This window comes from Carassius carassius, chromosome 49, assembly GCF_963082965.1.
Source record: "Carassius carassius chromosome 49, fCarCar2.1, whole genome shotgun sequence".
NCBI lineage: Eukaryota > Metazoa > Chordata > Actinopteri > Cypriniformes > Cyprinidae > Carassius > Carassius carassius.
In genome coordinates, this window is record NC_081803.1 from 6,790,604 (window position 1) to 6,862,692 (window position 72,089).

Consider the following 72,089-nt stretch of genomic DNA (forward strand, 5'->3'; position numbering starts at 1 on the left):
ATGTATGACACAATCTTTTGAAGACTGTGATTGGTTGGTTGTCCAAGAAGGAAAAAAAGAGTGATTTTAAGTATAGGGTCTATTCTAATTCTCACTTTGAATTTACATGCGTAATTTTTCCTATTTGATCGTTCTCTCTCTCTCTCACACACACACACACACACACACACACATTATATGTGTGTATATAAATCCTGATAGCACAGGTACGTCGCGGAGACGTATTTGAAAGATCGTAGCATCTGGTGAACATCGCATTCGATCGAATGTTTTTAGCTGTTAATGAGCCGTCTTCTTTACGTCTATACGACGTCTATACGATGAATCTTCAACATTTGAAATTACGTGCTGCCACGCAGCGCCGATCGGAGCAAGCAGATAAATGAGGAAAGCTAGTTTTTGAAGCACTACCATGTCACACAGACGCGACCGTTGTTGCAAAGAGCTATGCCAGAAATATAACGAGGAATCATTTTCCTGACGGGGATTTGTCAATTCGCCCGCTTGTGTGTAGGCGATATCAGTGATTATCTTATTGCGTTGCATCGCGCCGCTCGCGTCCAACTAGACACATGTATTTATAATCAAATACAAATACAACCATAACTATAAACACACATACACACGAACTATCTTTTGCAGCCGATCATGCACAACCTTTGTTTGCTTGATCCATCCGTAGACAAAAATACATGCAAAAAATGTCAGCCCAGTTTCTTATGTGACTCGTTTCAAGCTAACTGTAATTTTACTTGCGATATCATTGGTTAATATTACTTATCTGTCATCTTGTAGAAAGCACAAATTAAACCTTGTAGCCTACCACACTTGACTGCTGTTTAGAATTTCTAGACAGCAGTCAAGTGTATTTTTAACATTACAAGCTTGATAATTTGAGTAACACTTTAATTTATACCATGTCTGTATGAAGGTCAAAGGTTTGTGTAGTTCTTTGATTCCATGCAATACATTGAAATCCAAAGCCATTTTCATATTCTTATTTTCTTCCAAATAATGATGCTCATAATTTCCAATGAGAAAGTTAAAGGTGACAAAGGCAAAGAAAACCCTTGATGTTTAACTGAATGAGGAAGAAGCCTTCGGATGAAAACCCTATACAAATGTTAATTTGATTCATATTGCCTCAGAATTAATGATACTGACAAAAGTCTCATACTTGATTATGACAGGTAGTACAACACTTTATTTTCTAGTGAAAAAAAATAAACTGAGCCTGTAATAAACTTTAAAACAATCTTTAAATAATAAAACATTAAGGACACACTTTAATGTATTAACTGCTGAAAGCATCGAGGTGGGGGGGGGGGGGGTTGACTTTATTCACAACATAACAGAGTACATAATAACAGTCTCAAAAAAATAATAGAAAGATCTCTATTAGAATAATCCATAACATTTGCAATGGACAATGTGTAGACCGTGAACTGGTTATGGACTGCACTTAATGAAACTGTTGCAAGATGGATGGAGGGCTATAGGTAGATCTGTGCTAAGGATGTTGTCCTAGGGTGTCTGGTGGAGAAAAGAAGAGGAAAAAAATGTTAGAGCATTTTATAAGGAAATAATGTTACTGAAAACTTACTGTGTAAACAATAATACAATACTGGGCAGTGAACATCATGTGCAATGCACACAATACTGTCAACAACCTCTGTACTAGATACTACACAGCTGTGCCACTGAAATCAGACTCATGAACATGATTCTCAAAATATTTATGTGAATAATGTTTTTGGGTGAACCATCCCTTTAAGGTCCATGTTTGATAGAGATAATTGCTCATTTAGCAGTATTGCTGTGAAAGCTGACAGTAATGAATAAAACTGAACAAAGTTCTGACTACCATACATTAAACAGCACAGAGCAACAAACCCAAAGCTGAACTGTGTATGTGTGCCCAAACTGTGGGCCCCTACATCCTTTCCGATTCTGTCCTCCAAACAATGTGAAAACTGAAGTCAAAGAAAACAAATATAGTGAATGTATTTAAGTTGTGCTACACATTAGCCAAAAAAGGGTTAAAATACAAACATGACATTGTAAAACAAAAAACTCTTTGCTTGCCATTTTAAAGCATAAAACATATTAAAAATCCTAAAAACAAAACACCCATTAAATGTTCACTGTTATGGGGAACATCTATTCACGTTAATATACACGTATATTCTGAATATAGTAAATTAACATAGCAATTGTTTTACGAGTAGTAACTGTAGTAATTACATGTATACCCCATTTAATGCTCTCATAAATATAACATAGAATATTAAACCTACATTTAAAATAAATATTTTAGTACAATGTAAATTTTAGTCAGAATCATTGCACTCCTATTCTCTTCAATTATTTCCAAAATGAGACAAGGACTCTACCATCAAATGTAAGTTGTGCTCTGGAGAAACATGACTCAGGTCCACACACATCTGTCAAAGCATCTGTCAGAGCAAACTGCAAACAATATTTCTTTACTGAAGCATTTTCTTATCAACTGTGATAAGACTTAGTTGTATGGATGTCGCCATCTTTGATAATACTTTACTATACTACTTTGCTTTAATTAGAGCAGCGGTTCTCAATTCCAGTCCTCGTGCCCACCAGCTCCACATATTTTTGTAAGTCTCTCTTTTTGATTCAGATAATCAGCTTGTTAGAAGAGAGCTCTGTGCATAACCTGTGTTCCCATTGACATGGTCCCTACAAAGTGTTCATTGCTCCCTACACCCTGAGCAGGGGATATCTGTTGAAGTTTAACTCACTTCAGAACATTCATTCATGGATTTGCGCTGCACAACATCTTCACAAACAGACAAGTGTGACTTCATATACCTCTGTAAATAAATACAATTTAAATACTGCTTGACTTTAGTTACTTGTTCACACAGACAGCAATCGAAACACTATTGTAAGCAGTTGTGTGTAGAGAACATTGAGACTCACATCTGTAAGTAGATGCGGATGTTACTCCCAAACAGTGAAGGTGTGAACATAGCCTACCTATGAATAGTAAAAGTTTGTCCTTTTGTTTTCTTTACTTTTTAAAAAAAAAAAAATTATTTAGGTTAAACTGGCTTCTGCTTTTCAACTCCGGACAAACTTTATTTTATAATTTATGTTTTATTTTTTTCATGGTCTATCACATATCCTACATTCCAAACATATTTGTTCTTCAATTTGCATTCTCTGAAGACTGGAAATGTTGTGGAATAACTTGCCTTTTTAATATATAAAGAAAATAAAATGTGACATTTTATCAAATTAATCTAAAACATTATTTGATTAAGATAATTGGTTGCAGCCTAAAAATTAACCATTCAAATATAGACAACAGTGTGCTAAACAACTGTTTACATATAGGAAGAGGTTTGGTGGTGAACAGTGGGAGAAAGATCCTCACCCAAAGTTTGGCCTGTAATATCCACAGCTGGTGCATCCTGAGGTTCTGGTGAGCTGGCGGCAGAATGAAGGAGATCCGCTCAAAATCTGCTTTACAACATTAAATCTTGGTTATATGAGGTAATTCTTCTTGAGTGGTCTAATGGTACTCAATGGAAGTTTTTCGACACCCCCTAGATGTTTTGGTATACTAAAATACAGTCAACGTTGTTGAAACAACAACAACAAACAACAACAAAAAATATATACCTGAAAGAGGAGTTTGTGGGAGAAGAGACAACTAGATCTGTATCGATTAGATCATGGTGGTCTCCATAAATAGACCGGTTGCAGAAGAGTGGATGATGGAAGGACTACAGCCAAACATCAGGACAGAAGTCTGCATGAGTCGGGTAAGCAGAATAGATTGCACTGTAAATAAACATCATTAAAACAAATGGTAAAGTCACTAAATTAAATCCCTATAAATCAAAGCAATTTTAACTAACTATATGACATTATCACACACACAGGTTTTTTAAAGAGCTATATCTTGAGTCTTTTTGTTTATATTTATGCGTGTTATGATGAATCTGGCAATCAAAGATGCAGGATGCTAGTTTTTATTTTTAAATTACAATGTCTTCATTAAGAAATGTTCAAGAAAATGTCCCTTTCATAGCAAAAGGCAATAAATATCATTATTATTATGATTATTCTCTATATTGCACAAGGCTGAGCGAAAAACTTTCTGCATAATGTGCACATGCATGTCTTTAGGTCACAAGGGTTTGGAATTTTATGGATTTATAGTATTGCATACATTTACATGTCTAACAATTATAGAGCATTAAAATAATATTTGATTTTTTAAATTTTGCTATGCATTTAACGTGACGTGTATCGGAGTTGATTTGGGATCAAATGTTATGTTTGTTGCTAACTGAACGTGCACCGCGGTTGGTTGCAAAACGCGTTGCTTCAACATATGATCGGGTAAAACTGTTTAAAATTAGTAAACTATTAAAAATCTTTCAACAATCCCACCAATGGCAAACATACTATCATAAAACTATACATTTCCACCTTTCGTACTTTACCTCTCAACCATCACTCCACCACAACTTGCCCTGACGACTTCTTCATCCCTTGGCTCATTGGCGACTCGCGCGCGTACATCGAGGAACTCTCAGACTGGGAGGAAAAGAAAGAATTAAAACAAAACAAAAAATTATATGTCTTATATTTTTGGTAACACCATTGCTTTGAATATAATAGGAAAACACTATTATCATTATTATTATTTTTAATGCAAAGTTAACGCAGTGTGTCATTATATCATTGTACATAAAAATAAAAATAAAAAAAAATATATATATTTTTCTTAAAACTTAAATTCTTACTCGCGTGCCAAGCCCGCGAAACCGGGCAGCGGGCTTATATAAGCCGGGGTCTGTGCCCACCGCGCGCACAGCCTGACTCCACTTTGAGTGACATCCCCAGCAGTGCGTTTTCCTGAGGTAAATTACTTTTTACTTAACCTATTTAGTTAAATGACTTTTTAAAAGTATGGACCGACAACAAAAGTAAAGGACATTTAAAACTATGAAAAAAGAAAGTAATACATTTTAATTATAATAACAATCTGTCTGAGGGAACAGTTCGTTTTTCTGAGGGTTATACTACTAAAATAAATAGCAGGGGTTTTCACTCATGAAACCAGTTAAATTGTAATAAAAATTGGACTTAATAGAAATTTTTCTTTTCCGTTAAATGTATCACATTTCACAAAGACGATTTTCCGTCGTTTAATATATCGTTACAGTCCGCTCATCAGCGCCGTTAAACACCGAAATGCCGTTACATCCGTGTGACGTCATTGCTGATAGAGCCAATCCGCTCCGTTTGAGAGACGCTCTTTCATTTTAGAGTTATGTCATGTTAACGTTACTTTAAGAGACCAATCATACAATTATTCTTAATAATATCTTCATTATTCACAATTGTATGGAAAGTAGTGCGTTGTCAGGTTTAACTGCGAGCGCGTAACCCTCTCTCTAACACGCTGGCGCGTGCACTTAGAGCGAGGGCGAAAGCGAGAGAGAGAAAGAGAGAGAACTCATAAGCCTTGACACATTTATACACTGTAAAAAATGTCTGTGAAATTAACTGTGTAATTCTGTAAAATCGTGACATCAAAATTTTGTAAATAGAAAAACAATGAAATTTTGTTAAATTTACAGTACTATTTTGAAAATAGTACAAATGCTGTTGTAAAATACTGAACCAAACAAAACTGTTGATTTTACAAGAATGTGTTAAAATAATCATATTAATTTGTAGAATGTACAGATTTACAGACTTATGCAATTTAAGCAGAAAAAAAAACTATGCAAAAAGCAACAATGCAGTTAAAATTACAACATGACAGTGTTAAAATATTTTTCGGACATACATATTCTCAATAGCCTATCAACAAGAACCTGTACATTTTATACATGATATATTTTACAGACAAAATATGTTCAAGTACAGCATAACTGTGTTAATATGAATTTTAAAATTCATATTTAAAAACAGGCAATGGGTCTTTTAGGTCCAACAGCACTGTAAAATGACTAGCTAAATATAAACTGGTAGGAATTGCACATTGTAGGCTATCTGTCAACAGTTAAGGGGACATTATACAATAGCCAAACCGTTCACTTGTTATTTTGAACAATTAATTAAATTGTAAATGATCAAATAAAATAATTTCTTTCTTTTTTTCATTTACAGAATAATGTAATTTATTCATATTTATATTTTGTCGATGTAAAATTTACATTCCCATGTAACGTTACATGAACATCTGCGTTTGAATGTCGAGCAGTAGATTTCAGATTATCGCGGGATCACGGATCAGCTGTTTTGATGAACTTCACGACGAGAGTGTGCGCACACCAATTCTGCCAGCAAGTGCGTGGAGTTTTGCATGACATATCAAATCTGCTAAGTGAACGGTTTGTTTTCTACAAACTTGAAATACATTACTTGTAAGACAATTATATGTTATGACTGAGGCTGTTTTGCGTGGACTGGGTTTCATGTTCAACGCACAACTCTTTCAGTTTGTTTCTTTCATGCTGAGAAACGTTAACTAGGATAAAAAAAAGCGATTTTGTTAGTTTGCTCAAAAACGACCAACTGTAGTTTCTGCAGCAAAGCAGGTTTCTGAATATCACGTGATCAGCCGTTGAGACGAACTTCATAAGTGTGAGCGCGCGCCAATTCTGCCAGTGAGCTAGTGGAGTTTTTGCGTGACATCATGTAATATTGCGAGCTCTTGCAGTAAGTGAACAAACAGTTCGTTTTCTTCAAAAACAGTAACGTGAACTGTAGCCTACAAGTATATGTTGATATCTATTTTCCCATCATAATAATGATGCTGACGAAGCTGTTAATGTGGGTTTTATTATCAGCTCAACTCTGTCAGTATTTTTCTTTCATGCTGCGTAACGTTAACTGAGATAAAAAAGAGCGATTTTGTTAGTTTGCTCGAACGACTAACGTTAACGTTTCCTGTTTCTGCAGCAAAGCAGATTGCTGATTATCACGGGATCAGCCATTTTGATGAACTTCACAAGTGAGAGCGCCCGCCATTTGTGATTTGTGCATGACATGTAAAATTGCGATATCTAGCACTGGTAAGTGAACAAACAGTTCGTTTTATTAAAAATAACAGTAGCTGTACAAGCAAGTTATATGTTTTGACTGAGGCTATTTTGCCATCATAATGATGCGGACGATTGGTTGATAAAGGCTGTAACGTTAGACTGGGTTTTATTATCAGCTCAACTCTGTCAGTTTTTATCTTTCATGCGGAGTAACGTTAACTGAGATAAAAAAGAGCGTTTCCTGTCGTTTCTGCAACAAAGCAGATTGCTGATTATCACGGGATCAGCCATTTTGACGAACTTCACAAGTCATTGTGGCGCCCGCCATTTCTGCCAGTGAGCTCAGCTAACGTTAACTGTTAGTGGATTTGTGCATGACACACAATTCCGATCTCTTGCACTGGTAAGTGAACAAACAGTTTGTTTTATTTAAAAAAACAGTAACTGTACAAGTGTATGTTTTGACTGAGGCTATGCCATCATAATGATGCAGACGAACTTTGGTTAATTAGGCTGTTAACGTTAAGCTGTGGGGTTTTTTCAACTTTTTTTCAAAACTTTTTCAGTTTTTTTTTTCTTTCATGCTGAGTAATGTTAACTAGTTTAAAAAAAGAGCGATTTTGTTAGTTTGCTTCAAGTCGACTAATGTTTACTGTCATTTCTGCAGCAAAGCAGATTTCTGATTATCACAGGATCAGCCATTTTGACGAACTTCATGAGTGGGAGTGCCCGCCAATTCTTCCAGTGAGCTAGTGGAGTTTACATGTAAAATTGCGATCTCTTGCACTGGTAAGTGAACAAACAGTTCGTTTTTTTTATAAAAAAAAAAACAGCAACTATACAAGTATATGTTTGTGACTGAGGTTATTTATTCAATGATGCTGATGATTTGGGGTTTAATCAGGGTTTTAGTTTCTTTCATGCTGAGTAAGTAACATTAGGATTAAAAATAACCATTTTTATTAGTTTGTTAAAAAAATGATTAACTGTCGTTATTGCAGCAAAACACTAGAGACATTGAGGGGTTATGTGCTGCATTGTAGAGTTCATAAGAACGAGCCCCGTTGTCTCTTCAAATGTGCTGACGCTGACTGCAAACGGACATTTTGTACTTATGCAGCTTTTAAAGCTCATTTTTATCGGGCTCACAATGAGTCTGAAACCTCTGTTACTGCTGGGGCATTTGTTGCAGATTTTAAGTGTGCCATTTCACTGTGTGATCAACAATTTCACACAGTTAAAGAACTTACGTGCCACTTAAAAGAGCATATAGTGGAGGGGCGACCTGTGGCATGTCCAGTAACAGGATGTAAAAATACATTCATTGTGAAATCATCATTTACTGCTCATATGTCCAGGAAGCATAGATCATGTTCTGTTGATAGCATAAGTGACATTTACAGGGAAACTATTTCTCAGTCATCTACTGCCATTGCATGTGAAGATGCTTCCCAGGTCTTTAATGATGAAACAGATGACAACATTGAATTGCCACAGAATTTTAGGGAGTCCTTTCTTAGGAATGTATGTTTACTGTACCTAAAATTGCAAGGGCAGCTCCTCCTTCCAGTTTCATCAATACAAACGATTGTTGAAGGGATGCAAAATGTACACGAGTTAGGAAGAGAATACACTTTAAGTAAACTGCAGTCACTTTTAAAAAATGACATGCGTCTTACAGATGATATTGTCAGTAAAGTCTGCGATTGTGTAAAGGATTCAGATAGTGTTTTTGCGCAGTGCGTCTGTGTTACATATCACCAGGCGTGTTACACATGACCAGCGTCGGCCAATAGTGAGCCTACGTGGTGATGTGTAACACAGACGCGCTGCGCAAAAACACTACGTAAACTAACTCGAGGCCCAGAGAGAAGGAAATGAATAGTGGAATAAAGTCGTTATTTTTTTGTTTTTGCGCACAAAAAATATTCTCGTCACTTGATAAACTTAAGATTGAGCCACTGGAGTCACTTAGACTATATTAACGATGTCTTTACTAACTTTTCTGGGCCAGCACGTTATAATGTCTTAGAAGCCTATGGAGGAGTGAGACAGCTCTCAGATTTCATCAAAAATATCTTAATTTGTGTTCCGAAGATGAACGAAGGTCTTGCGCGGTTGGAACAACATGAGGGAGAATAATTACTGACAGAATTTTTGGGTGAACTAACCCTTTAAACTGTTATTTGCTTAAGACGAGTTGATGCATGCCTCTCTCATCTCAGTGCGTGCACTCAATCGCTCTGGCGCGTGGTGACAATTTGATAGCACTTAGCTTAGCCCAGTTCATTCATTAGGGACCAAACAGATTAAGTTAGAACCGACAAAACACCTCCACGTTTTCCCTACACTGAAAAAAATGATTGCTGATTTTACTAAAAAAATTATCGTAAGCGGTTGCACTCAATTCATTTTATCTACATTTAAACAAATGCGTTAAGTTGAACTAGTTCAACCTAATGCATTTGTTTAAATGTACTAAAATCAATTGTGTGCAACCAATCACGATACATTTTTTTTTTAGTAAATTCAATGAATAATTTTTTCCCGTGTATTTAAATACAGTTACACGAGTAGTTACACGACCAAGTATGGTGACAAAATAAAACGTGGCGCTTTTCTTAGCGGGTAAAAAGGATAACTATAATGTATGGCGGAATAGCACTTGGGACTCGGGAGCACTTCGACTCGGCGCAGTAATATCGAAGTGCTCCCGAGTCCCAAGTGCTATTCCGCCATACATTATAGTTATCCTTTTTACCCGTCAAGTCAAGAAAAGCGCCACGTTTTATTTTGTTACCATACTTGGTCGTGTAACTACTCGTGTAACTGTAGTTAAATGGGGAAATTGTGGAGTTGTTTGGTCGCTTCTAACTTCATCTCTGTTTGGAACCTTATGAATGAACTGGGCTAAGCTAAGTGCTATCAAAGTGTCGCCGCGCACTAGAGCGATTGAGTGCACGCACTGAGACGAGGGAGGCATGTATCAACTCGTCTTAGTTGAGGGAATAACATAGTTTAATATGAAAAAACGGTGGAGTGTTCCTTTTAATGAAGTTTTTAGTTTTGTTACTGTAATGTTGTAGTATCTTTGAATATTTTTTTTTTTCTTACTTTTAAGGTCGATCCTGTTTTTCAGCGAAACGGTTCATGCTGTGTGTGGATCAAAACATAATACTGGACAACATCTCCTCCTTCATTTCCGCCCTGTGCATGATGTTTGTGAGCTATTATATCTTCAACATCCATTACCCATCAGAGCTGGCATCAACCCTGGAGTTTCTGCAGAGGTATGTCTTCTTGAATAGGCTTTATGCAACAATTTCACTTTATTGAACTTAAATTAAGGTACTCAGACTCTTACGCTGTTGACGTAACATAAACAGTGCAACGCTTCCAGAATGCCGACGCTATTCAGGTGAGCACCACGATGCATGCGTGCGATTCGTTCCTTATTGGAGGACTTGGAAGCGTTGCACTGTTTATGTTACGTCAACAGTGCAAGAGTCTGACACAGGCTAGAAAAAAATTGAATAAAATTGTTATTTTTGTTTGTTTGCCTACAAAAAGTATTCTCGTCGCTTCATAAAATTAAAGGACAACTCTGGCGCAAAATGAACCTAGGGTGTATTAAAGGAGAACTCCGGTCAATTTTAACATTAAGCTCATTTTTTTGTAAATTTAGAGTGCTGTCAGTACAGAGAACAACGACAAATCTGTGTTGGCTACACCATGTTATCCTCTTTTTACAATTTGCACCCTGTTGACTTCAATGGGGCAAGTTTTAAACCTGCTTTTAGCCTCTTAACATCCTTGATGTGTCATTACAAGTGCACCAGCCATGTGAGTGATTCCTTCAGAGTGAACACATTAATAAAAATGTTATTTCAGCCAGCGCACATACCTGTATTTACATCCTGTTTTCGGTCGAAGTCCATAGTAATCGATTGTCGAGTTCACGCGCATAGGTTTAGTTACCTATGATCACGCGCGTGAACTCGACAATCGATTACTGTTATACTTCGTGTCGTGACCGCATTACCACCTCGTGTGTGCATTATTTTTCTAATAATTCAACGGCCTGTCGTCAATTATTCCTTACATAACAGACCGCTGCAAAGTATAACAGACCGTTGCCATGAAAAACAGCGCGTTGCTATGGACTCGGAACGGACTATTTTCTTTGGCGGAAGCAATACAATCGTTTTTAAATCAATAAACTCCTTTTTAAATCAATAATTTGTGGCAAATTATTTATTTATTTTGTATAGCCATGTAATAAGCGGGATAATGTATAGAGAGGCGGTCGTTATAGTGAATAACAAGCCCTTCAGGCTGATTCAAGACCCCTCCGCTTCGGGGTTGTTATTTGCTATAACGACCGCCTCTCTATACATTATCCCTTACATAAACATTGGTCAGCAAACACAAACAAACTCAACCAGGCCTGCTTGACGCACAGGAACAAACCTCATTGGTTCTTGAGAAAGCTCAAACAGGCTGCCTGGTTCTCACATGTCAAGTGAACATGCTTGAGCTTCTATTTACCACAACTGATGTGTAAGCTGATGAATGTTTATTTGTGAATAAGACTAAATTAACTTTGTTCATCATATAAACGATTGTGTCTGCAATTTTTTGGAATAAACCGTTCAATTCAGATTAGTTTTTCAATCTCTTTCAACTTTTTGAAGCAAAGTTTCAGTTGCGTAGCAGTCAATGTAGGGACAGATATCTCAGATTGCATTAAAAAAATCTTATTTTAAGATCTTAAGAAGACTTAAGAAAGAACTAAAGTCTTGCGGGTTTGGAACGACATGAAGGGCGAGTAATCAATGACAGCATTTTTGGATGAACTAACCCTTTAATACCTAAAATATCTTGAATAAAGAAATTTAAGTTATTTTTTTCTGTTAATAAAACTATTTTATAATTAATAAGTTGCCTGTTTTTCTTCTTTCTCAAGGTGTTTTTTCTCCATCAACCCAGAGAAGGGCACCAAAGTGGAGAAGACACAAACTTCACGCCTCAATGTGAACCCAAGAGTCCTTACTTTAATTCAGGAACTTTCAGATCATGAGTGGCGCGATGTCTGAAACTCTATGGACGTTTGTTTGGACTTTACCCTGAATTTTGTTTTAGCTTCTATGCTCAGTTCTTCAAGATCAACCCAGAGAAGGGCACCATTGTGGAGAAGACACAAACTTCACTCAATGTGAACCTTTCAGATCATGAGTGGTGCGATGTCTGAAACTATGGACATTTGTTTGGACATTACTCTGAATAAGGTTAGTTTCAGCTTCTATGCTCTGTTCTGAAGATAACTTTTTCAGGTGAGTTTGTATGCAACTTAGTTTTATTGCTCTTATATTTTGTGATATTGTCCTGTACGTCAGTTCGCAGAGTGATATTGTCCTGTACGTCAGTTCGCAGAGTGATATTGTCCTGCAAGTCAGTTTGCAGAGTGATATTGTCCTGCAAGTCTGTTCGCAGAGTGATATTGTCCTGCAAGTCAGTTCGCAGAGTGATATTGTCCTGCAAGTCTGTTCGCAGAGTGATATTGTCCTGCAAGTCAGTTCGCAGAGTGATATTGTCCTGCAAGTCAGTTCGCAGAGTGATATTGTCCTGCAAGTCAGTTCGCAGAGTGATATTGTCCTGCAAGTCAGTTCGCAGAGTGATATTGTCCTGCAAGTCAGTTCGCAGAGTGATATTGTCCTGCAAGTCAGTTCGCAGAGTGATATTGTCCTGCAAGTCAGTTCGCAGAGTGATATTGTCCTGCAAGTCAGTTCGCAGAGTGATATTGTCCTGCAAGTCAGTTCGCAGAGTGATATTGTCCTGCAAGTCTGTTCGCAGAGTGATATTGTCCTGCAAGTCTGTTCGCAGAGTGATATTGTCCTGCAAGTCAGTTCGCAGAGTGATATTGTCCTGCAAGTCAGTTCGCAGAGTGATATTGTCCTGCAAGTCAGTTCGCAGAGTGATATTGTCCTGCAAGTCAGTTCGCAGAGTGATATTGTCCTGCAAGTCAGTTCGCAGAGTGATATTGTCCTGCAAGTCAGTTCGCAGAGTGATATTGTCCTGCAAGTCAGTTCGCAGAGTGATATTGTCCTGCAAGTCAGTTCGCAGAGTGATATTGTCCTGCAAGTCAGTTCGCAGAGTGATATTGTCCTGCAAGTATGTTCGCAGAGTGATATTGTCCTGCAAGTCAGTTCGCAGAGTGATATTGTCCTGCAAGTCTGTTCGCAGAGTGTTATTGTCCTGCAAGTCAGTTTGCAGAGTGATATTGTCCTGCAAGTCAGTTTGCAGAGTGATATTGTCCTGCAAGTCAGTTCGCAGAGTGATATTGTCCTGCAAGTCAGTTCGCAGAGTGATATTGTCCTGCAAGTCAGTTCGCAGAGTGATATTGTCCTGCAAGTCAGTTTGCAGAGTGATATTGTCCTGCAAGTCAGTTCGCAGAGTGATATTGTCCTGCAAGTCAGTTCGCAGAGTGATATTGTCCTGCAAGTCAGTTTGCAGAGTGATATTGTCCTGCAAGTCAGTTTGCAGAGTGATATTGTCCTGCAAGTCAGTTTGCAGAGTGATATTGTCCTGCAAGTCAGTTTGCAGAGTGATATTGTCCTGCAAGTCAGTTTGCAGAGTGTTATTGTCCTGCAAGTCAGTTTGCAGAGTGTTATTGTCCTGCAAGTGTTTGCAGAGTGATATTGTCCTGCAAGTCAGTTTGCAGAGATTCATTGTTTAACAAATATTCTTTCTTGCCCTCTCCTTCTCTATTTTTCATTTGTACTCTTTTTCTCGTCTTTGTTTCCTTCCATCTCTTTACCTCCATCTTTCCTCTATCAGTTCCAATGAGATAATTAAGCTGTACATATTACAAATGTGTATGTTGTGCTGCTTTAATATTAATAAAGAAGACAAGACAATGCAGAAAATGGATGTTTTTATGCAGTTTTGTACTAAAATGCAGTTTAAAACAAAGTTGTTTACAATGACTGTCATTTTTACAAATTTATTCTGGCAACCACAGCTGCCAAATTATTTTTGTAAAAACAACAGGATTTTTTTGTATAAACAAACTTAAAGTCTGTATTTCTTACAGTAAATCCCTGTACATTTTACAGGATTTTTTTTACAGTGACCTGTAATTTTTACAAAATTATTCTGGCAACCCAGCTGCCAAATTTTTTTTGTAAAAACGACAGAATTTTTTTTACAGTGTAGAAATCGGTGATTCTCAAGAATGAAAATGCATTTTTACCGTGGCTTATTTGTTAGTGGGCTGTAAGGTCTCATCAGAAACATCGCTCTGCATTCTTCTTCTTATCATGCTTTAACAAATAATATTATACATATCCATCAGAGACTTTATAAACTTTGGGATTTAATAGAGTAACCTCCAGTGATATTATCTTCTCTCTCTTTTTCAGTGTCGATTGCCGTCTTATTGTTGTAAGTGGAGTCAATGTCATTTCTTATTTGCCAGATTTATCACAACATGTTTAATCAATAATCACTGATGAAAGTGAAAAATTTTTAATGTGTAAAGACATATCTCACTCGTATGCGTTCTTCTTTTTCTCTCTTTTTTTGTTTGTCTACAGCAGCTACATACACCACAACGGCTCTTTTAAGAGCCACATCTTGAGAACGTCTTTGACTTTGTAAGTTAATATTTTAAATGACCACCCATTATTTGGGTTTAGATCAATTACAACAACATCATGCAGCATGTTAGTAATGTCTTAATGAAGACATTAAAGGAATACATAAATAAAGGAATAAAAAATATATATATTAAATGCATGTGTGAATGAAATGGAAACAAAACTAGCATCCTGCATCTGATTTTCCAGATTCATCATAACATCCTAATTAATCAATAATCACTGATGAAAGTGAAAACATTTTAATGTGTACAGACATCTCATTTAAATGCATTCTTCATTTTCTCTTTTTTTTGTTTGTCTACAGCAGCTACATACACCACAACGGCTCTTTTAAGAGCCACATCTTGAGAACGTCTTTGACTTTGTAAGTATATATTTTAAATGACCACCCAGTATTTGGGTTTAGATCAATTACAACAACATCATGCAGCAAGTTAGTAAAGAGATTCTTACATACATAAATACTAGCATCCTGCACCTCTGATTTGCCAGTTTCATCATAACAATTGATTTTTGATATCAGGAATTCACATTTTTAAAGGGATAGTTCACCCAAAAATTTTAAATCTGTCATTAATTACTCACCCTCCACGTCATTTCTATTTTCGAAACACAAATTAATATTTTTCGATGAAATCTGACAGCTCTCTGACCCTCCCGTAGACAACAACTCAACTGTAATGCAGGTCCAGAAACGCAGTAAAGACATGGGTAAAACAGTCCATGTGGCATCAGTGGCTCAACTTCAGTTTTGCAAAGAAAACAAAAATAACAATGTATTCAAACTCCAAGAAGTGATTATGAAAGAATGGGTTGCTATCAGTCAGGATTTGGCCCAGAAGTTGATTGAGAGCATGCCCAGTCGAATTGCAGAGGTCCTGAAAAAGAAGGGCCAACACTGCAAATACTGACTCTTTGCATAAATGTCATGTAATTTCCGATAAAAGCCTTTGAAACGTATGAAGTGCTTGTAATTATATTTCAGTACATCACAGAAACAACTGAAACAAAGATCTAAAAGCAGTTTAGCAGCAAACTTTTTGAAAACTAATATTTATGTAATTCTCAAAACTTTTGGCCACGACTATATGTGGGAAGATTTGCATAACGTCGCCCAAATGTTCACACAAATAAAGGCATAATTTTCATACTCGCTGTTGCCGTCGCTACCATGTTGTGGAGTCACTGTGTGTTTTGTTTTGAAAGCAAAACTAATTTGTTTGGCCTTCCAAAAGAGGACATGACTAGAAATCAGTGGTTAAGTTGTAGTTCATCCCATTTAATACAGATGTGTGCAGCGAGGAGCAACAATAATGTACATTATGTGAAAAATGTAAACCACATAAACACATTGAATTGCACCAATTATGCAACAATGTTCTTTTTAGCAATGTCATATGACCCCTTTAAATGCCCAGGAGAAAGATGCAACACTATAGCAATTGCAAAATTGAAGCTTACTTGAACTAGTGGTGATACCTCAAGAGTCACTCTTAACCTATCTTTATCCTATCCATGAAACCCATCCATAAAACTTTTTTTCTTTTAAATCAGTCTTCATTTATGACACTTCAGCCTGTGGTTATGGGTTATTATGGTTTGTAATTGGCAAAATACTTGGATTTTTTTTTATCAGATATATACATGCATAATAATTATGCACACACTGTAGATGTTTAGTCATGTGCTTATTCTGCCTGATGTCAGAAGTTGCAAGACACTTTAATGAATAAAAACCAGCCATTAAAATGAATGTGTCATGTAAAATTATTTAAATTTACCAGTTCCATCATTCTCAGCTCCAGATGTTCCCATGAGCTTCTCCCAGGCAGATGAGCCACAAGATGCTTGGGGTGAACACTCACCTGACATTCAAGGTAAAAAAAAACAATTAGTATTTGGTAAATGAAAACAAAAAAGGACAATTACTGTACACACATAAGGTAATTCAGCATGTTATGTGCAATCCATCAGAGAATGCATTTTCTTTGCTGAGACCTTCAAGTTCCAAGCAAGAAAGAACACAGCGTAAGTTGTATGACTCACTTTTGGTAAGTACTGTAGGATTTCATGTAGGTGTACTATAGAAAATGTGCTTGTTTAAAGCAAAAATGTAAAGCTAAATAAGCTAAAATACAAAGAAATAGAGAGCACAATTCAGCAGCAGCAGAATGGGTACCTTTTGTAATGTCAATTAAGCTCATTTAACAGAGAGCTTCTCTCATGCAGACCTCCAACTGGAAACTTGGGAAGAACACCCATCTATCACTCAAGGTAAAAAACATTAATTAGTATATGGAGGAAATCAAAAACACAATTGCAAATGAGTCATGGCCTAACACAACCTAATACAATTTTTTTCACTTTTTCTAATTAGAGAACAAATTCTCTGCCTTAAGACTCTCTCAAGACCAAAGACCATCAACCACACAACAAAGAAGAATGCAAAGTAAAAATAAATAAATAAATAAAAATGTCAATTTCAGTCATTACTAGGGTATCACTAAAAGGGGTCATATGCTATTTTAAAGACCATTATTTTGTATATTTGGTGTAACAGAATATGTTGAGACGCTTTAATATTCAAAAAACATTTTTCAAATACTGTACATTATTGTAGTTCCTCTATGTCCCGCCTCTCTCAAAAACCTCATTTTCAACAAAGTCCCTCCTTCCGACAAGCACAGGCTGCTCTGATTAGCCAACTTACCCAATACATTGTTATTGGCTGAACACCGCAAGCACTCGTCGGAAATGCAACGCCCCTTTCCATAATCGCGAGCTTCATCTTTCAAAGTAAATATCAAGACTGTTAATAATGTCATTAGTTTTACCATCAGTTCAAGCCCGAAAGGGCAACAGAGTCATGTGACAGACACAGTGATGATGCAGTCCACAAGCCACGGTTAAGACAGCTTATGTGCTATGATTTCTGACAATCGGTTTACTCTGCTGTGATGTTACCCTCACACACACACGTAATCACACAGTAAACAGTCAATAGCAAACACTTATACTATTAAGAAAACATACTTAAAAGTAGCGATTCAGAATAAGCACCAGATTCAATTCAAGTTTATTTGTGTAGCGCATTTTACAATACAATCGTTGCAAAGATCGTCATAGCAAAGTCGGAATTTACCTTTTTTTTTTTTTTTTGGAATAGCCTTTGTGCACAGCCAGCCTTGTACTCTCCTAGGTTCACAAAACTGTCATCCATTAAATGTGTTTTAATGTGTTTTAATGGAAACAAATTTGAACATCTGGGTTGTTCTGTTGTAAATAAATCTTAACAATGAATCTTCATTGCATCTACTTTCGGAAGTCCACATAAAGTGCTTTTGCTTTTGCCTAGAAACACAAAGCGTCTCCCTGACATGAATGCTTCAACACTAACTGCAGTTCCTGAAACCACACCTTTTTTTTGAGTGAACACATCTTGACGTAAATGTGTGGGGGCGTGTTTGAATGAGCCGTTTAGCATGGTATGGATCAGCCTTATCTTTTAGATAGAATAAATCCTTTAGTGGGAGACTTTAAGCTTTGTAACTCTTTAGATCTTATACATGTACAAATACCTACATAACACACTGAAGAAAAGGAAAAATAGAAATCACATTATATGACCCCTTTAGGAGCCCTTGAGCCAGATTTACTAAACAGACCAAATTAGCATTAGAGCGCAATTCCATAAATGTGCCGATGGGAGGGAAAATTATGCGTGTGATTTACTGACAATGCAAACTTTAAAGAACAGACGAAGCCAGATCATTCCCACAATAACCAGTGCAATCTACCAAGAGCAGCGCAAATTACCGCCTGCTTTAAGACATGCCTTTTTTGGGTATTAAAAATTTATCAAATACAAATAATTTGAAGAGCACAAATGTTATTAAATCAATGCGTGATTCATCTTAATACTCACCTCCCATAAATTTTGTGTCTCAAAGGAAAACTACTACAAATGCATATTCAAGGTTAAACGCAAAAACAACTGTCCACATCTTTTCAGCACTAATTCTTTACTGCGCCTCTTTAGTAAATCCTGACAGTACTATTTTAACACCAAAAGAAGGTTTGGCTGGTGCAAGCTGATAGTAAATCTAGCCCATATTGTATCAGTGTCATGCATTGTCTATGGGCCACTCTGCAGACATCTTCAATAGGGAACATTTTCCCCAGAGACTCCATCAGGAAACCTACACAGCCCCATAACTTCCCAGAGCAAGCTTGTGCCCAACTCTGCTCCTGAAAAAAAAAAAAAAACAACTCCCCAAAACTTCTCTGAATAGCCCTTTTGTCTTTGGCTTGTAAAGCAGGAAGCCTATGTGAACGCCGCTCCTCTCTCTCTCGCACCTGCAGTGCATTAGCGCTAATCAGGCCGGACAATGTTTCTGCCACACCCCGGAACTGGAGTAGGAGGTGTTGCACACAAATCGTTCCCTCCAGAAACTCGTGACTTTTCAAGAGGGTTCCGCTCGCTGAGCGTTTTTGTCATCCGTGAGACTTGCTTCATGAAATAAACCTTGATGTAGTTTAAATAATCATGCTGATAGTTATCACATATATTTATTGATGGTTTGGTGTTGATCAGTTTCAATACTGATGTCATTTGTGCAAAAGGATGCATATTCATTTCACTAGGAAATGTAGTTACTTGCTAGCTCAGACAATAAGAAAAGGTAATTGTTTTTATCGCAACCTAATTCAGCATAAAATATATGCCATGCATTTGCAAAAGTATGTACTGCGCAAAAAAAGTAAAAGTTTTGCAAAAAGATATATATTAAAAGATAGAATTTCAAACTAATGATTTTAATATAAAAATGTGTTTGATAAAAGTAATTAGCATGCTATCCTATTAACACATTTGTATTTAATATAATGTATATTTTGTATAAGGTGGGTGTATAATATCTAATGTAGACATTGCACAAAGGGTATCAGAGTTTTCACAAAACAAGCATCAATTGTCTTTTAACCAGTTTCCCAGGTGAACAATATTTCATATAATTAGTCATCTGTGTTAATTGGAATGGTGAAGGTATATAAAATACACTTACTTCCAGTTGCAGGAATGTTTGGATTTGTTGGTTCTGTGTGGTGGTTTGATAACGTGAACATTGGGTTTTTGGGGTACTTGTGGGTTTTTTGGCTATGGATCAAGGTTGGAAAAGGTCAGTTTGCTCATTCAATCTGTGTTTGTGCACACAAACATTTGCTAATGTGTCTTAAAATTTGTAGGTTACCCTTGCTACTAGTCGTCTTGTTTTGGAGGAATGCTGATGGACTTAAAAGTGAGTCGTGCTCTCTCCCTCTTATTTCAAGGAATGTGCTTAGTGAGACTTGTGTAAAAGCCTTCTGTTTTAATTCTATAGGTGGCGCATATTCAGATGCCCATCGTGGGTGGGGTCAGCCTTCTGATGCTCGTTCCCATCATGCAGTCCAGTCTTCCATGTCAGAGGTCCATGTGACTAGGACTTTGCCTGTTGAAGAAGTGGGCTCCAGATTGTTCCCTGCTAAGCCCCTGAAAAGCAAGTCGAAATGGAATCTACCTCAGTTTGTCAAAGGTGGTTCCAGCAGTTATCCGTCAATGTCCCATGCCCAAACTGCTCCAAGCAGCTCTGTCTCAGTTTCCTTGCCTCTGTCCCGGAATCAACAGTCTTCAAGCAGTTTAGCGTTCTCTGGATCAACTGTTCCAGGTGTTGCTGGGGGACTACGTTTGGAGACCCAATATGCTGCAAGTGGTTCTGGACCAGTTTCTACCCTAAGAGAGAGTAGTAGCTATCCTGCCCAGCTTGGTGTTTCTGGCCAATCCACCAGTGATGCTTTGCATGTGTCAAGCTCCCAAGAAACCCAAAGTGCTTTCAGTCAGTCCACCAGTGTCTTGAGTTCCCAGAAGCAATATAGTGCTGCCTCCCAGGTCAGCTCTGGGGCTCAGCTTGGGGCCTCTACTGGCTTGCTCCCGCAGAGAATGAGCAGCTCTTTCAGTGGTTCTGTCCAGTCTCCAGGTACCACAAGTCAGTTTGCCCTTGGGTCTCCATCCTCATATCCAGCTTTATCCCAGTCCTCACCCCAAGGTGTTGCCAGTCAATCTAGTTCACAGAAGCGGCTTACCTCCATCTACCAGGTCAGCTCTGAGGCTCAGCTTGGGGCCTCTACTGGTGTGCACCCTCAGAGAATGAGCAGCTCTTCCAGTGGTTCTGTCCAGTCTCCAGGTACCACAAGTCTGTCTGCCCCTGGGTCTCCATCCTCATATCCAGGTTTATCCCAGTCCTCACCCCAAGGTGTTGCCAGTCAATCTAGTTCACAGAAGCGGCTTACCTCCATCTACCAGATGAGCTCTGGGGCTCAGCTTGGGGCCTCTACTGGTGTGCACCCTCAGAGAATGAGCAGCTCTTCCAGTGGTTCTGTCCAGTCTCCAGGTACCACAAGTCAGTTTGCCCTTGGGTCTTCCCCATATGCTGCAAGTGTGTCACTGTCCTCCCCACAAGCTGGTCCATCTACTGTTCCGGGTCCTCAGAAGCCGCTGACCTCTACCTACACTGGCAGCTCTGGCACCCAGGCAGGATCCTCTACTCTCTTCACCCTGCATGGAAGCCCTGCTTATGGATCACGTCAGCCTCAAGGTACCACAAGTCTGTCTGCCCCTGGGTCTCCATCCTCATATCCAGGTTTATCCCAGTCCTCACCCAAAGGTGTTGCCAGTCAATCTAGTTCACAGAAGCGGCTTACCTCCATCTACCAGGTCAGCTCTGGGGCTCAGCTTGGGGCCTCTACTGGTGTGCGCCCTCAGAGAATGAGCAGCTCTTCCAGTGGTTCTGTCCAGTCTCCAGGTACCACAAGTCAGTTTGCCCTTGGGTCTTCCCCATATGCTGCAAGTGTGTCACTGTCCTCCCCACAAGCTGGTCCATCTACTGTTCCGGGTCCTCAGAAGCAGCTGACCTCTACCTACACTGGCAGCTCTGGCACCCAGGCAGGATCCTCTACTCCCTTCACCCTGCATGGACCACCTGCTTATGGTGGATCAAGTCAACTTCAAGACATGAGTCACTATGCTGCTAGCAGTCCATATGGAAGCTTGTACTGCAAATGTTCATTGTCACCTCAAGGTGTAGACCATCCCTCTACTGTTCAGAGTTCACAAAAGCAGTTTACCTCTAGCTATGGAACCCAGTCAGGGTCTTCACCATTTACCCTGCAAGGAAGTGTCACTTTTGATGGCTCACAGCCTCAAGGTGTTGCCAGTCAATCTGTTCGCGGCTCTCTCAAGCAGCTTCCATCCACCTTCGTAGGCAGCTCTGGAACCCAGGCAGGGTCCTCTACTGCTATCCTGCGGGGAGGCACTACTTATGGTGGATCATCTAAGCCTCAAGATACAAGTGAGTTTGTTCCTGGCTCTCAGTCCTCTTATGCAAGTGTATCATGGTCTTCACCTCAAGATGTTGCTGGTTCTGGTACTGCTCTTTCTCAGAAGCAGTTTATCTCTACCTTCACAGGCACCTCTGGTAAACCGGTATGATTCAAGTGCCTTTCAGAATTGAAACTCCAATAAAGGTTGATTTGCCAAGCAGTTTGTGTGTGGGGTGTTGTGTATGGGTTTTTTTTCTCCCCTGTAGCAGTTAAAGGGAGCAATGTACAGTTTAACCCCTTCATTGTCAAAGATCAGTAACCACTTCCGCTTATGTCCGTCTAACAGCCCTCTTTAATTTATACTCTTACTTGATCTAAATAAACCACATTGTTAGGCTCTAGCTTTATTTGACCTCAATTTTGATAAAACATTGCAGTGACCATAATTTATGACAGGAGTGCAAAATCTGTCATTTAGAATAGAAATTCACCACACCTTCATATTTGGTCACATCTGCTTCATATTTTTCACTGAATGGTGGCAATGGCTTATTGTCCAAAGATGCATATACAAGGAGAGGTTTGCTCATTGTTTTGTCCTCCTATGCAAGTGTCTCCGTGTCCTCTCCTCAAAGCTGTTGCTGGTACTGCTTGGTTTACAGAAGCAGTTTCTCTACCCCCACAGGCAGCTATAGTAAACTGGCATGATGCAGGTGTCTTTCAGAATTGAAACTCCAATAAAGATTGGAAGAAAGGCGTGTTTTTCTCTGTCTCTCTCTGTATGTTAAGGAGTCCCTTTTTTAAATATCAGTGAAATTGGTATCCGTTCAATCATGGTAATAAAATGTCAGGGATCTGTATTCACTACAGTTCTTTTATTAGTGCAGCTTTCAGAGTAGTAAAAGCAGAAATTTTAAATCTGTGATCTACTTCTGTAGGTACGACTAGGGAATTTGATTTACCACCAGAAACCCATTTAGTGGGTTCACTTTGTAGTTAATTTAATATTTTCAAAAGAATTTCTGAAAACTTTCAAGAGTGTACAAGAAACCGTTCCGGCTCACAGCTTTCACAAAATAGACCATAAAAAAGGTAAACGTAAAACCAATTATTTTAGAAAAGGGAAACAAAAGTATACACAGAGCTGGAGATGCAATTTTAATCTCACAGCTTTGTATTTCTCAGTGTATAATTATCCTCCCTGCTATACTACGTACTTTTGTTTCATGGTTGCTGTAAGGAAAAAAAACTATTCAAAACTCTGCACTACAAAAATACAGCCGACACCCATGTGATACACTACAGAGAAATTATCACTCTAAAAACGCATGTTATTACCAACCCGTTCTCATCTCAGGGCCTCATATAAGGCCGTTTTGTCACGTCCTTCGGCGATGTATGCCCACGCATATGGTACCCTTTTACGTTTGATGACACGCACATGGCTTTCAACCAACTTCAATGTAAAACCATCCGCAATGTTATTACACTCAGGGCTTCGCCAGTCATCAATTTACCTCATCATTGACTACACGTAACAGACGTTTCCCCCAACAACGACTTACGTTTGATCTATGATTAAGATTGCCTGCACCTGGAGGTCAATGTTTTCCATTATTTATCTTTCAAGAGGAGTCTTTTTGACACTTCCAACACCCTTACCGTCTGTGAGAGACGCTCTGCTTAACCACCTCCAATGCAACCCACCCGTGTGTTACAGGATGCAGTTGGACTTTGCCAGCCAATCCAAGTGCGTGATATCAGGCGCTTTCAGCAACAGTAGCGTGCTTGGGCTACAATTTCGTTTAGTTTTAAATTAGCCTGTTGTAGCTTACTCAATTTAAACGTGAATGTGTGCTAGGTATCCTAACTAAAAACACGACAATATAGGTTCCTATTATTCCTTACTATCAGAGGTGGGTAGAGTACCCAAAAACTGTACTCAAGTAAAAGTAAAAGTACTTCTAGAAATATTTACTCAAGTAAAAGTAAAAGTAAAAGTACTAGTCTTGAATAGTTACTTGAGTAAGAGTAAAAGAGTATCAGATAAAAAATCTACTCAAGTAGTTAGTTACTAGTTACTTTGGGTCATATATACTGAGCCTATTTTTATTTAGATATATAGATAAAATGTATGTAATGTATGTGTGCGTGTATAAATGTATATATTTCATCAGCCTTTACTCCAATTTATGTAATTTATTATAAAACCCTGTCTGTTTACTTAAGTAACAGATATAGGTGTCATGCCATAACATATTTTTAATACGACTGACTTTATATTAAATGTGAATTTAACATTGAAAGTTAATGTGATATAAATATTGCTACTAATCTTTCATTGTTCAGAAAGAGAGCAAATAACATTTACATTATTAAAGATCATTTTCACTGACAGTCTAGATTTCAATCACTCTCAGAAACTCCCATTAAAATCACTGAAACTGTTAACACTGTGAAATCAATATCTTAATTAAAGATTCGTACACACATCTGCAGTTTGTTGTTTCTGACGAGAGAATTCGCCAGAAAGAGGTATTCAGTCAGTGAGTGAGTGAAGGAAGACAGGCATTTTAGCGATGACTCATCGGAACACCTCTGATTGGCCAATGCTTTAATAAGCTCAAAAGAATCATGTGTGATTGGTTATAATGCGCAGTGCTGTAAAAACGCATCTATCTCTGGCTCAGCGCCAGCAAGCAATCACAGATCTGAATTTAGCAGCTGATGATATCACTTGCTGAACGTACTCGCACCGATGTGATTGTATTAAAATTAATAAAGTCTTAATCGGCTATTTTTTGTCTTTTGGAAGCTGCATTCAACTTGACTCCCCTCTGTTATAAGCCACACACGTACAACAAACTAATGTCACAGTGGTATCGTGTACTGTAATCGAATGTAGCCCAAGTTATTACCTGTTAAACAGTAGACAGCACAAGTGGTGTTCATCTAATAAGGATCTCCATCGCTAGCAAATAATAGCCTTTGCAGATTTGCTTTCAATTCAATGCAGTTCCAGCCACGTTTTCAACGCTGCTGATGTTCTTAAACGTTACAACTCCGAGTGAACCGCTTCAGACGCTCAGCGCGCGCGGCAGGGAACTGAACGAATCATTCAAACTGATTCATGAACCAATTCACTTGTTTGCCAATTGGTTTGATCAAGCCTTTGAACAGAATTGACTCAAAAGAATGAATCATTCGCGAATTGGCATCGCTCATTGCCCAGAGAAAAGTAAACGGCGCGTTTGGAATAAACTGAAGCATTTATAACATTTATTGCATTAAGATAAAGTAATGAGAGGAGCGTCGCCCACAGTAACGAAGTAAAAGTACAGATTTTTCCCCAAAAATTTACTCAAGTAATAGTATAAATTACCCATCTTTAAATATACTCCGAAAAGTATTAGTTACCCGAAAAAATTACTCAAGTAAATGTAACGAAGTAAATGTAACTCGTTACTACCCACCTCTGCTTACTATTCAAACATCTTGAAGGTAGTAAAACACACGCAAGGATTTTATTTGTTGATTTTTCATCGGCTTTTAATACAATCCAACCACATATTTTAGTTGATAAGCTCTTAAAGAACTTTGACCTCGATTTTAATATTGTGGGATGGATTCTTGATTTTTTAACCGACAGAACTCAGAGATTGAGGGTGAATGGTTGCTTGTCTGAGGAGATGTCATCATCCACTGGGTCTCCTCAGGGGTGTGTCCTCTCACCTCTCCTTTATATTCTTTATTATGACGATTGCCGCAGCCAGCATGAAAATAGACATATTTTAAAATTTGCCGATGACTCTGCTATTGTCAGTCTCCTCTCTAATGAGGAAAGTGACCATGGTCCTGTTGTGGATGATTTTGCACTTTGGTGTGATAGGGCATTCCTTCAACTAAATGTTGAAAAGACAAAGGATATGCAGATTGATTTTAGGCGAAAGTCATCAACTCCACAGACCACTATTATAAATGGGAAGAGGGTGGAATTCGTAGAAACATAGAAGTATTTCGGCAGTTTGATCGACAATAAGTTAACTTTTACCTCTAACACTGAAATGCTTTGCAAAAGAGGCCAACAAAGACTGTTTTGTCTTCGCAAACTGTCAAAATTTCATGTTGATAAGACTCTCATGACCCTTTTTTATAAATCATACATTGAGTCTGTTTTAACATTTTCATTAATTTGCTGGTATGGTAGTCTCACTGTCAAGGCCAAAACTGCCCTTTCCAATATAGTGAAGGTCAGTAGTAAAATTATAGGTGTCCAGCAGAGTAGCCTGTCTGTCCTGTATGATAGACAGGTAGTTAGGAAGGCCAACGCAGTTATCTCTGATAGCTCCCACCCCCTTCATTCTGAGTTCCAGATATTGCCTTCCGGGTCTCGGTACAGATTACCTTCAGTGAAGAATAACAGATATAAGCATTCATTCGTCCCGAGAGCCATCTTGTTTATGAATTCAGCCCGGAGGAGTAGACAGACTATAACTATTAAATAGTGATGGGGTTATTATTATTATAATATGTATAGTATTGCTTGTTTTTGATGTTGCTGAAATGGGGATGGTTATGGAAATGTTGCTATACTATGAAATTGTCAGATTTTACTTTAACAAGGGCCTGTTACATTAAGTATTTCTTATGTGTTTTTGTGCATCTGTGACTGTTCTGTGTTTATCATGCTGCAAAACCAATTGCCCTATGGGGACAAATAAAGTCTAAAGTCTAATTCTAAAAGTCTAAGTTCCATCTGCGTATTCAAGCACACATTTGGACTTCGCCAGTCACCCATTCCTAGTACTGTGAAAAATAGACGCTTTCAGTAATAAAGTGCGGACAATTTGCTTTTGTTTTAAATTATGCACTAGCATTACTTAAACATGAATATGTGCTTGGTAGGGCTAATTAAACTCTACCATAATATCTCTTAATAGCCTATAGAGATGTTTCTTGGCCTTTATCATGTGAGAGAGATGCTCATGGCTTTCAAACATCTCCAATGCAACCCACATGCATTTTGCAGGTGGACCTCACTAATGAATCCAAGTGCGGAGATACCAGACGCTTTCAGCCACTGCAAGGTGCAGAGTCCTGCAGACAACTTGTTTCATTTTGAGACTGTCCTCCTTCTAAAAATGACCACATAGGTCGTTTGTGCAAGCAGCGTATTATGACCCATTATTAAGTTTTCAAATCAAGCGGCCTTTTACGACAGTCTCGTTTGTCGGGTGTGTCGTCATCTAATGACCTTTGACTGTCGTTACCATGGTTACCACTCACAAAAAGGAGGAGTGACCCAACAGTTCACCGAGCGTTGTTGTCCAGGTGTGTAAACTATTTTATTTTATGGTTTATTTTTTAAGATACTGTTATGATTCTCTGCAATTAATCTGGAAGTAAGTGCAGTTTGACGTTTTCTTAAAAAATCTTTTGCGAACGCCAGTGAACGAATGTGAAATGCCCAGTGACCAAAACACTTACCATATTATTTACCATGATAACTGTTTTAGTGTGGTATTTGTAGTTATCACATTAACCACAGTGCCATGGCTTTAATACCTTTTTTAATGTAATTGTAATTCAGTGTTTTTTTTTCTGTCTTGCAGTTTCTTCATATCACACACATCTCCAGCTCCTACAACAACATTCAGTGTCCAGCAGCTCTTTATGAAGTTCTCTCTCTCTCTCTCTCTCTCTCTCTCTCTGATTTTCCTTCCCTATTTTTCTGAACTGTAATTCATAATTCATTCAAACGTTTCTTCCTTTCTCTTGTTAATCATGGAATATTTTCAAAGCTCAGAATCAGATTTGGATCATTCTGCCAGAAAGCTGCTAGTATTAAGAGGGAACTTGAACTCGAAGCTCAAGCTGAACTTGAAGAATTTGCAAGCTAAGCTGAAGTCCTTCACATTTCACACTTCACAGGTGATGTTGAAGACATTTAGTTATAACTGATTTACTTTAATTTATTAAGTGTTAATAACCTTCCTTATAGACCTTCCTTTCAAATATTTTGTTCACAGATCATTTCTAGCACACTGTCTCAACATGTATGTATTAAAACAACAACAACATTTCAACTTTTTCTGTATTTAAGTTGAAAAGGAAGACCAAAGGAAGGCCTGTCAAACTCTATTCAGACCCGTCTTGTTTGTGGAGAGGGATGAATTTGACCATCTTGTGTGTTTACGGAGAAGACCAAAAGATGCAAAGGCAAACATTTCCAGTGGTACGTCTTTGTTAGTCTGAGCATCTTGACAGAACTTTACTGCAGTTACATTTTGCACCGAATTTGATGTGTTTTTTTTTCTTTTACATACCCCACAACCCCATCAGCCCGAGCCCTGTGCTACATCAAAGTATTAATAATTGATATTGTATGATATTGTACAAACGTACTCTCCAGTTTTTCCTCCTGCTGTCATTGACCATTGCCTCAACTCTCATGCAGACTGTGCCCATTGTAAGTAGTCAGAGCGTTTATATCCTAAAGAGTCCACTGTATTCTTTATTAGTGCCGTCTCTTCCCGTTATAACAGTACATGATATCTGTCCACACCTCACAGTCTGCCTTTATTTCCATGTTGATTTTAATTGAACACATCTGTCTAAAAGCAAGTGTGGAAATGCTGTTTAACTTGTTATGTGACACATCAGGTCTTCAGTTAATTTGGCCAAATTAGATCATTTAAAATTGTTCACAAGTTAGTAACTACAATAACTATTTTAGCATCCACACCAACACACAATAAAGTAATGTTTATTATTATAAAAGCTGTAGCGATGTTGTTGTCTGCCACTTTAAATGCCTAAGCTTTTTAAACTCAGGTGCATTCTGATTGGCTGTTTGAATTGTTCATCAGCTAGAAAAGCTGCTCTGTGTCATTAAATGTTAAATAGTTGCGGTATGGACTCATCCTTGGTGTGAAGAGGTCTTTAAACGGCTTACAACAATCCTGCTAGCATGTAATCATGTATAAAATACTTCAGAATAATATAGCTTGAAGATACAGCTTTCTTTCTTATCATTTTGTTAAACTTAAACACAAGATTCTGCCTTTCTCTGCCTGTTTCTCTTCATCTTAGTCCTTTACTCCCTTCACTCACACATTCTCTTTTGCTCTGTTAGGTACAAACAAAAGTTCTCGTCATGATCAGCCCTCTTCAAGTAAGGTTTGTAGAAAATTGTAATCAATATTCATTTAATTCTCTAATCTGTCTTAATTCATATGTTTAACCAGCAACAGTAATTAAACATGGGGTTAATAGACATATTTTTGTTTTACAGCTGAAGAGCAAAAACACAAAGAAAATCAGTCCTGTTGGGGAGGAGGAGTGAACATGGCTCTATTGTGCCCAAACAGAAAAGGTGCTTATTCCCATTGGTATGTCTTTATTCAATCAATGCAGTAACACAGCATTTGATGTTGATCTCTGTTCAAATCAGCAATTAACATTTTTCCTAGAATGAACAAATCATCAGTGCATCATTTCTGGAATTTGGGCAGAAAATGACTGAATATGATGAGTACTGACACCTGCACCTGTATTTACCAAAACTATTTTTGTTATGGACTTTTTGATTTTTTTAAAGGAGGACAAGTCAGTTGATGAAGAAAGGAAGAATGAGGCATGTTGTATGAAGACATCAGATGCAAAAGCCTTTAAGTTCTATCTGAAATGTTCTTCTAAGAAGAATTTTAGAAGAACATGCAAGAAGCCTTTGCATCTGAAATCTTCATATGTACTACAAGTTTTCAATACATTACTGATTTGTTATGACTGCTTGTATTATGTTCTACTTGTGCAGTCACTGCAGCCTGAAACTGTGAAGACTGCATTCCCAAACAGCTCTTTGACAGCACAGATGTTACGCCCATAAAAGAAACTTCACAAGTGAGAGCCCATACCTCCAACAACCTTCAGCAGGAATCAATGGTATGTCCATTACAACAATTCTAAATAATAATATTATATACTGTTAATTGATTTACAACACCCAAAATGAGTTTGTCTCTCCAGGACATCTATGCAAGGTTGTTGTTTTTTTTCTTTTGAGGAAAGCACAGAGGACCGACAGAGACTCCATCTACATGAGCCATGGATTGTTCTTACTGTTATCATCAGGCAGAGGTAATCACAGAACCAGCGGCAGCAGACTGCAAGACAAGTTCCTTCCACAGGCAATCAGACTGAACTGAACTCGTACTAGTAAAACCACACACACACACACACACACACACACACACACACACACACACACACACCAGCAGCCTCATATATGCACTGCACTCTATCAGTTACGCTGACTGGACTCTGACTAACTATTATTCTTCTCCCTGACATTCTGTTTGCACTAATTCATACCATACTGCACTGCAAAGGTACAGTGATTGTTGTTTATTATTGTTTTCATTCTCTGTATAGTATAATATTGCACTATATATTATTTTATACCTATATTGAGCTCTTATGTATAGTGTGTATATTTTTAATACTGTATATGTGTTGCAAATATATTCAGTACTTGTCATGCTGCAGAGTTTGCACAAAAGCATTTTACCACCTATATACTTGCATTCATGGTATTGTGATAAAGTGATTTGATTTGAATTGGTCACATGACTTGTTCATCAGTTGTACTGTTGTGCTGCATAACAATTGCAAATTGTTTATGACGCTGAAGAAGATTATGATAGGGACATGGATTTCAAGAAAACCAGGAGAGCGCTGATAAGGAAACTGGATGTGATTCTTTGGTGCTCAAGACATTTCACCATGCTTTCATCTGGGTTTCTTCATCTGATTCAAATAATATGCTTTTAACATAACCCATTAGTGTTGGGCGATATGGTCATTTTTTAAATCGTCATATCGTCAGCCCGTGAGATCGACGATACAGAATATTATCGAGCATGGGTGGAGCAAGAGAGAGACTCTTTGTTCTTGTCATAGCATAACTATTGGGTGTTTTAAACCGCGCAGGTGCGAGAGAGAGAGCCTATGGAGTCACCAATAATAATAAAAAAAAATACTTTCAAACATACTGACTGATTTAACTAACGTTAAATATAAAAATACTGTATTTAAAACAGCTAGTTCATACATAGTCGGACGCAACTGTCATATCGCACGTCCGCATCTGCGCAGGGAAGTTATCAGTCTAAATGTTCTGCAAAATCAGTCAACGGTGAAAATCAATAGTAGATTTAATTTAAAGTCCAACATTTTAACACTTATATTGGGCATAAACGAACATTTAAATATAAAGTATTTAAAACAGATAAGTTGATATATTTGTAGTAAAGTTGAATTGAACTGATGCATCAGTCATACACCGCTCCGGACCGCACGCCTGACGCACCGCCACAGAAACAAGAATGAGATGCAGTCTAACATAACTGTGGCATTAAACTCAGTTAGTGAGGGCTCGTTTAATATATTGCACATACAGTATATAGGCCGTTTAGTTTACTTGTTAAAGTGCAATGAAATACCTTATATCTGCAGACGATGTACGTCTGTTTGTGGATGGAGACTTTGTAACGGCCAAAAATATGTATTTTACATGCATCACATTATAGTGCGGTGTGCATGAAAATAATAACAAGGCGGCAGATTGAACTTATTATCCGTGGTTCTCACGTATTCCTTCTACGTCATCACCACATAGTGTGTTTTATAAGTTAAGTGATCAGTCTTTAAGAAAAGGACTAGCTACGTGAGAACCATGCACTATGGATGATAAATTCGCTCTGCCGCCTTGTTAATTATTTTGTTTTACTTTATTTGTGACACCAAGAAAGGGTTAATCTCTCATGTATGAGAAGAGCGCGTTGCCGTATACCAGCCATTAAATGTGTGGGACACCAACTCGTCATTTTCTATCTCTTTCATTTCATGGATTTAACAAATTATCCGAGTCAAAGCGTTACAACTTCACCGACTACATGCTGTAATCCTCCTGCGCGTGCGAGGTGTGTGTGTGAAATGCGGGCAGTGAAATTAAGTGAAATAGCTGGGCAGTTTAAAAGTCGAATTATAATAAGCAGCCTAATAAAAATACAAATAATAGTTATTATTACTATAATCTAATACATTAATAGGAAAATGAGCCTAATATCGTCTTGACTATCGACAGAGAATTCTGCTTATGTCGATATCTCTGACGATCGTCGATACACGATACTATCGTCTATCGGCACAACCCTATAACTCATTTTATACTTGAATATCGTTTGTCTTAATATGCTACTTTATTTATGCTGCATGATATTTGGATTTTTCCTCAGAGTCTGCATGAATGAGAAAAGTAAGTATATCTGCTGCATTACTCGTGATGTTGTATTTGTCACCTGTTATTTCTGATATTCGATATGGATGAGAGTTAGGAGTTTAAGGGTCGCTACACTATGGAGCTAGACGAGTCTCAAAAAAGATAAATGCACACACTACAACATACGCACACACAGGATTCATACATGCACACACATGATTCATAAATACACACACAGGATACACAAATGCGCACAAAATTCACAAATGCACACACAAAATGTGAAAAGCACAGACGATTCACAAATGCATACAAAATTCACAAATGCACACGAAATTCATAAATACACACACACAATTCAGAAATGCAAACAACATTTACAAATGCACTCAAGATTTACCAATGCACAGGACAAGATTCAGAAATGTATTTCTGATGCACACACAAATATACCTTGATTTACAAACTGCTTGCGGTCTGTGAACTTCACTGCATTTGTGTGTGAATTTTGAGACTCCCCTGACTTGGCTCGACACACAAATGCATTTTTTTAAACAGAGAATGATCAGCAACCAATCAGATATCTCCCTTGTTTTAGCCAATCACAAGAACGCACCCCACGCGAGGGATTGTTTACTTCTAAGCCAATCACATGAACGAGTTCACACAGCGCGATATGCCTGTGTCGCGAGCGCGAGCTAGCGCGGTGGAGTTCTGTCTTTCAGATGGTTGAGACCTCAACATGGCTTCTGGCAACGACAGGTGAGCGGTATAACTTAAAGTGTTTAGCTAGTTATCTCCTTGTTGTGAGATGTTGTTTAATTGTTAATGTTAACCGGTTTAATTGTGCAACTACCAACATAAGCTAGCGAGCTGGCTAGGGTCAGGCTAGTATCTTTCCATAAAGTTGACATTCTTGTGAATTAAGTGACTGACAGGGTCTGTCGCCCCAATCCGAGGTAGCAGCTCGGGCTTTTGTGCAGTTATTGGCCCCAATTTTGTGTTGTAACGTTAACTTATGTGAAACAGGTGTTTCTAATTCTGACTCCCATCGCGTGCACGCGCATGGCGTCATACAATGGTGCCAGTTGCGAAAACAGACAGTCGTAAGTAATACATTGCAATTTGTGTATCGGTGTTTGATCGTGTATTTAACTAAACGTATCTGATTTACAGCTTGGACTGTCTAGCTGTGTTTTTGTTGTTTGTGTGTTTTACTGCAGTAAAACAAAAAAAAACACTGCTCGTTTTCTCTATTGCAATATTCCTTTTCATGAAACAAAATGTGTTTGTTAGAGAGCATAGCAATTTCAGGAGTTTTGTTAAATCTGCCTTAATTACTCTGCCCTAATGTTGATACACTAAGTAGACATCCAAAAGGCCCTTTTTATCGCCACACGTACCGCCGCGGCGGCGGTATAAAGTGCATTTGCAGCCTTTGACCGCTGAGTGGCGCTTTAACCACAAGTTATCAAACAAGCGCATCAAAGCACATTATCGCTAATAGACGTCAGTTTTGCCTCACTGATGTGTTAGATTTGATGGCTTCAGTCAAGGAAAATGAAAGAAAAACACTGTAGTTAAAATATTTAATATTTAATATCCACAGACGAAAGTTAGGTACTTATGAAGTTATGTGCATTTCTTAGAACGAATTCAAGCAGGATGTCAAGCCTGTGCCTGAACCTGTGATTATATTTTCTCTAATCTACATGGTATTAAACCATATTTTAGATTTGACACATTTAAAAGGTGTGCAGTATTATTTATATTATATTATGCGTTATATTATTCAAAATAAATTTTGGTTTACTTTGCATTGGAGCATTAAAAGTGGTAGCCTATTTTAGGGGGGTTGGCTACATGGATTAATATGCAAAATGTCAATATAAGGATTACTTTATCACAGAATATCTGTTTTCGGTGGCACTTGTTTAGTTTAAAAGTAGACATGTCAAGCTTTCTATAGATATCTCTCTCATGTATTTTCATTGAGTATTCACGGAGTTACAGTTCATTTTAATGACGTGTTTGTAAATGAAGATCGGCGCAGACAAAGGCTGCAGACAGCACACCTTGTTTGTTATCTTTATTTTATAAGTGCACAAAGTTTTGTTGTTATTATGTCTGTATCCAAAAAAAAGGAGACCCTTTACAGATTCGATTGATGTATTGCTCTTATCTGTACGAATAAAACTGAAAGTGTAATTTAAGTTCTTTTCGGGATTATCAGGAGAAAATGACTCATAACGCGTATCCGCGTTAATCGACTCCAGAGGGTTAATAAAACAACATGCATTCTTGTTATTCATTACCTGTCCTTTAACTTATTGGGAAAAAGACATTTGTCCGTAAACTGATTAAGAAATTGTTGCATGTTTAAATGTGAAGCACTGTATAATGTCGTTCCCATTATTTAGGCCTAATTTGCCTAAAACAAGAAACGAAATAAAATTAAACCGGCATGATTAAATCTCTGAAACTCTAAAGAATTAATAAAACGTCCTCACAATTAAACTCAAGTTCTCTCATTATAATCAACAACATTCACACGAAGTAAAAAAAAAAGCTTTAGTAATTGACAACTAAAGTAATTTTAAAGGGAACCTTCTTTACTTGTTTTTAAAGTAGGGTAATATCATATAGCCTAAAAAAATCCCTGTTTTTTTTTTTATTTTAGAAAAGAAAATCTGATTTATGATTTAAACCGATTTTTAAATCAATATTCAAATGACGAAGAAATTTTACAAGTTTTAATATAGTTCTTTATCATTTATTTAGCAGTCAAATTTATAACTGCAACAAGATGATAAAAAAAACAGTACTGTTATTACCTTAATGCTGGAAAGAGTCAGTGTCATGGACGGAGGACCTGTTAATATTTTTTCTAGTTTATATTTCCATCTCGTTATGCCACTGGTTTAGATTTTTTATTTTTTTATTTTTTTTCTTATAGAACTTATTTGTAAATAGAGCAGTCACTGTCTGTGTCTACACCGGACGCGTCACGCGAGAGTTGTCATCTGTGCCCCACAGCGAAAAGTGTGTCTAAACTTGATGACATCACACTATAGTGTCAAATCATCTGAACACAGTGTTAGGTACAAACAAAAGTTCTCGTCATGATCAGCCCTCTTCAAGTAAGGTTTGTAGAAAATTGTAATCAATATTCATTTAATTCTCTAATCTGTCTTAATTCATATGTTTAACCAGCAACAGTAATTAAACATGGGGTTAATAGACATATTTTTGTTTTACAGCTGAAGAGCAAAAACACAAAGAAAATCAGTCCTGTTGGGGATGAGGAGTGAACATGGCTCTATTGTGCCCAAACAGAAAAGGTGCTTATTCCCATTGGTATGTCTTTATTCAATCAATGCAGTAACACAGCATTTGATGTTGATCTCTGTTCAAATCAGCAATTAACATTTTTCCTAGAATGAACAAATCATCAGTGCATCATTTCTGGAATTTGGGCAGAAAATGACTGAATATGATGAGTACTGACACCTGCACCTGTATTTACCAAAACTATTTTTGTTATGGACTTATAGTTTTAGATTTTTTTAAAGGAGGACAAGTCAGTTGATGAAGAAAGGAAGAATGAGGCATGTTGTATGAAGACATCAGATGCAAAAGCCTTTAAGTTCTATCTGAAATGTTCTTCTAAGAAGAATTTTAGAAGAACATGTCAGATAGATCTTAGAGGCCTTTGCATCTGAAATCTTCATATGTACTACAAGTTTTCAATACATTACTGATTTGTTATGACTGCTTGTATTATGTTCTACTTGTGCAGTCACTGCAGCCTGAAACTGTGAAGACTGCATTCCCAAACAGCTCTTTGACAGCACAGATGTTACGCCCATAAAAGAAACTTCACAAGTGAGAGCCCATACCTCCAACAACCTTCAGCAGGAATCAATGGTATGTCCATTACAACAATTCTAAATAATAATATTATATACTGTTAATTGATTTACAACACCCAAAATGAGTTTGTCTCTCCAGGACATCTATGCAAGGTTGTTGTTTTTTTTCTTTTGAGGAAAGCACAGAGGACCGTCAGAGACTCCATCTACACGAGCCATGGATTGTTCTCACTGTTATCATCAGGCAGACGTAATCACAGAACTAGCGGCAGCAGACTGCAAGACAAGTTCCTTCCACAGGCAATCAGACTGAACTGAACTCGTACTAGTAAAACCACACACACACACACACACACACACACACACACACACACACACACACACACCAGCAGCCTCATATATGCACTGCACTCTATCAGTTACGCTGACTGGACTCTGACTAACTATTATTCTTCTCCCTGACATTCTGTTTGCACTAATTCATACCATACTGCACTGCAAAGGTATAGCCTATGTACAGTGATTGTTGTTTATTATTGTTTTCATTCTCTGTATAGTATAATATTGCACTATATATTATTTTATACCTATAATTGAGCCCTTATGTATAGTGTGTATATTTTTAATACTGTATATGTGTTGCAAATATATTCAGTGCTTGTCATGCTGCAGAGTTTGCACAAAAGCATTTTACCACCTATATACTTGCATTCATGGTATTGTGATAAAGTGATTTGATTTGAATTGGTCACATGACTTGTTCATCAGTTGTACTGTTGTGCTGCATAACAATTGCAAATTGTTTATGACGCTGAAGAAGATTATGATAGGGACATGGATTTCAAGAAAACCAGGAGAGCGCTGATAAGGAAACTGGATGTGATTCTTTGGTGCTCAAGACATTTCACCATGCTTTCATCTGGGTTTCTTCATCTGATTAAAATAATATGCTTTTAACATAACCCATTAGTGTTGGGCGATATGGTCATTTTTTAAATCGTCATATCGTCAGCCCGTGAGATCGACGATACAGAATATTATCGAGCATGGGTGGAGCAAGAGAGAGACTCTTTGTTCTTGTCATAGCATAACTATTGGGTGTTTTAAACCGCGCAGGTGCGAGAGAGAGAGCCTATGGAGTCACCAATAATAATAAAAAAAAATACTTTCAAACATACTGACTGATTTAACTAACGTTAAATATAAAAATACTGTATTTAAAACAGCTAGTTCATACATAGTCGGACGCAACTGTCATATCGCACGTCCGCATCTGCGCAGGGAAGTTATCAGTCTAAATGTTCTGCAAAATCAGTCAACGGTGAAAATCAATAGTAGATTTAATTTAAAGTCCAACATTTTAACACTTATATTGGGCATAAACGAACATTTAAATATAAAGTATTTAAAACAGGTAAGTTGATATATTTGTAGTAAAGTTGAATTGAACTGATGCATCAGTCATACACCGCTCCGGACCGCACGCCTGACGCACCGCCACAGAAACAAGAATGAGATGCAGTCTAACATAACTGTGGCATTAAACTCAGTTAGTGAGGGCTCGTTTAATATATTGCACATACAGTATATAGGCCGTTTAGTTTACTTGTTAAAGTGCAATGAAATACCTTATATCTGCAGACGATGTACGTCTGTGTGTGGATGGAGACTTTGTAACGGCCAAAAATATGTATTTTACATGCATCACATTATAGTGCGGTGTGCATGAAAATAATAACAAGGCGGCAGATTGAACTTATTATCCGTGGTTCTCACGTAGTCCTTCTACGTCATCACCACATAGTGTGTTTTATAAGTTAAGTGATCAGTCTTTAAGAAAAGGACTACGTGAGAACCATGCACTATGGATGATAAATTCGCTCTGCCGCCTTGTTAATTATTTTGTTTTACTTTATTTGTGACACCAAGAAAGGGTTAATCTCTCATGTATGAGAAGAGCGCGTTGCCGTATACCAGCCATTAAATGTGTGGGACACCAACTCGTCATTTTCTATCTCTTTCATTTCATGGATTTAACAAATTATCCGAGTCAAAGCGTTACAACTTCACCGACTACATGCTGTAATCCTCCTGCGCGTGCGAGGTGTGTGTGTGAAATGCGGGCAGTGAAATTAAGTGAAATAGCTGGGCAGTTTAAAAGCCGAATTATAATAAGCAGCCTAATAAAAATACAAATAATAGTTATTATTACTATAATCTAATACATTAATAGGAAAATGAGCCTAATATCGTCTTGACTATCGACAGAAAATTCTGCTTATGTCGATATCTCTGACGATCGTCGATACACGATACTATCGTCTATCGGCACAACCCTATAACCCATTTTATATCACTTGAATATCGTTTGTCTTAATATGCTACTTTATTTATGCTGCATGATATTTGGATTTTTCCTCAGAGTCTGCATGAATGAGAAGAGTAAGTATATCTGCTGCATTACTCGTGATGTTGTATTTGTCACCTGTTATTTCTGATATTCGATATGGATGAGAGTTAGGAGTTTAAGGGTCGCTACACTATGGAGCTAGACGAGTCTCAAAAAAGATAAATGCACACACTACAACATACGCACACACAGGATTCATACATGCACACACATGATTCATAAATACACACACAGGATACACAAATGCGCACAAAATTCACAAATGCACACACAAAATGTGAAAAGCACAGACAATTCACAAATGCATACAAAATTCACAAATGCACACGAAATTCATAAATACACACACAATTCAGAAATGCAAACAACATTTACAAATGCACTCAAGATTTAGAAATGCACAGGACAAGATTCAGAAATGTATTTCTGATGCACACACAAATATACCTTGATTTACAAACTGCTTGCGGTCTGTGAACTTCACTGCATTTGTGTGTGAATTTTGAGATTCGCCTGACTTGGCTCGACACACAAATGCATTTTTTTAAACAGAGAATGATCAGCAACCAATCAGATATCTCCCTTGTTTTAGCCAATCACAAGAACGCACCCCACGCGAGGGATTGTTTACTTCTAAGCCAATCACATGAACGAGTTCACACAGCGGCAGATACTTTACAGATTCGATTGATGTATTGCTCTTATCTGAACGATTAAAACTGAAAGTGTAATTTAAGTTCTTTTCGGGATTATAAGGAGAAAATGACTCATAACGCGTATCCGCGTTAATCGACTCCAGAGGGTTAATAAAACAACATGCATTCTTGTTATTCATTACCTGTCCTTTAACTTATTGGGAAAAAGACATTTGTCCGTAAACTGATTAAGAAATTGTTGCATGTTTAAATGTGAAGCACTGTATAATGTCGTTCCCATTGTTTAGGCCTAATTTGCCTAAAACAAGAAACGAAATAAAATTAAACCGGCATGATTAAATCTTTGAAACTCTAAAGAATTAATAAAACGTCCTCACAATTAAACTCAAGTTCTCTCATTATAATCAACAACATTCACACGAAGTAAAAAAAAAAGCTTTAGTAATTGACAACTAAAGTAATTTTAAAGGGAACCTTCTTTACTTGTTTTCAAAGTAGGGTAATATCATATAGCCTAAAAAAATCCCTGTTTTTTTTTTATTTTAGAAAAGAAAATCTGATTTATGATTTAAACCGATTTTTAAATCAATATTCAAATGACGAAGAAATTTTACAAGTTTTAATATAGTTCTTTATCATTCATTTAGCAGTCAAATTTATAACTGCAACAAGATGATAAAAAAAACAGTACTGTTATTACCTTAATGCTGGAAAGAGTCAGTGTCATGGACGGAGGACCTGTTAATATTTTTTCTAGTTTATATTTCCATCTCGTTATGCCACTGGTTTAGATTTTTTATTTTTATTTTTTTTTTCTTATAGAACTTATTTGTAAATAGAGCAGTCACTGTCTGTGTCTACACCGGACGCGTCACGCGAGAGTTGTCATCTGTGCCCCACAGCGAAAAGTGTGTCTAAACTTGATGACATCACACTATAGTGTCAAATCATCTGAACACAGTGTCAGAACATTTCCTCATAAACAGAACGAGCATCAGTTCACTGATGGGGATCGAGTCCAGTGCATCCATCACTGGGTTCTGTTGTCTTTTGTTGGATCGTTCCACTTGTGTCCGGTGTAGACCTGGCATGCGTTTTTTTTATTGTTTTATTTTACAGCCCTGCTTGTTTTAATGTTTTTATTAAATATCTGTATTGACTGCATGGTCATATTATCGAATTATTTACTGCCATGATGCGACCTACAAAAGTAAAGCTTGGCGAGTCGATGAACGAGCATTGCTGCAGGTTGATTTTCGGCGGATGTGCTGTGCTTGTGTTCGCGCGGTCGTCTTCATTTCGTCGGGTGAAACATCTCTCTCACTTGCAGCAGAGTCTGTGTGAAGCAACAACTTCCCCTCCACGCGCTCTGATACCAGAAACATAACATAGCATATAAAATAATAATAATAATAATAAAAAAATAACTGGAGAGTTTCAAAGTGGCTTAAGCTATTTTGTGTTAACTTTTTCCCCTATAGCCTATCACATGCCAAACTAATAACATTGTAAGCATTACATCTTTAATTGCTGCTTTCTGCTGTGAAAATTTTGTTTGTGATGAAAAAAACAGTATATTTTTGTCCGTTTTTTTTTTATCTAAACAGATCGATTAACTTCAAGATTTCAAAATCAGATAGCATGCTGATAATGTAGCACTGTAAGATTACATTTGTTTGAACGCATTATTGCGAAAGCGATTGAGTGTGAATCTGTTTAAATCATGCTTTAACCCGAAAATAATCAGTAAAAGAAACAGACAAACTCTTAACATCCAACAACGCTGTACTCTTGCAGTCAACCTTCTGATCAAGCTAAATATGTTGGCTGTTGGCATGAATTTTACTCGTGATAAGAAGCTCATATTCAAGTGTTTGTGCAAAAATTATTAATGTGCATTAATGACAGGGAGGCGCCGTCTCATCACTTTAATTTTTCATGATAATGAATGTATAATTTTTTAATTAACATAATATCGTTGTGTCTCACATAGGTACATTAAAAATATATCTACTGAAAGCTTGAAATGTTTTTAGACGAAAAGGAATAGTGTAATGTGTGAATGTTGCATTTCTCTCGTCGGAGAGAACCAGCACTGTGAATATAGCCAAAACAACAGTCGTATATAAACCGGTTCAGCAAGTGAAAGCCTCTGTCCATATGAAAGAGCAATTCACACTTTTATCTCGACCCCCACAAGCCATGAATAACTACCCAAAACCCAACCCCCTCCAGCTGAACAGAATTCGGTCTGTGTTTTGGTTCTGAGGAACGATGTGTTACTGGGCTGAAACATGCCTGCACTCAGCAGTAGGCTACTCTTTGTATTCATAATTTTCTCGCAGCCCGTATTATTATTTTCACAAGACCATAATGATAATAACAAATCATCAATTAATAATTAATCATTATTTTACGAAAATCATTGTTATTTGTGATCGTGGATGTTTGCGGGAGGCTTTAAGACCAAGCGGAATCCTCTGTTCCCGCCTCACAGCGCACGGGTCTCGAGGCTTCACTGTCTGCGGTTTGACTTTACTGAATCAGATAGAGGCCAATACAACTTATTGATCATGAGCCCAGGGCCAGCGCAAGCTCAAATGCCGCTATAGGCAGAGGCAGAGCACGATCGTGCCGCCCCCCTCACATTCACAATTACGGATCCTTAAGATGCATGTAAACAATTTTTTTTAAATCTATGAAATTACACGTAAATAAAAACGTGCAAGCATGTTTTCAGAGTTTTTAATTTTTTCATTCTGCAAAAAGGTGAAAAGGGTAGCCTACACAATGCAACAGCTAAGTATAAATTCTGTTTTATAGGCTAATAGATAGTGTACAGAATGAAACTAAACATGTGCACTCAACTTTTTAGCTCACAAAACTGGAGTTTTCGATTGTTTTCTTGACTGATACACACATTCACACACCTTCATTTCAGAAGCGTGCGCGTCGGGCTTTCGCAGCGGCAAACGCTTTGATTGGGTCCTCGAGTTTAACTTGTACTTCGGAGATCATTTTTATCAGTTTAAGCTTTGAGAAACTGCGTTCTCCATAGCTCACAGTGACGGGGAGAGTGAGAAGCACTCTCAATGCTACAAAAACATTTGGAAAATTGTTTTCCATCCCTTTTTCACAGATGAATTTAAGCGCATCCAGTGGTTTAGATCCAGCAACCATGCAGGCGTCTGCCCAAAGCAGTCAGCTTTTCAAACAATTCATGCCCATCAACATTTCGCGAGTCTCCATGAGTCAGGGCCTTTTCCAGTCCTAAGCAATCCTGAAGGCTATTCTATTCTCCTTTTCTTTGAGAGATGCGATGTCATCTAAAAATCCAAATACGCGCCCATGGACTCTAAGCAGCGAAAAGCGCTCTTCCACGGAGGCGATTACTCATGACCAGATAAACTTATTCGGTTTGACATTTTTGAATATACATTAAAGTATTTTGCATACATATAGACCTACTAATAGGGAGCTGCCGTGCGGGAATTTTTATTCGAAATGTAAAGTTTTTTTTATTTATTTATAGCTTTTATTGTATTTATACCTAATGTGAAACAAACAAATAAATTAATTATTCTCTCTCTCTCTCTCTCTCTCTCTCTCCTTCTCTCTCTCTCGCCTTCTCTCTCTCCGCCCTAGGCGGCTGCCTAGTTCGCCTATAGGCACGCGCCGGCCCTGCATGAGCCCAACATTTAGCAAGGCAGGAAAATTCTAACGGGAGGAAGACGTATATCATTGAGCTAATGCTGTTAAACAGAGAGAGAGAGAGAGAAACTAGTCTAGGGCTATTCTTAAACTTGGAGCTCATTATATTGAAGTAGCCTACAAATCCAAACACCAGAAACCTTATGCATTTTATGAATAATGAAATGTTATGAAAATTATGCATTTTATTTATTCACACTGTATGGTTGAAATAATATTTTAGTTCACAACTTTAAGTTCCGTTGTTTAAAAAATGCTTTATTGGCTAATGTTTCATAAACCTTCGGTTGCTCTAAAATGCCATTGTTAATTTCTAAAATGTTATGCCATTATTAATTTCACAGTATTTTTACCACCTAAATGACTAATCTTTAAAGTCACAATTCTATAATGGTCAAAATTACTCAGGCCAATGGTATTTTTTTAATGACATTATTTTATTATTATTATTATTATTATTATTATTTGAATAATTGTAGTTTACATAAATAGATAAAGCAAAACAAATATTAGGATTGTCCCTTATTTTTTCCCTTGTTTTCCTAAAGAATAAACACATATTTTTTACAAGAACAAACATGATAACATATTATTAATTAATAAAAAATAATTTAAGCAATTAAAACCTTTTTTTAAACTTGAATTTAAATACTATTAAACTAACTTTAAATTCTCAAGGAGTTTATAAGTAAAAAAAAGTTCTAAATGAACTTGTGTTAACAATATAATTAGAACTAACAATATAATTCGATTTTTTAAAATGAACAATTCCTGTATAAAATGGGACAGCAACCTTTATATCAGTGGTTCTCAAACTTTTTTTCCAGCGGGCCGCACTATGGTCTAAGTGCAAGTCTACGCATATAATTTAAATATTACGTCCGCAATACAAGCCAACCTGATTTATAATATTATAGCCTAACTATTATGATATATAATCTATCACATTCATTGAAATAAACAATTCTACTCCCCATAAATAAAACACCTGATGTTGTCGGGAGCTGACCAATTTTGTGAGATTCAGCTTGAAAGCAATAACACAAAGAAGTTGCGATTGTAACGCCTGTGTTATACTTTCCGCATGAGCAATCCGGATGCAGACACGGCCAGCGCGGACGCAGACTTCTTCAATTTATACTTCTGAATGCGCAGGCTGATGGTCCGCTCTGCAATTGCCCATAATTATTGCACATCTGACTGTCTTTATATTCTTTTACTGACGGATTGCACAGGTTCGAGTAGCAATGAGCTTCTTCACTCTGCCTGTGTTACCGGCCTCAGACCTAGGGGATATCTGGGCTGGCAGCAAAGGACACACAGGCAGTGAAGCACTGTGTATCTGTGAAAACACTGTGAATAAATAAAGAGACAGACAAAATGAGTGTCGTTCCTTTGGTGCATCAGTTTACTTCTGAGATCTTAAAACTTTAGTAACTGTAAACACTTCTTTAGTTACATACAAAAATAACTTCATCTGCACATTAACTTATGGTGTACACATAAGAAATATGAATACATACACACCCGTATTCCATAGCCTGTTTCACATAAAGGCAATATATAATTTACATATTGTGTGGAAAGAAGAGTGTACAAAATAAATCAATAAAGATTCACATAAATTTCACTCTCATTACTAGAAAGATGACAAATGTGTCACTTAAACACACAGAATGTATAAACTAAAATCCAACACCATTTTACATACACCACTTCACCCAGATTGACTCGTGTCATTCATTAAGCGTGTGCGCAAAGCACTCAAAATGGCGACTGAATTGTTAATGCAACAGATATACAGTACTCAACTACTCAATTAAAACACAAAAATAACACGAACCTTTGCACTGCCAATGCACTCAAACATCACAATGCTGTATAACAATACTTTTGAATGCATTTACTAAACAATAAATTGTTTGCATTTAAGACCCTCGAGTTAATTCAATTTGTATAAAACACATTAGAGCATGACAAAGTTACTCAAAACACTTCACAATTAGGTTCCTAAACCTTCCTATAGTGAAGTGAAGTGAAGTGACATTCAGCCAAGTATGGTGACCCATACTCAGAATTTGTGCTCTGCATTTAACCCATCCGAAGTGCACACACACAGAGCAGTGAACACACACACACACACACACTGTGAGCACACACCCGGAGCAGTGGGCAGCCATTTATGCTGCGGCGCCCGGGGAGCAGTTGGGGGTTCAATGCCTTGCTCAAGGGCATCTAAGTCGTGGTATTGAAGGTGGAGAGAGAACTGTACATGCACTCCCCCCACCCACAATTCCTGCCGGCCCGGGACTCGAACTCACAACCTTTCGATTGGGAGTCCAACTCTCTAACCATTAGGCCACGACTTCCCCTATAGTCATGTGAACAATCAGAGGAATGTTTAAAGTGCATATTATTTTACCTGTGAATAAATAAAGAGACAGACAAAATGAGTGTCGTTCCTTTGGTGCGTCAGTTTACTTCTGAGATCGCACCCGGGAAAAAGCTAGTCTCTATAGTGTGCTTCACAGGAGCGCTCAAGCGCCATCCGCTGGCTAGGCGGTGAACTGATTCTGAACTGTTGGTGTTCACATTTAAAAAAAATAGGGAGGTATCAGTTTTCAATTAATTATTGAATAAACATTTTAACACCCTTTACACTCTCCCCTGCTTTAAGAGATGCCTCCGGGCATCCAGAACTAACCCAACAGAATAGAAGAACGTTTTTTTTTCCTGAAGATAAGAGAAAAGAGCTATCAGTCTGATCAAAGGATAGGCAAGTATTTGAATGTCAACAGTCCTGCCTCATTTGTCTTCTCTTAAGTCTAATATGCCCACACAAGTGGAGAAGGATAGTGAGAGGCATCAGGTATGACAGGGTAAGTATGAATAGGGTACAGTACACAGGTGTGCATTGCATTCACTCCTGGTCTCCAAGGTAGGTATGTGGGTTGTCCCATCTGATTATATGTGAACATCTCCTTTGGCTTTACTGCCCGTGCAGACCTCCGCAGGGTGATGTCTTCCCTATTCATTTGCTGTGCAACCGGCTCCACTCCCAGGTCAGTATCCTCATTACTTCTTCCAGCTATGCAGTCGTCTACTTGTTCCTGAGTTTCCAGAGATGGCAACAGGTCAGCCAGTACTTGCTCTGATTCTGGTGTCACAAACCGGAGTGGTTGCTCATATGTTTGAGGCTTATCTGGCTCAGCTCTATGGTGTTCTGGATGAAACTCTGGTGCCGCTACTCGCAGATCACTACCTGGCTCATGATGGGAATGTTTGAGAGTGTCTTTTCCCCTTTCATATACTGGGACTGGTCTGGGATTACAAGCATATTCTTCCTCGTCCCCTGAATCACCGGAGTCGTGCTCTAAGGTATCAGACCTGTGATGTCGGCTGTTCTTGTGATGTTGCCTCTGCCTTTGTTGTTTCCGTGTCTGATTGTCCTCTCCATTATGTTCAATGGGCAGATCATTCACAGGCGAAAGAAGATTACGGTGCAAGACACGATGAGTGCGATCACTAGTTTCGGCTTGAATTCGATACACAGGACCAACTCCCATCCTCTCAACAACACGGTGAACCTTGTTCTCCCAGTAAGGACGGAGTTTGCCGGGCCCGCCCCTCTCTGATAGGTTGCGTACAAGCACACGATCACCTTGCTGAAGCACAATTCCTTGGACACCACGATCATAGTATTTTTTTCCTTTTGCAGAGCTCTTTTTACTATGTTCAGAGGCGATCTTGTATGCCTCCTGCATCCGGGAAGCCCACTTCTGTGCAAATTCCTGACGGGTCTCAGTCTGTGGCTCAGGATCCAGGTTAAAAAGCAAATCAATGGATAACTGTGGGGCCCTTCCGAAGAGGAGAAAGAATGGTGAATACCCTGTGGCTTCATGCCTCGAACAATTGTATGCATGCACTATGTGTGGTAAGTGGTCTTTCCATTCAGATTTCTTTTCCTCTGACAGTGTCCGTAGCATCTGAAGAAGTGTTCTATTCAAGCGCTCCACAGGGTTCCCCTGTGGATGATAGGGTTTCGTTCGAGAATGGGTAATGCCAGCCAGTTGCTGAAGCCGCTGGAATAAGTTATTCTCAAATTCGCGACCCTGATCATGGTGAAGCTTTTGTGGATACCCAAAGCGTGGTATAAAGTCAAAGAAAATCTTTTCAGCAGCCGTTTTTCCAGATTTGTTCCGCGTTGGGTAGGCCTGGGCGAAATGAGTAAAGTGATCTACAAGAACCAAGATATACTCGTAGCCACCCTTACTCGGTTCAAGATGCAGCTCAAATGGTACACTCGTTGTAATTGAACCCATTGGTGCCTTTTCAGGAACAGCAGGCCGCTTCTGCTTAATACATGGGCACTGGCAGATGACATAATCTTCTATGTCACGCTGCATGAAAGGCCAATAAAATCTTTGCCTTGCCAGGTGGGTAACTTTGTCAGCGCCGACATGCCCCATGTCATCATGAAGGTGTTTGAGCACAAGAGACTTCAGAGACTCAGGGAGAACCAGCTGTCTGTGTTGTCCGGTTTGTCTGTATAAAATTCCCTGTTCAAGTCGAAGTTTATTCCATTCGTGTATGAGTCGTTGTGTGGTGGGTCCCATTTGTCTCTTGTCTTTGTCATTGGGGTTCCATCCTTTCTCTTTCAATGCAATCACGTCAACGATGGAAGCATCTCCTTGTTGGGCAGCTCGAATGTCTTCTGGAGGAAACAAGGCTATACTGGCCAGAAGCATATTATCATCAGTGGAGCCCAGCTGAAGAGCCGCAACCCACGGTACTTCTCTTTCTCTCTGGGCTTTATCTCCCTGCCATATGGCAGACACAACATCTGGAGGTAAAACCTCAGAGTACTCTCTGATGTGGTCCTGGAGCTTCACTGGGAACCGTGATAGGGTGTCAGCGTCAGTGTTTGTCTTGCCTGGTCTATATTTTATGGGGAAATCAAAGTCGGCCAATTCACCCACCCAACGATGCCCAACAGCACTCAACTTGGCGGTACTCAGGATATAGGTAAGGGGATTTTTTTCTGTGAATACGGTGAACGTGGGGGCGTAGTATAGGTAATCCCGGAATTTATCGCAAATGGCCCACTTTAAGGCAAGGAACTCAAGCTTGTTAGAATGAAGGTGATAGTTCTTCTCAGCGGGTGTGTCCTCGAGCCATAGGCGATAACGCGTAGTTTACCCCCTTGCTCCTGATAGAGTACCGCCCCCAGACCTTCATTGGATGCGTCGGTGTGAAGGACAAAAGGTAAATTACAGTCTGGGTATGCCAAGATAGGAAAGGTGGTCAACATGTTGGCAAGGGAAGCAACCACAGCACGGTGTTCAGGGGTCCACTGGACTGGTGTCTTGGATGGCAGCTGACCCTTTTTTATACATTGCTTAGTTGTCCTAGTTTTGACAGATTTCTCTCCAGACGCCTCGGGACTCTCTTGAAGCTTAAACAGTGGTCGGGCTATTCGGGAAAAATCCTGAATGAAGGACCGATAGTAGCCCAAAAATCCCAAAAGAGCTCTTACTTCTCCAACATTCTTTGGTTCCCGCTCCTTCCATTGCATCACTGCTTCCAAGTCCTTGGGATCGACTTGAATACCTTCACTTGTAACTAGGCGCCCAACATACCGCACTTGCCGTTTAAATAATTCACACTTCTTTGGTCGTAATTTTACACCATGCTCCCGTAAGCGGCAAAAGACTCTCTTCAAATCTTTGACGTGGTCCTGAAAGGATTTGGAAAAGCAGAGAACATCGTCTAAGTAGGGAAAACAGCATTCATCCCTCAGACCACTCAACACACCTTCCATACACCTTTGGAAAGCCGCCGGTGCATTGGAAAGGCCAAAAGGAAGACGGATCCACTCATACAATCCCCAAGGCGTGCTGAAAGCTGTCAGGTGCCTGGAGTTCTCCTCAACAAAGCCCTGGTGATATGCACTGCCCTGGTCAAGTATGGAAAACCATGAGTAACCTCCTAGGCTATCTAATAGGTCCTGAATACGTGGAAGGGGGTGACGGTCGGGGATAGTTTTGCTGTTAAGTCCACGAAAATCAACACAAAGGCGTAGGCTCATATCTTTTTTCCTTACGCAGACCACGGGAGAGGAATAAGGTGATACAGACTTTCTAATCCATCCATGATCTAGCAGCTTTTGAACATGTTCCTTAACCTCTCTATACAAGGGCTTTGGGACTGCGTTGTAGGACCTTTGGACTGGTGTATCATCTATTAAGTAGATTTTGAGTTGTAAGTCAGAAATGCAACCAATATCGGTGTCATCTTCAGCAAAGACATCTGACTGGTCGAATAACATACATTTCGCAATCTCCTGCTCTTCCTCAGCTAGATGAGACAAGTCAACAGGAGGATGCCATTTGTCTTTGGTCATGTGTGTGGGTTTATGCATTTCTTTTTTTCTCAAAGTCTGCTCATGAGTACACAATTGAGCTGCACACAAGTGGGCTGTATTCTGAGGCGTTGGCTCACAGTTTATGGAGGAATGAGGGATTGGTTTAAGATCAAGTATATCTTCAAGAGTACCAAGAACGGTTTTCTTTGCAAGATAGATGTTATGTTTTGTCGAGTTCTGAATCGGGATTTTGATGCGCTTGGATGAGCCAACAGGAATATCAACTAAAGCTGGGAACAATTCTAGACCGTCCAGGCAATGATTCTCAGGGCTCGGCTGAAACATCATCGTACCTCCACTGTTCCATCCTTGAATTCTACACTGGACTTCACGGATCTTGCCTGAAGGGATATTTACACCTTTCTTGCCAAGGCGTACATTACACTGTGGCATCTCCTTGGGTCTAATGGTCTGGAGAGTGAAGACTAATGCTTCCACGGTACTGTCACTGACACTCAAAGCTTCTTTCAGTATTTCAGTTACATTAACAATATCGTCCTGATCAATGTTTGCGTTGATCATCTCCGCAATGACATTACTACCTAAAAGAGGGTAATTGCAGTCATGACTGATAAGCAGTGGCACTCTGATTGTCAGGCGCCCATGACGCTGGCTGCATATCTGAAGATCAATCTCTGCCCATCCATCAAGGGGAACCTGAGTATTATTAGCAGCAGAAATTTCAAGGGAATTATCAAATAACGATCCAAGTGGCTGTATTTTTATACAGGGTAGTGCTTGTTCAATCCACGATTTGCTCACCATGGTCACTTGTGCCCCTGAATCAAGCAGCATCTGAAGAGGTACCCCATTGATGGAACATGAGACCATGCATCGCTTACCAATGAGTTGAGCTACTCTTTTCTTTGGGTCTGACTGGTACTGTAAGTTTGACTGTGAGTGTTTAGGCGTTTTGACCTTTTCTCGGGGCTCATCACTGCTTAGGATCACTGGCTGCCCCTCTCCAGCGACCTCTTCCCGTTTCCCGACAACCTTCGTTGGAGACAGCCAATGGCGCGATGTCCTGCCTGGCCACAAACAAAGCAGTGAACACAGTTGGTATTGTTTTTTTGTACACAGTCATTGCATTTACCTCTGGTCTCAGACCATGGTGGTTGTGTGCGGTCATTAGGTGAGCGGCAGTCTTTCAGCTTCACAGCCTCAGTGGGGGTGGACATCTGGGCTAGATGCTTGGTAAGAGAAGAAACTTGAGCAGTTAATTCTTTGATAGCATCACGGTTTGCTTGCAACTCAGCGTCAACGTTTGTTGGGGTGTTCAGTTCACTTTGGGAGTGCTGAGCTGCGCTTACAGTAACTGGTCTGCTTTTACCTACTGAACCCAGTCTTTTCAATCGCTCTTCTTCTTCAGCTGTTGATTTTGTTATTTCTTCCAAGAGCAAGTCGTCACTAACCTGCATGTCTGAGAGAAAAGGTTTAAGATCACATCTGACATGGCTGTTCCTCTCATTTAACCCCTGGTAAAGTGTGTCAATGAAAGTGCCCTGAATGAGCTCATTGTTATAGCTAAAACCTACACCAGGTTGTTGTGACTCAAAAAGAACCAGCTAATTCAGGCCCATTATTCGGTAAAGAAACTGTTGTGGGCTTTCTTTGTCCTTTTGTCTAGCACTAGTTAGCTCTTGAAAAAGTTCAGTTACATTTTTGTCTCTAATGTGGGAGCGCAGAAATCTTTTCAACCCATCAGTAGTGAGGTCATCCTTATTAACCAACATCTCTCTGAATGTACCAGGTTTTGTTATCTTAAGGACTGCTCTGATAATCTCAGACTCACTGAAACCCTCCTGCAACCCTTGATCCATTTGCTTACAGAAACAATTGAGAGACATGTCACAGCCTGTATCACAAATTTGACCACCATGCAACTTAAACTCTCTACGTGGTAACAAAGCTGAAACATCAGACAATCTTACAACATGGTCAGAAATGTTAGATGAGTTCATCCTACCCAAAGGAGCAGCACCAATTTGGTCTGGCATACCAGGCGTTGAAGAGGTGACTTCTCTGGTAAGTGCACAGGTGTCTCTGCCCTGAAACGATGAGTGCATGTCAGTCTCTCTGTTCATGTGTAACGATTGTGTGCGAGTTTCTCTGTCCATGTGTAACGATTGTGTGCGAGTGTATCTGTCCATGTGTAACGGTTGTGTGCAATCTTCTCCATCGTCATCAGTTGGAGTGTGACCCTGGTGCTGTGTTGGTGAATCTTCCATCAAGACAGGTGCCACATTACCAGATTCAGCGGCTCTGGTTCCTGGAGCTGATAGCACGTCATTAAGTAGGTCAGAAAGGAGGAGAAGTTGAGTCATTCCCTCATTTTCTGCAGCTTTTAACTCATCACTTCTGATGTAGTCGACAATTAGGTCATAAAGTTCGGGTTCACTTAGATCTGCTACATGGTAAGTTTTTACGACCGTCATCTATCGAACTTGCAACAGTCTGCAGCTGACTAAAACTCAAATCTAAAAGCTTCTTTTGGATCTTGAAGAGCAGCACTCGCCGTGGGCTTAAAGTAGTCATGCTGATGCATCACCTGTCGCAGTTGTTCTCTGGATGACACTTGGCAAAGTAGTCTTCCCTGAAACACTGGGTGCAGGATTCCCACGTTACTATGACAACCGTCCCAGGCGAGATGTGCTAATCCCGGACGCAGCCCCCAATTGTTACCGGCCTCAGACCTAGGGGATATCTGGGCTGGCAGCAAAGGACACACAGCACTGTGTATCTGTGAAAACACTGTGAATAAATAGACTAAATATAAAAATAGAATAAATAATAAATAGAAATGAGTGTCGTTCCTTTGGTGCGTCAGTTTACTTCTGAGATCTTAAAACTTTAGTAACTGTAAACACTTATTTAGTTACATACAAAAAATAACTTCATCTGCACATTAACTTATGGTGTACACATAAGAAATATGAATACATACACACCCGTATTCCATAGCCTGTTTCACATAAAGGCAATATATAATTTACATATTGTGTGGAAAGAAGAGTGTACAAAATAAATCAATAAAGATTCACATAAATGTCACTCTCATTACTAGAAAGATGACAAATGTGTCACTTAAACACACAGAATGTATAAACTAAAATCCAACACCATTTTACATACACCACTTCACCCAGATTGACTCGTGTCATTCATTAAGCGTGTGCGCAAAGCACTCAAAATGGCGACTGAATTGTTAATGCAACAGATATACAGTACTCAACTACTCAATTAAAACACAAAAATAACACGAACCTTTGCACTGCCAATGCACTCAAACATCACAATGCTGTATAACAATACTTTTGAATGCATTTACTAAACAATAAATCGTTTGCATTTAAGACCCTCGAGTTAATTCAATTTGTATAAAACACATTAGAGCATGACAAAGTTACTCAAAACACTTCACAATTACGTTCCTAAACCTTCCTATAGTCATGTGAACAATCAGAAGAATGTTTAAAGTGCATATTATTTTACCTGTGAATAAATAAAGAGACAGACAAAATGAGTGTCGTTCCTTTGGTGCGTCAGTTTACTTCTGAGATCGCACCCGGGAAAAAGCTAGTCTCTATAGTGTGCTTCACAGGAGCGCTCAAGCGCCATCCGCTGGCGTGGTGGTGAACTGATTCTGAACTGTTGGTGTTCACATTAAAAAAAAATAGGGAGGTATCAGTTTTCAATTAATTATTGAATAAACATTTTAACACCCTTTACACTAGGGAGGTATCAGTTTTCAATTAATTATTGAATAAACATTTTAACACTCTTTACACCTGCACATGTGCAATTTTGCTTTTGAAGCCTACTGACCACGCGCACCTGTCCGCGCGGTCGTCTGCTCGTGAGCCTCGGCACTAGGGTTGCCACCTATGTCTGATAAAAAACCTGGACATATCGATGACCGGACCGACCGCTTTGCTCACAAGTAAAAATGTCCATTAGACATTAGACCCACAACACAAAATTGGCCTTTGTGCAGTAAGATTGTGCTTAGTCATGACTCATGAATATTTTTAACATTTCAAGTATTCTCACTTATCTTACTTAACTTATAGCTTACCTGATTGCTTAGATACTGGTGCTTGTGCTTGCTTTTGCTTCCTCTTTGCTAAAGAAATAAGTAGAGGGATGACATTATTAGATTTGCATTTACCATACCTTAGCCACATATATAGCCACTTTTATTTAGTATGTCTCAATCTGACATTGGAATAACAAAATCATACATACATAGGCCTTAGCTTACCTAGTCTTCCATCTATACTTGGCGTTTCCCTTTGCTGCAGCTATCAGTGGTTTCTGTTCTTCAATGAATGTCTTGAATTCAGTGCATGACAATTTGAAATTCAATCTGACCTGAAGCTCAGACTTCACCATCGCAACTGACAGTCTGTTTCTTTTATCGGACCAAACATCCTCCATATGACTGAACACTCTTTCTGCATAGGCATTACTGACTGGTATGGAAAAAAACAAAAGCAACTACTTTCAACAGCTCGGTGGATTCAGTTGCCTTGCTAAAAAAATAGGCCCTAGTCTTCCATCTATACTTGGCGTTTCCCTTTGCTGCAGCTATCAGTGGTTTCTGTTCTTCAATGAATGTCTTGAATTCAGTGCATGACAATTTGAAATTCAATCTGACCTGAAGCTCAGACTTCACCATCGCAACTGACAGTCTGTTTCTTTTATCGGACCAAACATCCTCCATATGACTGAACACTCTTTCTGCATAGGCATTACTGACTGGTATGGAAAAAACAAAAGCAACTACTTTCAACAGCTCGGTGGATTCAGTTGCCTTGCTAAAAAAATAGGCCCACTTTCTGTCTGGGGTAAGGTCTGTTGGAATGGTGTGTAAGACCTCATTCAGAATGACTACATCACCATATAGCTTGTCTTCTTCAACATCCAGGGCCAGTTTTTCCACTAAAACTTCCAACTCTGACCACTGGAGTGATTGTCCTTCATGAAGGCTGAGACAGCCAATGTGTGCAAGAACCTTGTCATTGAAGTCAAATTTATCCTCAAGATACAGCACTGCCTTCTCAAAAAATCTGTCCACCAGGCTCCTGAACTGTTCCTGTCGCTGGGGTAAAAGGCTCCTCAGTATTTGTTTTGCTTTGCTGCCATAGAATTTGTCTGTGCGCCTTGGGATCAGCTGACTGCGCAATCGGTTCATCACAGAGTAAACGTCAATCACAGTAGCACTGTCACTCTCGAGCACTCTAATAGATGAATCAAATTCTTGCATCACATTGTGCATGAATGCAAGGATACATTCAGCTACAGTACAGTCTACATTTTCTGCATCACTTGCACCACACACAAATGTCCAGATGATACTTGGGCAGTCCTCCTTTCCCAGGGATACAAAATAAGACTTTAAAGCTGGCCAACACTCTAAAATCCTTTGTATAGCAGGCAGCAAAGACAGCCAGCGTGTGGGGACATGCCTCAGAATCTCCCTGTATTTTGTATTTGTAAATTCACAGAAGTCCTTAAGCAATTCCACTTTTTTAGCAGAACAACTGAATTCACTATACACCTTCAGCACAAAGGCCTCCACGTCACACCCTCCAGCACTAAAGACACGATTAGCTGCTTTGACAGTGTTGTTTATGATGTGACACTTGCAATTTCCCTTCACAATTTGTGGGTTAGCTTCTCTGAGTTTCTGAAAAACTGAGTTGTGCCGACCATAATTAACTGATGCGTTATCTGCACCATATGCACTGATCTGGCTGACTGAAAGTCCATTGTTCTCAGTAATAGACACTATTTGTTTGAATATGGCTTCACTAGATTCGTTGGAGTCGTCGTAAAAGTCTAACAATCCAAACTTCACACCCTCGGATGCACAAAAATACTGGACTGTGTAGGGAAACAATTTTGTGTGCCCAGAATTGGATGCATCAGAACATACTGCAAAATAGTGCGCTTTCTGCAACTCTGCTGCTAATCTTTGCTGGCTAAATGGTGCCAACACATTTTCCACTAAGGCCTCACTTTTAGTTCTGCCACAAGACATTTTAGTTGCAATATCAGAGTCACTGAATATTTTTGCACTGACCTTGTTCCCACAGTCAGTTGACAGATAGCTATGGCAATGTCGCACACCGTGATAGGTAGCTGTTAATTCGGCGACAGTAATTTTGTCCTCTGAGTTTTTTGTAATCATGAATGATGAAATTGCCTTTGTTTGTCTGGTTACTTGAACGCGACTCTGATGTTTCTTCGTTTTAGCATGGTCATCCAATGCAGTTTTGCCTTCATGTTTAACAAGAATTTTAACTGAGCATACGGAGCAAGTAGCATATAGTGGATCGCCTGGTGTTTGCTTTAGCCATGTGGAGTAATTGTCATTTTTCATCCAGTCATTATTAAAGTAGGTCGAACGTTTCATTTTTTTTTTACTGGCCTGTCAGTCTTTGTTGACACACTGTCATCTTCATCCTCCGTCTCCCCACCCATGTTAACACTAACAACAAACGATGTTGAGGACGTACAATCTTCTCACTACTTCAATTTGCCGCCTGTAGTAACTGGCTAAGTGCCAAGACAGACGCTAGATGACGTAGCCTACGTCACGTCACACGACACACCCTTCCCAGAGCCAATGATAGCGCATTCTACACACAAGAGACACCCTATGAGAGACACCGACGAATCTGTGCACAATGCATAGGCTGTTTCAAGTGAGAAAATAGTAAATTGAAGATACATATTCACGTAGCCTTTCGAAAACCGGGACATTCAGTGTCCCGGGAGAGTGGATACATTTCCCGGGACAGGTTATTAAAAAGAAGGACAATCCCGGTAAAACCGGGACAGGTGGCAACCCTACTCGGCACACACTCTCCAATGACGATTAGGATTGTTACATAGTGTATGGTGTTTTCCATTTATCTGAACTTCTTCAAGTGAGTTGCGGAGCAAAAAAAACTGATTTCATTTTAACGGATCAATCACCTATTTTCGTTTGCTGCATGTTTTTTTTAAACATGCTAAAAAATAAATCAGAGTTTGTGAGAGGAAAAAAATAGGCTATAAGAAAATATTTTACAACAAATCCTTTAAATTTAACAAATTTATCAGAACAAAACAATAATTAAAAATATATAATTCTAATGGATAAATATAATTGCAGTATATAATAATATAGGCTTAGTAATAAAAAAAAAATAATAATAATAATAATTTGAAGCTAAGCATAAGGTAAGGTTTGGCTTTCTCAATTGGGAGAAATCAAACGTTTCCATATTTGTGATGTTGCCCATTTGAAGCTTAACTATTATTCATGAGGTAAATATATAGAGTTAGAATAATGCCAAAACCTCACACACACACAAAACTTGTTTTACTCACACCCAACGATTCACAAACAAACTCAGTGTGGTTTGCAAATACAAAACATCACTCACAAACTAATGCATTTTGTTCTGCAAATAAAAAACGTAGCTATCAAACAAATACAGTACGTTTTACATATACAAAGAAACGTATTTCTTCAATGTCAAAAATATCCTCCAAGTACAAACTAAAATCTTTCAAGTATAAAAATAAAATCCTTCAATTAAAAAAAAAAAATCCTTCAAGTACAAAACAAAATCCTTCAAGTACAAAACAAAATTCTACAAGTACGGAAAAATGTCACGTGACTTTTGGCACAAATTTTTCGCCTTGCTGATCCACACGCATATGCCTTCAGATCCACACGCATGCTAGTAAACTGCCATGTAATTGGCACTCCACAACAGCAGGTGACGCTGTTGGCGACTTGCTTGGCGCCGCCACCGACATGGAAACAGAAGAGAAGAAGAAACGCTAGCGTGAGGGACGTTTTGAACCGAACACGATGAGCGGCCAACAGGTGAGTTTGCAGTCATTTCTGGTGAAAAATCAGCCTGAAGGGGTTGTTATTCGCTACAACAACCGGCTCGCTATACATGATCCCACTTATTACATTGCTACCTAGTGATGGCAAAATCGAGGCCTCGTGAACCAATGAAACAGTTGAACCAAATGTGCCATATTGTTTCGAGGCTTCGAATCAATCCGACACCCGTCTCAACGGTGACACCTAGTGGTCACTTGCAGGTGTTGATCTGAAACAACCTTGACGAGCCATTAAAAAAATGTGTTGTTTTTTTATTATTATAATGTTCTAATATGTGAAGCTTGTAACCTATAGGCTCCTCACTGTGCATAATGTTATTTTGGTCATGAAAAATGAATATTAATAAAAGAAATCAAGCCACAATGTCTCACTTTTTTAGAGATTTTTATTCAAAAATATTAATTTATCTGCTGTGGAAGGACTTAGCCTACTTCTTTTTTTACAGATAATTTCTCCAGCCTTTGAAAAAATCCTCTCACAAGGGACACTTGTTGCTGGCATACAAAGATATTTTTTTGCAAGGACATACAAATGAGGAAAGATTACTGCTCTCTCTTTCCAGTAAGTTAGTGGATCATGAGTTCTGGGCAAATACGCATCGTTGATGTATTTTTTCACTTCCACTGTGGCATCAGCTGAAGCATTGTGTATCATCTTGGTTTGATGGATGCGAGTATCAAAAAGTTCCCATAAACTGTCCTGTGTTTCTACTGGTGTTGATGTTGATGGTGATGGTGATGATGATGATGATGGGTGTGATGTTGACATTTCTGGGTCTGAATAAAAATGAAAACAGCAATTAGTAACAAATCCTAAACTGACGGCATATATGAAGGATATATTATATTACATGATTCAGATTACATAACATAACACAGACTGAAACTGCTCACCAGGATTTGTGTTTGAACGCATCAGTGAAGCACACTCCAGTGTGATATGCTTTTCAGCTTCCTGGGCTTTGGCAGCATTTCCAAATGCCACATTTTTGAACCTTGGGTCCAGCAGTGTAGCCAGTGCCAAGGCTCTAAAACTCTCATAACCTCCACATCTGGAGTGCAGACCTTCTTGCAGATGTGAACCTATGAGCCAAAACAGGAGAAACACATATTTATAATAATGACAATAATATGACAGTTATGGCCAATCACATGGGTAGCATGGTCATTGTGGCCTACCTAATTGGAACAGTTGATTCCTGCGTTGCATTTCCTTTTTTCTGTGCAAGCTTGTGCTGCAACATCCTGTACAGTGGTATAAGCTTTGAAGCAGACACTCTCTTTTCCTCTGACATCTCTGTTGTTGCGAGTTTGAATGGTTGCAGTATTGACAATGATTGTTCAATAATGTCATAATCAATACTTGTCAGGGGAGCAGTATCATTGTTTAAGCTGGAAAGTGCAGCAGCCACTGGTTCACGTTGGTCATACAAGCGCTGTAGCATGTCAAATGTGCTGTTCCATCTCGTGTCAACCTCCTGTATCAGTTTCAGAGTTGGTCTTCCCATCAAGCTCTGCATTTCCACAAGCTTGTCCTTTGCTTTGCAGCTGGATCTGAACAACCCCACTATCTTTCTGGCCTTCTGGCGTATTTCATTGATGACTGGGGTTTGATCTAGTGCCTTTTTCACAATCAAATTTAAAGTATGAGCAAAACATGGGACATGGCGAAGGTGGAGTAGCTGGGCACTTAGGATCATGTTAGATGCATTGTCAGTCACCATGCACTGAACTTTGGAGGTTATTCCCCACTCAGCCATTAGCAAGGCTTTAGCCTCCATGAGATGCTGGGCTGTGTGGGTTTGGTAAAACCTCCTTACACCCAGTACAACAGTTGCCATTTTTGCCTCTGGTGTTATGTAATGGCAAGTCACACCAAGATATCCATCCATATTAATGGAGGACCACATGTCAGCTGTAAGGCTAACAAATTCGGCCTTTTGTAGGTCCTCCATTGTCTTCTCCTTGGCTTTGTTGTACTTTTCGCTGACCATTATTTTAAGCACCTTCCGGGATGGGAGGACATAGCTTGGATCAAGCTTGTTCACAAATGCCCTGAATCCCTCATCGTCCACGATGGTGAAGGGCTGCAGATCCTTCACCACCATGTTTATAAGAGCCTCATCCAATTCCCTCTGTCTGACTTTTAAAAGAGAAGACAAAACATACTTTCAGACAAATACATTGGAAAAATACAGCTTCAATTAGTGCACATCTATTAAAAGTATAGCCTACTGGTTCATTATTTGGAAACCTTCCAGTGTTTATAATCAGTGCTTTATATAACTTATAAACTTTATAAACAGTGTCCCAAAAGGTTGTAATTATATTTCAATTATAATTATATCCCAAACAATGCATACCTTGCTTAGATGGCCCAGCAGTGTCAGTAGCAGGCCTAGGTACAGGGGGAATGCCATCCTCTGCACCCTGCAAAATGGCAGGATGAGTGCTCCTCAAATGGCGCATCATGGATGATGTATTGTTGCAGTAGGCTAGCTGCCGATCACAATACACACATCTCACTTTATTTGGGGTTTCTAAATGGAAATGCTCCCACACCACAGATGTACGGCATCTCTTCTGGGGAGCTTCCATTTTATCTATCTATCCAAATCTATCTATCTATATATGAATCGATCTATGTATCTAGATATGTATCTATAATCTATGTATCTATATATGTATCTATCTATAATATATGTATTTATTTATGTATCTATAATCTATCTATATATGTATCTATCTATAATATATGTATTTATATATGTATCTGTAATCTATCTATATATGTATCTATCTATTAATCTAGCTGTCTATATATATTTATATCTATGTATCTATTAATGTGTCACTATATGTATACTCTGTCTGTCTCTAGCCTCTCAGTCAATGTGTTGTGTAAATTTAAATGTAAGTCTAAATTGCCTATAACTAATCAAATCGCACTATGTCACTATATCACCAAAAATCCGCTATCTCAAAGTCAAACTCCTCTCACAAAAACCCACGAGGTCAAAATGCGTTTATTTCACTTTTATACAGATGTGCGATTGTGTGGTCTGTTCCCGACCGTTCCAATCAAACGCTGATTCGGCGGACCACACCTGATGAAACAATTAGTGAAACACTTCGAGGCTTCGTTTGGTCATAGTCACGTGACATGGGTGTTTCGAATCACGCTTCGGATCAGTGTTTCGACACATCTGCGCTTCGGGATCTCACAAAGCTTCGGAACGACTGTTTCGCTTCAGCCATCCTTATTGCTACCTACAAATAAATAATTTGACTCAAAATATTGATTTAAAAATGAGTTTATTGATTTTAAAAACGATTGTATTGCTTCCGCTAAAGAAAATAGTCCATTCCGCGTCCATAGCAACGGTCTGTTTTCATGGCAAGGGTGTGTTTGGACCTCCAAATCAACCCTGGTCTTCTCCTGCTAGTGTCTAATAGAATATAGAGGCTTCATTCCATGTCAAATCAGTCAGAATCCTGGAAAGTGGTTGCAGCAACATCTCGGATGAAGAGTTTTTCTATATCATGTTTGGGTCCCAAAACTAAGGCCTGTAAAAATATTCATATTTTTGTCAGTCCTTGAGATTGTCATTCTTATAGCATCAAAACACTATCAGAGAACCATGTTTGGGCATTAATATCTTAAAGTGTTATTCATAGCCTCACCAAACTTTCCAGGATGGAAGACAAACATGTTCTTAGTATAACTGAACCAAAGTTTGTACTGCATGCCTATTGAGATTCTGCAAGGCCCTAGATTTGGGTAAAAATGGCTAAACCCCTGATACTTATGGGATTATAAACTCATTTTCTGCATCTGTATGATATCAATCATTACATTTTCTTTAAGCACAATCTTGTATTAATCGTGTGTCAATATTTGAGGTCTCTATCACTAATGGTCATGAAGATATTAAGAATAAAGCAAAGTGTAGTTTTTGGTCATTTTACTGGTCCTGTTCAGTTACACCAGTATTTTTGACCTCATACATTTTTCCTCTTTTCCCCTCTCTCTAGGAACTGCTTGCACAAACAATGTTAGAGAGAATCCACACACGGCTCCAGCATATTGTCAGTCAGCAACACTTGACCTGGATTACCTTGAATTTGTGTGTTTTCAGGAGGCTGTTCTTTTTAGTGCTGCCTCTAACCAGGTTCTCATCCCAAAATGCATTTTAGATGCACTCACAGAGCTGCACAAGTTGGTTAAGAAAGAGAAAACCAGGTCTCCATAGTAAAAAAAAAAAAAAAAGAGAAAGATATTGTATTTTTTTAGTATTTCCAACCCCTCAGATGTTTTAATATTGTATTCACAATACAATAAAAAATAATACAATCTACATGTGTTTGGTTTGAACATTCATTACGACATTAAGAGAGCTGAAAGTCTTAAAGTCCGCTGCTAGCACTGCTTGAGGAAAGCTATGCTTCCTGCTGCCGCTGGCAGTCCTAACACGGGGCATGTCTGCTGGTCTGATTTGATTAAACAGAGAAAAATCAAATATTAGACCACCTCACTGATTCAGAAATATTTATTTGTGTAACTGTAACATCTTACAAACCAGTTATTAGCAGGGGCACTGTTCTGTAAATAAGTGTTCTTTTTGTATTTGTGCTACAATTGCATTGAATCAGGTCCTTTGCTGAGTACGTTTTACTGTAAGCCTAGTAAGTGATGGACATACTGCATAGTAAGTAGGTAGATGTCTGAGCCATGTGATTGGGAGTGTCCCAGGGGATTTATGGCTGCCCTTAGTGCTGCCATTTGTTCATCACTCAGTACATCGCCCATCTCAGGAACAGTTACACCATGGTGTGGCTCATCAGGCAGGCCACTGTCCCCCAGTCCAAATGTGGTAGGTACAATCCCTGAAAAGACATGTAAAGTGTTTATGTAGGGCAGTGGTTCTCAAACATTTTTACATCAAGGACCCAGACCACATTTGATAACATTTTGTAACAGACTCCAGAAATACACAATATTAATTCTGAGACTGAATAACATTACTTTTTTTTTTTGTCAATGTATGTTCAAATTAATGTCAATGGGATGCATTTTTGGTGAAATTTATAAAGACATTTGTGGAAAAATAGTCAATTTCTAGAAAAAGTCAGAATTAAAAAGTTGTGTGTGTGTGTGTATTTATATTACCCCCCCCCCCCCCCCTGAACCTCCCTCAAGGACCACTGCCAAACCCATTGCCAAGTTTATTCTTAAAACTGATTGAATATACTTTAATTCAAATAAAATCTTCGCACATACTTCATGCATATAGTTCTTTTTAGCAAGGGTTAAACAAGCAGGTTATGTCCTAATTTTCAGCATTAAAAAAATGCAGCACCCATGTATAGTGACAGCCTGCTGCTGTGATATGGATGCAGAAAATAAGTTTATAATACCCTCAGTATCAGGGGTTTAGCCATTTGCCCAAATCTAGGGCCTTGCAGAATCTCAATAGGCATGCAGTACAAACTTTGGTTCAGTTATACTAAGAACATGTTTGTCTTCCATCCTGGAAAGTTTGGTGAGGCTATGAATAAAACTAAGATATTAATGCCCAAACATGGTTCTCTGATAGTGTTTTGATGCTATAAAAATGACAATCTCAAGGACTGACAAAAATATGAATTTAGAGCCCGACCGATATATCGGCCGGCCGATATTATCGGCCGATATAAGCTAATTGCATTTAAATCGGCATCGGCATTTATAACGGCCGATGAAACATGAGAAACAGAGTCTCATGCTTCACTCATGTTATAAGTGTTGCACAGTGTGCCCACCAGAGGGAGCTCTGCAGCTCCAGAGTTAACAACAGCGCCAGAAGTCCACTACAGAAGAAAGCGATCAACTGTTTTGACGGTGAGTCTGTCGTTCGTCATGTGAAATGATTGTAGATTTAGTTCATACCCTGTATATAAAAACTGTGTGGTAGTTCTAGCTAACGGTCCTATCATTATCACTTCTAAATATTCTGTAACATCACTTACAGCCGCTAATGCATTGCTATATTAGATTAGCCACAAAGCTAATACCATGTTTATCAGTGGAAGAGCGCGAACGTTAATAGGAGGTCAAACTATAACGTTAGCGTTTAACTTATTCTTATTCTATTGCGGTGTGATTCCCACACAATGACCGCGTAATTGGGCCTTTCACACAGTACGCGGTATGCACGGCGCTTGCCGCTGGGCTCAGCGTTGCCCTTCAGATTCAACGCGATTTGCGCTGCGCTATGGCATAGGAGGAGTTTTAAAAACGTTTAGCGGGAGCTCTTTCATAGTCTGTTCCTCCTCCTTTCGGTCAGCAGCAAACATGTATCTGTCCCGTTGTAAGAAGCGAGCGATAGCGCTAGTCCTGCTGATGAGAATTAAGAGAGAAGCAAGGAAGAAGAGGCTACCCTCAGGTCCAGAGAACAATTTGGTGAATTCAGGCTGGTTACGTTACTCTAACGCTAATAGCTTCCTTTTTAGCAGGCCCCTTAAATGCTTGCTATTAACTTGTTTGAAGGTGGCTCTTCTCAAAATTGACAGCGGTGTGTTCATGACACTAACGTTAGCCATTCAACTTCGAATTGATTCCGTAATCTTCCGGTAATAGTAGGCAAGACGATGTTTTGATTCAGACTGCACAAAGAGAAGAGGAGAAGATATACGGGTCTGTTGTGAATGTGTCTGTGAGAGCAAATATAGTGTAGTTACAGTAACTACAGTAGGTGCGTCAGAAATGATTAAACCAGAGGGGACATGTAAATAAATGTGAGCTGAACAAGCGCTTTTTTTTTTTTTACATATTGTTTCAAAGCAGCTTTACAGACATAACAGGAAAATGTTGAAATAATATTGTTAAATATAAGTAGGTAATACCTATTGCTTGACAAATAAAAAAAAATATTTTTTTTTCTCATTTTTGCCTATGTAGGAGATCCCAGTTTATTATTATTATAATTCTAATGATGACATGAGTAATGATACATGGTGATATTATTAATACACATGCTTATTCTTTCTCCGTCTCTCTTTCTGCCTACAGATGGCTGAAAAAGGTGAATGCTGTAGCAGCAAAGTGTGGGACTACTTCTGCAAATACTTTAACTTTAGTATTATAATTTATTTACAGTAAACACACAGACTGTTAAAACCAGCTTCAACTGGAAGAAAGTAAAATTGTTAAATGTTTAAAACCAGACTGTTTTTTTGATCATTAAAAAATATATACTTTTGATGTGCAATTGTTTAGTCATTGAGACTGTAATCTAAGGCTTTTTTTTTAACATAGTCCATTCTGGAAAATGGTTTATACAGCCCACATACATAGAACAGGCAGATATTTTGCTATTGAATGTTGTGTAAATGCAGTTTATAGGAAATGGGTCTAATATCCAGATTATTTTTCAAATCAAAATATCGGCTTATAAATCGGCTCTTTTCGAGTTAATATCGGCATCGGCCCCCAAAAATCCATATCGGTCGGGCTCTAATTTTACAGGCCTTGGTTTTGGGACCCAAATATAATATAGAAAAACTCTTCATCTGAGATGTTGCTGCAACCACTTTCCTGGATTCTGACTGATTTGACATGGAATGAAGCCTCTATATTCTATTAGACACTAGCAGGAGAAGACCAGGGTTGATTTGGAGGTCCAAACACACCCTTGCCATGAAAACAGACCGTTGCTATGGACGCGGAACGGACTATTTTCTATAGCGGAAGCAATACAATCGTTTTTAAAATCAATAAACTCATTTTTAAATTAATATTTTGTGCAATGTAATAAGCGGGATCATGTATAGCGAGCCGGTTGTTATAGCGAATAACAACCCCTTCAGGCTGATTTTTCACCAGAAATGACTGCAAACTCACCTGTTGGCCGCTCATCGTGTTCGGTTCAAAACGTCCCTCACGCTAGCGTTTCTTCTTCTCTTCTGTTTCCATGTCGGTGGCGGCGCCAAGCAAGTCGCCAACAGCGCCACCTGCTGTTGTGGAGTGCCAATTACATGACAGTTTACTAGCATGCGTGTGGATCTGAAGGCATATGCGTGTGGATCAGCAAGGCGAAAAATTAGTGCCAAAAGTCACGTGACATTTTTCCGTACTTGTAGAATTTTGTTTTGTACTTGAAGGATTTTTTTTTTAACTGAAGGATTTTATTTTTATACTTGAAAGATTTTAGTTTGTACTTGGAAGATATTTTTGTCATTGAAGAAATACGTTTCTTTGTATATGTAAAACGTATTTGTTTGATAGCTACGTTTTTTATTTGCAGAACAAAATGCATTAGTTTGTGAGTGATGTTTTGTATTTGCAAACCTAGGTCACCCTTCATTAAATGCTTATTATTGAATCTAAACACTTTTTTGCAGATATTCTACAGGATGAGATGTGTCTCCAGAATGAGTTTATTTGGCCCCTGACCTAGTAAACTTGATGCTTTATTATTTCTTTTATAGTTTTATTTGAAAATATTATGTTTGCTTATTGTAATTTCTATTTGATTGTAAAACTGTGTAAACTGTAAATAAAAACACTTAATGATTTTCCCATCTCATGTTATTCACAACAGAACTGTGAAATCATAATAAAAATATGATGAAAAGGTGGTACTAAAAGTACATTTATTGGATAACTGCCAACAGAAGAGTAACATAACATGAATTGGGGTTGTGTAAATGGTTCTGTAATGGACAGTATCAGTGTTAGTAGCAAATAAAACAGCTTTTGCCTGAAAACAATTCTAAATAGTTAAATATTTTATAAGGGTCAACAGGACACTACAGTCTATAGTCAGAGGTAGCAGAAAGACCTTTATTGCCAAATATGTTTGTAAAGATAATTAAATAATTTCTTGTAACAGAAAGCGCTTTCAAGTACACAGATACAAAAACAGCAGTACACTGAACCAATTATAGTACAGTAAATTAAAATACACAGATAGTATGTACATGTTTGTATGCACGTGTGCTTTATACAGCATAACAATATAATTGACATGAAATACATTATTTGACATTTGTCAACTGCCCAATTCATAAATAAACTCATTCTTGAGACACATCTCATCCTCAACACCATCAAACACCAATACACAAATTGCAATGCATTACTTACGACTGTCTGTTTTCGCAACTGGCGCCATTGTATGACGCCATGTGCGTGCACGTGAGGGGAGTCAGAATTAGAAACACCTGTTTCACACAAGTTAACGTTACAACACAAAATTCGGGCCAATAACTGCACAAAAGCCCGAGCTGCTACCTCGGATTGGGGCGACAGACCCTGTCAGTCACTTAATTCACAAGAATGTCAACTTTATGGAAAGATACTAGCCTGACCCTAGCCAGTTCGCTAGCTTATGTTGGTAGTTGCACAATTAAACCGGTTAACATTAACAATTAAACAACATATCACAACAAGGAGATAACTAGCTAAACACTTTAAGTTATACCACTCCCCTGTCGTTGCCAGAAGCCATGTTGAGGTCTCAACCAAATGAAAGACAGAACTCCACTAGCTCGCACTCGCGACACAGGCATATCGCGCTGTGTGAACGCGTTCATGTGATTGGCTTAGAAGAAAACAATCCCCCGCGTGGGGTGCGTTCTTGTGATTGGCTAAAACAAGGGGGAGATATCTGATTGGTTGCTGATCATTCCCCGTTAAAAAAAATGCATTTGTGTGTTGAGCCAAGTCAGGGAAGTCTCAAAATTCACACACAAATGCAGTGAAGTTCACAGACCGCAAGCAGTTTGTAAATCAAGGTATATTTGTGTGTGCATCAGAAATACATTTCTGAATCTTGTCCTGTGCATTTCTAAATCTTGAGTGCATTTGTAAATGTTGTTTGCATTTCTGAATTGTGTGTGTATTTATGAATTTTGTGTGCATTTGTAAATTTTGTATGCATTTGTGAATCTTCTGTGCTTTTTACATTTTGTGTGTGCATTTGTGAATTTTGTGCGCATTTGTGTATCCTGTGTGTGTATTTATGAATCATGTGTGTGCATGTATGAATCTTGTGTGTGCAAAAGTAAATGTAGTTTGTGCATTTATCTTTTTTGAGACTCGTCTAGCTCCATACTACACAACCGTTGTGTTAATTATATCCATGTTCATATGTTACTTTCTAGCTTAGGTCCACCTAATTCAGTACGTCGGGTTCAAATCTGTCACATCGCGTTAAGACATGTTTTAATTTATTCAATACTTGTTGTTAAGAATGTTAAGTACTTTTTGGATGAGTAAAATATGAAGTGGTGTTAAATATCATTATCTGGACTGCTATTGAGGATTTAAAGTATACCATAGACAACAGTAAGTTCTATCTACGTTATTGGTAACTTAATGCATGTTAGAAAATCTGAGAAGTGTTTGAATCCTTTCTCTCTTCTTACATTTAGAGTTTAAGAGAAATATAGTCATATTCTGACTATATTCTATAATGTGTATTAGTGCTTAAGGAGGAATGAGTGTATGCATATGTTCTTTTATTCATTTGTATTTATTTCTCTCTTTATAGAAACCAGACTCGAAATTACACGCATCTTTAAACTCACTCATACAAGAAAGAGGAAGGAATAAACAGAATAGTTTACCTGGTAATAAACCCAGAATTAGCACCTAGACTGAGTGTCTACTAGGGGTGTAACGATACGCGTATTCGTATTGGTTCGTTGGACTAATTAATTATATTTGGAAAATAAAAAAAAAGTGAAATATAATGATATGCGTTCAACAAGGTAGCCCAATAACCCAAACGACGTAACAGGCAACGCCCCTGACACCCCTGAAGAAGAAAAAAACACCAATTTATATGTTTATGTTAGGCTACTCAGTCAGGCGCTCGCTCACTCAGTAATACACGCTGAAGGCTCGTTGCAAAATGGCCAATGCGTTTAACGGACCAGAAATAGAAGATCCTCCAATAACCAACAGGTCTGGTGTTTGGGTGCTGTGAGCTATAATGGTGATGGCAAGAGAGTGGTGGATAAAAAAACAACGATATGTCGCATCTAGGGTACACCAGCGGGAATACAAAAAAAAAAAAAAACACCAGCGGGAATACTTGAAACATGTCAACTCATTTACGCCGACATCACCTTAGTGTGTCATTATCTGGGAAAAAAGGAGAAACATACACGCAACAAACTATCCCCGCAGCATTTAGACAGACATTTCCAACGGATTCAAACAGGGCAAAAGACATCACCACGGGGATTGGTAGGCTACATTTACGTTATAGCCGCGGATATGAGACCTTACTATTTACCATTCATTCTATCATCACCATTATAGCTTACAGGGAATCCAAAGTGGACCCAAGCACCGGACCTGTTGGTTATTGAAGGATCTTCTATTTCTGGTCTGTTAAACGCATTAGCCATTTTGCAACGAGCCTTCAGCGCATACTGACTGAGCGAGCGCCTAGGTTTTAAGAACATGCTTATTGTAATTAGGGATGCACCGAAATGAAAATTCTTGGCCGAAACCGAAAACCGAAAAAGAGAAAACCAAGGCCGAAAACCGAAACCGAAACACCGAAAGAAATTATCCCAATTATTAGTACCATTGCATTTATTGCTATGACCGTGTACTAACTTTACTAAAATTAAAACATTGCAATTGCATAAATTAATATTAAAGTTTCAAAGATAATTACAATTACATAAATTATAAAAAAAACATAAAAATGCATAATTACAAATTATGCAAATATTTATTAAGCACATTGCAACAATGCACAGTATAAAATAAAATTCAAACTAAAATTTAATCCCACTCATCTGTATATTAAATAATAATGTACAGGCCTACTGGCCTGCAGAAAGGTTTTAAAATTAACTGTTCTCTCATAAAAAGTGCATTTAGGTGAAGAGCATTTGAAATTTTTCTCTGTAGTACTAGAAAGTGCATTACTTCTCCAGTAGGCAAGACTGTTATCACTTCTGGGGATGGGGACTTCAGACAGATAACCATCTAGCTGTTGAGCAGTTGAGCTTGTCATCTGCCTGACATTTGAGAAATATTTGAGAGAGTGTATTTAAATAGGGCCAGGGCATAAATAAACATTTTTATCAAATTAAAGCAGAAATCTAGCAAAAAATCTAGCAGAAATATGGCTACAATCTGATATTATGCATGTATATGTATATGTGTGTGTATTATATATGCAGAGACGAGTCTTTTTTTTTTTGCGCTCTGATCTCAGTCTCCTGCGCTTGGCGCTTCTCCGTCTCCACGCGGGTTCTCCGCATCCAGCGCGGCCTGGAGCATTTCTCGTGTGCTCTGCCATATTTCCGCGTCCAAGTAATGGTCTTTATAACGCGGATCAAGCACATTCGCGATGAAGTGCAGAGGATCCGAGAAGATCTCAGTGAGACGTGTGCTAACAGACTCTGTAAGACTGTACTTTTCTTTGTTTTCACTTCGTGGTCCGTCTCAATCTCTTTGTTAGGAGACGCTTTAGTGCTGCGAATAAAGGAATAAGAATAGAGAGAATGTTCTCTATTAAGACCCACTGGTGTGAAGTGAATGACGCGGGGAGCTCGTGGTCTGCGCTATGCAGGTGCACGTGCAGGTCGCGGTTTCTGTTTGCGTCATCATAACATTTCGGCCGTGTTGTTTCGGTAATAAAAGTGTTTCGGCCGAAAACCGAAAATGCACTTTTTGGCCATTTTCGGCCGAAAATTTTCGGTGGCCGAATATTCGGTGCATCCCTAATTGTAATTGAGCCCCGTTACAATATTCCTTCACGAGCCCATTTCAGACAGACCGTAATTCCTGCTTTGTTCCAAAAAACATAAGCCCTATAGAGAACCAATTGAGTAAAAACACACTCAATATAAAGAGTTATAGAGTTCCATATAAAAAGTTACATCTTTGTATTTGTTCATAACCAATATAACATTTTCATAAGGAGCTGTTTTTGTTTTATACAGTATGCTGCTAAGAAAACACAATAGAAGATGGGTAAAGAATAGCTCCATCATTGTTCAATGTAAAAAAAAAAACATACTTTGTTAGTTTTAATAAATAAAACATTTTTTAAAAATCAAGGAAATTTATCTGCCAATTTTTTCTTTTTGCTGTATGTAAAACGTACCGAACCGTACCGAACCGAACCGTGACACCACTGTATTGTATCGAACCGAACCGTGAATTTTGTGAACCGTTACACCCCTAGTGTCTACCCATTATCTTCACTTCAACACTTAACTAAATGTCTTCAACATTACCTGTTAAGTGTTGAACCTGTGAAGGACTTCAGCTTCCCTGACAACTTCTTCAAGTTCAGCTTGAGCTTCGAGTTCAAGTTCCCTGTTAATACTAGCAGCTTTCTGACAGAACTGATCCAAATCTGATTCTGAGCTTTTAAAATATGCCATGATCAACAAGATTAAGAAAGAAACATGTGTGACTGAATTATGAATTACAGTTCAGAAAAATAGGGAAGGAAAATCAGAGAGAGAGAGAGAGAGAGAGAGAGCTGCTGGACACTGAATGTTGTAGGAGCAGGAGATTTGTGTGATATGAAGAAACTGCAAAACAGACAGAAAAAAACACTGAATAAACCATAAAATAAAATAGTTTACACACCTGGGCCCATATTCATAAAGATTCTAAGAATCCTCTAAGAATTTTACGTAGGAGTCTTAGCTTAAGAGCGATTCGGGACTGATCTGAGAGCAACTCTGAGTAAGGAAAAGACAAAAACTTTCATCTTAGTGAGGAGGCGGGGTTGACCCCGTTGCTATGTATGACACAATCTTTTGAAGACTGCGATTGGTTGGTTGTCCAAGAAGGAAAAACAGAGTGATTTTAAGTATAGGGTCTATTCTAATTCTCACTTTGAATTTACATGCGTAATTTTTCCTATTTGATCGTTCTCTCTCTCTCACACACACACACACACACACACACATTATATGTGTGTATATAAATCCTTTTATTATTTACCATGCTTTTACTTTCCTATAAGGTATTTTATTGGCTTAGAATGATAAAAATTGTTCCACTCTTTCCAATTACAGTGATTGCTGTCCTATTTAAGTGGCGGTTTGAATGTTGGTTTTAATGTATCAAACATGGAATCAAAACCAAGAAGGGCGAGAAAGCCAAACTAGACAGAGGAACAGTGTTTTCTGTTAGCCCAGTTAGTGGATGAACTAAAGGCCATTCTTAAAGGAAAATTCGGGCCGGGTGTCACAGCAAGGGACAAGAATCAGACATTGGAGCGTATAGCACAACCTATTAACGGTTCATTCCCCCTGCTTGTGCGCACCTATAAGCCTGCTATATTCATAAATGCAGTTTTTTGAGCCTGCAAGGTGGGAATGTCCAGTGCAAACTAAATGAACTGCGACACAATAAGATGTTCTGAAAGTGCTGTAATTGTTTGTGTGATCACTCTGCTTACAGAAGGTTGTGACAGACCCAAATCATCACTATTGCATTGTTGCATTTTCCCAGTTGCCAAATATCGTAATGTAGTGATTACTTTAATTTCTGGCACTATGGCATTTCTGCGCTGTGTTGGAGATGTTAGCATGTCTCTAATAAGATCAGTCACAAACATGATCCCTCCACGATCTAATCTATAGCGTCTTATTAACTCAATGTCATCCATTGTCTGCAACACATTTCTTCTGCCTCTTCGTCTTTCTGCCATTTTCTCCTCTGCTAAAGAAACTCTTAAGCCTCTTAAAAGTCCTCGTCTGTGCTCCTAACAAGTTTGATCTTAAGAC

The 72,089-nt window shown here is 38.5% G+C and overlaps 1 protein-coding gene and 2 long non-coding RNA genes across 3 annotated transcripts; 2 read left to right on the forward strand and 1 right to left on the reverse strand.

Moving 5' to 3' along the window:
- Positions 1-3,250: 3,250 nt before the first annotated feature.
- Positions 3,251-4,574, reverse strand: LOC132132059 (uncharacterized). The gene is made up of 3 exons (XR_009428997.1): positions 4,494-4,574; positions 3,664-3,825; positions 3,251-3,501 (listed from the first exon to the last, which is right to left on the reverse strand). It is a non-coding gene; the product is annotated as an uncharacterized LOC132132059 (long non-coding RNA).
- A 244-nt stretch (positions 4,575-4,818) lies between these two features.
- On the forward strand, positions 4,819-15,140 carry LOC132132060 (uncharacterized). The gene is made up of 4 exons (XR_009428998.1): positions 4,819-4,913; positions 14,471-14,492; positions 14,645-14,704; positions 15,015-15,140. It is a non-coding gene; the product is annotated as an uncharacterized LOC132132060 (long non-coding RNA).
- Positions 15,141-19,789: 4,649 nt separating this feature from the next.
- Positions 19,790-22,232, forward strand: LOC132132344 (mucin-19-like). The gene is made up of 3 exons (XM_059544722.1): positions 19,790-19,887; positions 19,955-20,007; positions 20,089-22,232. The coding sequence occupies exons 1-3, from the start codon at positions 19,868-19,870 to the stop codon at positions 22,230-22,232; spliced, it is 2,217 nt and encodes a 738-aa protein (XP_059400705.1). The 5' UTR covers positions 19,790-19,867.
- The last annotated feature ends 49,857 nt before the right edge of the window (positions 22,233-72,089 follow it).

Excerpts from the sequence above, each read along its gene's own strand:
- LOC132132344 (XM_059544722.1), top strand. The coding sequence starts at position 19,868 with ATGGATCAAGGTTGGAAAAG. Across the intron at positions 19,888-19,954 it reads ATGGATCAAGGTTGGAAAAG|GTTACCCTTGCTACTAGTCG; the intron begins GTCAGTTTGCTC and ends TAAAATTTGTAG. Across the intron at positions 20,008-20,088 it reads GAATGCTGATGGACTTAAAA|GTGGCGCATATTCAGATGCC; the intron begins GTGAGTCGTGCT and ends TTAATTCTATAG.